General features: G+C 52.2%; 9 protein-coding genes across 9 annotated transcripts; 3 read left to right on the forward strand and 6 right to left on the reverse strand.

The window, feature by feature from the left end:
- Window positions 1–10,171: 10,171 nt before the first annotated feature.
- Window positions 10,172–16,303, forward strand: NCLIV_035000 (hypothetical protein; the record flags this gene model as incomplete). The annotated part of the gene is made up of 9 exons (XM_003883701.1): window positions 10,172–10,322; window positions 10,704–11,680; window positions 12,439–12,566; window positions 12,904–13,063; window positions 13,619–13,913; window positions 14,302–14,409; window positions 14,839–14,982; window positions 15,582–15,697; window positions 16,199–16,303. The coding sequence occupies 9 exons, from the start codon at window positions 10,172–10,174 to the stop codon at window positions 16,301–16,303; spliced, it is 2,184 nt and encodes a 727-aa protein (XP_003883750.1).
- Window positions 16,304–17,668: 1,365 nt separating this feature from the next.
- NCLIV_035010 (hypothetical protein) lies at window positions 17,669–24,716 on the reverse strand (the record flags this gene model as incomplete). The annotated part of the gene is made up of 8 exons (XM_003883702.1): window positions 17,669–17,756; window positions 18,085–18,191; window positions 18,654–18,711; window positions 19,132–19,217; window positions 19,955–20,490; window positions 21,095–21,197; window positions 21,711–21,859; window positions 22,391–24,716. The coding sequence occupies 8 exons, from the start codon at window positions 24,714–24,716 to the stop codon at window positions 17,669–17,671; spliced, it is 3,453 nt and encodes a 1,150-aa protein (XP_003883751.1).
- A 5,404-nt stretch (window positions 24,717–30,120) lies between these two features.
- Window positions 30,121–31,863, reverse strand: NCLIV_035020 (putative Dpy-30 motif containing protein; the record flags this gene model as incomplete). The annotated part of the gene is made up of 1 exon (XM_003883703.1): window positions 30,121–31,863. The coding sequence occupies one exon, from the start codon at window positions 31,861–31,863 to the stop codon at window positions 30,121–30,123; it is 1,743 nt and encodes a 580-aa protein (XP_003883752.1).
- A 196-nt stretch (window positions 31,864–32,059) lies between these two features.
- Window positions 32,060–34,982, reverse strand: NCLIV_035030 (conserved hypothetical protein; the record flags this gene model as incomplete). Its single annotated transcript, XM_003883704.1, has 5 exons — window positions 32,060–32,146; window positions 32,498–32,893; window positions 33,395–33,697; window positions 34,217–34,324; window positions 34,674–34,982. 5 exons carry the CDS (start codon window positions 34,980–34,982, stop codon window positions 32,060–32,062), a joined length of 1,203 nt encoding a protein of 400 aa, XP_003883753.1.
- A 2,179-nt stretch (window positions 34,983–37,161) lies between these two features.
- NCLIV_035040 (hypothetical protein) lies at window positions 37,162–39,066 on the forward strand (the record flags this gene model as incomplete). The annotated part of the gene is made up of 1 exon (XM_003883705.1): window positions 37,162–39,066. One exon carries the CDS (start codon window positions 37,162–37,164, stop codon window positions 39,064–39,066), a length of 1,905 nt encoding a protein of 634 aa, XP_003883754.1.
- Window positions 39,067–39,860: 794 nt separating this feature from the next.
- Window positions 39,861–43,230, reverse strand: NCLIV_035050 (putative heat shock protein hslv; the record flags this gene model as incomplete). The annotated part of the gene is made up of 7 exons (XM_003883706.1): window positions 39,861–40,003; window positions 40,432–40,509; window positions 40,810–40,924; window positions 41,253–41,440; window positions 41,958–42,084; window positions 42,485–42,523; window positions 42,772–43,230. 7 exons carry the CDS (start codon window positions 43,228–43,230, stop codon window positions 39,861–39,863), a joined length of 1,149 nt encoding a protein of 382 aa, XP_003883755.1.
- A 1,672-nt stretch (window positions 43,231–44,902) lies between these two features.
- Window positions 44,903–49,207, reverse strand: NCLIV_035060 (conserved hypothetical protein; the record flags this gene model as incomplete). Its single annotated transcript, XM_003883707.1, has 7 exons — window positions 44,903–45,409; window positions 45,637–45,720; window positions 46,084–46,560; window positions 46,775–46,877; window positions 47,613–47,683; window positions 47,898–48,358; window positions 48,685–49,207. The coding sequence occupies 7 exons, from the start codon at window positions 49,205–49,207 to the stop codon at window positions 44,903–44,905; spliced, it is 2,226 nt and encodes a 741-aa protein (XP_003883756.1).
- A 5,719-nt stretch (window positions 49,208–54,926) lies between these two features.
- On the forward strand, window positions 54,927–62,340 carry NCLIV_035070 (putative AGC kinase; the record flags this gene model as incomplete). Its single annotated transcript, XM_003883708.1, has 9 exons — window positions 54,927–55,070; window positions 55,342–55,419; window positions 55,866–56,018; window positions 56,500–56,604; window positions 57,116–57,249; window positions 58,614–58,637; window positions 59,476–59,634; window positions 60,773–61,100; window positions 61,804–62,340. The coding sequence occupies 9 exons, from the start codon at window positions 54,927–54,929 to the stop codon at window positions 62,338–62,340; spliced, it is 1,662 nt and encodes a 553-aa protein (XP_003883757.1).
- Window positions 62,341–64,223: 1,883 nt separating this feature from the next.
- Window positions 64,224–67,620, reverse strand: NCLIV_035080 (hypothetical protein; the record flags this gene model as incomplete). Its single annotated transcript, XM_003883709.1, has 6 exons — window positions 64,224–64,396; window positions 64,755–64,819; window positions 65,424–65,511; window positions 65,758–65,841; window positions 66,945–67,029; window positions 67,492–67,620. 6 exons carry the CDS (start codon window positions 67,618–67,620, stop codon window positions 64,224–64,226), a joined length of 624 nt encoding a protein of 207 aa, XP_003883758.1.
- Window positions 67,621–69,299: the final 1,679 nt, after the last annotated feature.

Below are 69,299 nucleotides of genomic sequence, written 5' to 3' on the forward strand. Positions count from 1 at the left end.
GTCCACTCCTGCCGCCGCTAGCTCTGTTTGGCCGCGCTCCAAGGGAAATCGGAGATGGGCCAAGGGGAAAAGAGTCCTAGGCGTTGTGTCAGACTGCGCGAGAGACTGGTCGCGCCGGTCAGGGCCCAAGCACCAGAGTGAGGGGTACAGGGGGCGTGTCGATTTGAAGGAGAAACTCGTGCAGTCTGAGCGTCGCAGAGGCGTTTCGGAAATCGGTCTTCCCGTTCCCTGGGTCCACGCAAGTGTTTGGCGCAACGCTGGTCTTCTCGTCGCCATGCTTCCGACGCGTGTGTGGGGCCGGCTCAGCGGCCACCGGAGTTGGAGAAGAGCAGCGCAACCGCCCGGTTTTGACTCTCTCTTTCTCCAGTTCGGACGCGTCTCCGCTTGAAGCCTCCGCACTGTTTCGACGCGGTTGCTGATCAATGATAATGTGCTGAAGAATGCAATTCGCCTCTTCTCGGAGGCGACCGATGCGAATTTGGCTGCTACGGCCATCCCTCGAGGCTCCGGTGCTACCCCGGTCTGCGGAGAGCAGGAAAAACGGAGATTCAAAAAAATCAAAACAGCAGACACGTGCAACGGATATTCATTTGCATAAGAAGCTTCACGCAGTTCTGAAACAGCGGACGCCGTAGCTCTCAAGCGAGTCGGTTAGCCTGTTGAATTCTAGTTGTGGTTCATGCTTTTAAGATACGAACTCGACGATTCGTCTCCCCGTGTTCGCATGCCTTCCGTGGCTCTAGTGTTCGTGCTGGGAAACCACAGCGCCTTCCCTCTGCACATCGCTCCCAGGCAGCATGTCCGTCGTCCGCTCCGGCATTCCAGCTGTCATGATGTACCGATAGGTTGTTGGGTTTTCGCCTGCCTTTCGCAACAGTCGGCAGGTGTGAATCTTCACCTGTAGTGCTTTCCTGTTGTCGGTTCGCATCCGGGTGTCTTCCTGGACTCTTTTCTCCCCCTGCCCCGTCGTCGAAACCTGTTAAGGATCCCGTCAGCTCCATTTGCGGCAGGAGAGCGCGTTCCTCTGTTTCCTCTCGGGGTAAAGTCCGTCGCGACCTGTCTCTTCTGTTTGTTTCTCCGTCCACCTCTCTTCCTGTTCTCTCTTCCCGCGTTTTGCCCCGGAGATCCAAAGGACGGACGACGACTTGCCATGTCTTATCGCGAAAAAACGTAACCCGGCACGCACACCTTCGCCACTCGACTGCACGTACAGCGCCTTGACTGCCTCGCTGGTCCCCTTTGTTCGCCACTTTCACTCTGGAGTCTTCATCGCTTTCGCCGTTTCTACCGCCCTTCATTCCTTCCTTTCTGCCCACGCAATCCCCGTTCTCTCCCAGCTGTTCTGTTGTGACATCCAGCGGTTCTCGTCTCCAATGGAGGATATCGGTTACGCCGTAGAAGTGACAGACAGCGGTTGCTTCGCGAGCGGAAGGGCGACGCAGGTTTGCGTCTTCCTCCCCGCTTGAGTCATGGACTTTGTCTGAAGAACTCAACTGGAGCTGAGAGACGGCCGCTCGAGGATCCGCCGCTGCAGAAGAGGAAGTGCAGGACTTCCTCGTAGAAGGCGCGACTCCGGGCGGAGAAGAATTAGTTCCAAAAGTCGGTGACGCGAATTCTTCGAGATTCACAGAGCGGATGAGCCGTGGATGACGGCGAAGGAAGTGCCCCTCATCGTCGCTGTCGGAAGACGATGAGCTAGGGAGCGAAGACTGCGAAGAGGAGGAACAGGAAATGAGTTCCGTGCTTGGACCTGGTCCGCTATCTCGACTCCTCGATCTGCGCATCAGGCTATTCGCTTGAACCCTCTCTGGCATACCCCGCGACGAAAAGGCTCTGAACTCTGGATCCTCAGGCGGTCCGCCGGCACTCGCTCTGGAAACTGAAAATCTGTTGATGGTTCTTTCCTTCTCTTTCGCTTGCGTCCCAGCGCCACACATGTACCGGGAAGGGAGTGGCCACATGCGAGCGACTGTCCACGTCTCCCTGTTGTGTCTGTTACTTTCGCGGTCTTGTGTGAGCGCGTTGTCTTGGGCATGTGTGCTTGCTGCATCCGCGGAAGAGGGCGACCGATCCGTTTGTCCAGATTCAACAGACACCGAGCCTGACAAGTCTGAGGAAGGGTCTTTCTGCCGCGCGCTCGACCAGATGTGTGCCGGGCCTCCTCCAGCTGGGGGAGGCTGTTTCCTTTTTCCCGGGGCGATCGACGTTCCAGCGACGACAGGCGTCTTCTCGCTTCGGTTCAGGAAATCAGCGACATCCAGCAGGCTCTCGCAGCTCTCCCGTGTTCGAGGCGTCATCCAGGAGTCACGTCGGCCTGGACGTCGCTGGCCATTTGTTCGGTCCAAACTGCTGCGGTTGACACCCGAGTAACTCCTGGTAAAATGGATAGAATGCTTGCTTCTTTCGCTGGGACTCTTTTTCGCGCAAAAAAGAATAGCACTAGTCGTTTTCCTCGGACAGCTACTGGGAACACGATTGGATGTGCCAGGAGGGGTACCGCCCTGGGTTGAGGTGTCTCCACGAGCGACGGGTGCGCTGTGGCGCTCGCCAGGAGAGTTCGAACGATTAGGATTGGAAGTTTCTTTGTTATGCAGCATATGTTCGGTACGGCTGTGAGGAGCACGCACAGTAGTACCACACTTGTCCTGCAAGTCAGTCGCGCAGTCGTTCCCTGAAGCGGTGTTGGTGCAACTGCTGTTCGCCTCCAGTGCGACCCCCGTTTCTGTGGTATTAGCCGGGGAGAGGTGACGAGGGAACTTGCCTTCGCTTCGACTCTCTCCTCCAACGGAAGGCACGCCTTTTCTCCGATTCAGTTCACATCGCGATGAGGCAGGCAGACAGCGGCCGGCGGCTCTGCCTGCAGCCGAGGCTAGCCGCTTCAACGAGTCCACACACTCCTCGCCCATCGCTTCACTCCTATGGAAAGAAGTCGGAAGTGCCAACGAACCGTTTTTTCTAGGTGAGCACGTGTTGACGGAAACACCGTCTCGGGATTGAAACCCAGGGATGCAAGAAGATGACGAGGACGAAGCAGGGCGCGCCGGAAGAAGATCCGAAGACTCGGAGAAGGCAGGAGACGAACAGACATGACCAAATGGCGAAAGGGGACCGCTGGAGAAAAATGGCGGCCGTGCCACGGTGAGCCAGACCTCTGGTCGCTCTGTGCCGGCCTCTGTGTCTTGGCGTGTTTCGGGAAACTCGGCGTTGCTTTGGAGAATTGACGCATTCTGATAAGAAGCTGGAGAGGCGCAACGGGACTGGGAAGAGGAACATTGGATAAGTTCGTCAGATGCGTCTCTTCTCATCGGACTTCCATTTTCGTTTTCTGATTTTCCCGGAAGGTTTTCAGGACAGTCATAGCACTCGGCCGACACCAAAACAGTTGCAGCGGGCAAGTCGAGGTTGTCCAGATTCCCTTCCTCGTTTGATCCCCCTCTTTGAGCGGCAGACGTGGACGAAGGAAGAGGAGCAACACGAGACAGCAAAGCGGTGGTTGCACCAAGTGCCGATGCAGCGTCGTCTCCACTTTCGTGGTAGGTAGGTGAGAAGGAATGTGACGGAGACAATGGGCTGTCGACGGGGTTCTTCTTTGAAGGTGATAAAACTGCAGACGAGTCAGGAAACGTCTGCCGTTTGGCTCTTCTTTGCGTGTCCCTCCATGCCAGAGTGTCTAAAGTCGAGAGAGTTGACGAACAGGAAGACCGTATTCCTGAGGCTACAACAAAGGAACAGGAATCCCCGTCAGCGGGTTTACTGAAGTTCGGTTCCTCGTCAAGTGGTGTCTCTCCGTTTCCGCTCACGAGATGGATATGTTCCTTCAAACGCGCCACTCTTTTATTCGTTTGCGAGTGATGAGAATACTCTGCATCTTTGGTTTCTCTGTCCAATTCCCCATTTTCTCTCTCTTCCAGTCTTTTCTGCTGAGTTGATGCACGGCGCGCCATGTGTTTCTGCTGCCTTTGTTTTAGGCGACTAAATACCTCTTGAAAATATTGCTTCACCCGCACTTCCGCTTTTTCGGTCCCTTCTACGATGGACACCGCCTCTTGCAGCTGCGTTTCTGCGGTTTGGAAGTCTTCAAGGAAACTGTGTATCTGTGCGAGGTCGTGGAGACCAGCTGCCAGTAGCATCACGTGCCGATGATGGTAATCTCTTTTTGTTCCCGTTTTGCCGGGATCCGGCGAGGACGGGGGGGATCGAGACGATGACGACTCTCTGTTACTGCGAGAGGAAGGAGACGGAGAAGAGGAGCTCGAAGGAGATGATGTCGAAGAAGAACCGGACACCTCGTCGGCTTGTGCATCAGTGCATATGTGTCTCATTCTTCTGGATAGGCGCGAGTTGCGCTCGCGAGACGCTCTTGACCGTCTCACGTTTCTGCCACTTGCGCTGTTCAAGTCATTGGACGGCCCGTGTGACACAGGAGTAGCCGTCCGGAGGATACGGTGCCGTAGAATTTGAATAGCGGCTTCATGGTGGGTAATCGCTTCTACGAATCGACGCATTGAAGTGTATTTCTTGGCAATGCGCCTGTGTAAAAACGCGAGAGCACTTTGCTTTTCTAGAGAGGGCGACGCGTCTGAGTCATGATCGTATTTCGCTCGAAACCGCTGTAAAACCTCCAGAAGCTCCTCAACTTCCTCATCCTCTTTTTCCGAGCTCCCACCGTTTTTCAAGCAACTTGAAAACAACATTTTCGCTGACGAGGACTCTTTCCCAGGAGAAGCAATCTCCATTGTCTTGTTTCAAAGTCTCTGTTGTGCGGGGCAAATTCGAGCCGCCCGTGGCTTTCAGCTATGGTGTGCTCTTTTGGGGTGTGGCCGGGAGGCAGAATCGGCCCAAACGGTTGTGTCCTGTGGTTGTCGTTCCTCCTGCGCATGTCATCAGATGTAATGCGTCCACATTCTACGTGTATAAGCCCCCAAACTGGGTTTTCCACGTTTCACTCATCCAAAACCTCGAGTTCACTTTCCGTCCTTGGAAGAAGGTGCTGTGTACGTTTCGTCAGCACAGCCAAACAATTGGATTCAAAACACGACCAGCCGTCTAAGAGTTAGCTGATAAAGTCGCCTTTTGTCTCAGCGGCATTATCATTCTAATTACCCAGCAATGGAAGATCTACGGGGACGGCTGAGGTATTCCACAGGCCTCCAAAGTGCACGGAAATCGACAGTTAAAAGCGTCTCGGTGTACACATTCCTTTGACGCATGCCACTGCTCATGTGGGGCCCATTCTGGCAAATTGGGAGTTGCGACAAGCCGAGCGAAAAAGAGCATGTTGGAAAGCGACCATCTACCTTTCCATTCGGAACTCGTTTGCCTTTGTTTCCTTCAAACCTCTGTCGCCCTCTTTCATCGTCGACGCTCGGCGTCTCTTCTTTCTGATGTACAGGTATGTGTAAGGTGTGTGATATGACTGGTAGAACTAAATCGAGAGAATTACTCATTTTCAGATTCGGTTGCGCCCACAAGTTGGATGGATGGAGTGCTGGGGCAGGCATGGCCAGGTCTATACAGTTTTTGGGGGGTGACTGACGCAGTTGTGTATGCCGACGTGGCGCCACTCCTGACATCGCGTATGCTGGCCTTGACCCTTTTTGGAATGTAGGTTTCTACAGCGCCGTATGGTCCTCATCCTCATTTTCTGGACCGTCGAGATTCGTGAATGCGCGGTGAACTCCGGAATACGTCGCACAAAACAGAATGACGTGTCTAGAGGCAGAACTTGATTGAAACCGCAAAGACCACACACCAGAGGCATGGAATGCTCCCCCCTTCGTAGGTCACCATTCGACCCCCTGCAATAGAGCACATCTAAAACTGTGTTTTGTGTGCCGCTTTCGCAGTTCTGTTACATTTAAACTTCTTAATGACAGATCGAAACAAGGATCGATTGTGGTCTTTCTTTACAGCCGTTTGCCTGTAGCAGCGATTTTGAGATAGGAGGCTTTTTTCACTGTTCCGCGGAAAAGTGCTTCGATACTCATCGAGGTCTGGAGTAGACAACACCATCTGTTATTCATTCGGATCTCAGTGTCCCTTTACCCTTTGCTGGCTACAGTAGGAACAGCAGGGGTTGAATATTATTACACGAACAGCGCCATGACAAGCGCGACAACGGAACAGGGTGTACGGCCTCCATGCACTTGTCAACAGCTCCGGACGTCTCTCGTTCAGGTCGTGATAATCCGGTTTCTGTCTCATTCGAGTCCTTAAAAATAAAACGTGCCTTGGATCTTCAACATGCTCTTACCCCTTCCGGAAGTCTATGGGAAGTCTGTAATTTCACGCTCGCAGCAACGCTCCTAGGGCGTGCGCTCGGCGACTACCGAGACCTTTTAAACCGAGAAAACTCGATGCAAAAACCAGGTTTCTCGGATATTGTTAGGACGTACCTTGACGTACTATGCAGAAACAAATTGTTACATGTTTAGGCATTACATTATTTGAAGAGCGACTTAACTTGGTTTAAGGATTCATGGAAGCCAAAACAAATAGTGTCGTTGAAAGACAAGCAAACTGGTCCATGATCACGCCTCGAACTTTCCTTCTGTAGCATTCCACTACGGTGTTGTGTCTGTTGGTGCGCTTATGTCATATCTGTTATTTGGCTTTGGAGAATGGAGAAACGAGTTCCCTCACGAGGTCCGAGTAACACCTATCGTTCCTCGTACAGGATAGTTGATGTGCCCATCCCGGTAAAAGTAGCGAAAAGAAAAATCATGGAGAGATGCTGGTGGTGACTAGAGTCTACATAATGTCTCCGAATAGGATAACTCTCCACTGGACCTCACAACGTGAAACACAGGTTCAACTTCTCACAGCACATCCTACCTCCCCAAAATTTTGAAGAGTCCTGTTACTGAAGCCCCTTCTAAAACAGTAATGCGTCTGACAGTATATCCACATGTTTTTTTTCCGAGAATGTGGAGTTTCGCAGTTTCAGTGGAGACGATTCAATGCGTCTGGCCTTAACAGGTGCAGTGATATTCTCGCGAAGAAGCATCATGTGTGGGAACGGTTGAGAAATTAACTGCGGTCACTTTCGCGGCGCGTCACTGCGGCGTTGACCACCAGATGGAGACATAACAAGCGGCAAACCGTTCAGATTGTCGGCGGCCTCGTGTGTCATGCAGCAGCAACATAGAGTTGCCACACCCGCTCCCCCACACCGTCTTACTAAAGTTTCCTGGTTCAGCGGCAGCCATATATATGAGTGTGTTTCGAATCTCTGGCGGAGTATAACAGTGACCCGTGGAGCGTTGAGACAGAACGAAGTAAATCAATCGTTTCTATGAATTATGTTAGTCCAGAACGGTTTCCCTGCTACGCGTAGACTGAGGCGCGAGAAAGCTGCCAGGTCATACCTCGTGGAGTCGCGGAACTTGTTCTGACAACGCCGTATCTTGCCAGAAACGTACAACGCTGTTGTGGAGCACCACTTCTTATCCGCATTCATGTTTCTTCCCTGGAACCATAGTTACTTATCGTGCACTACTCAGTCATGATGTCAGGGCACGAAACTCTAACAAATAACATATATGCCGTAACATAGAACACAGAAAGAAACAGAAAAAAAGTTAACAGCAGCTTCCGGTGTATCAGGCGACTATAGAATAACTGATGCAGCCCTCTCTTTTCCCGACGTTTACGTCAGACACAATGTGCAGTGCTCTCAGAGCTGCTGGAGTGGATGACTGCACTCACGGTATATTTGAAGTAATGGCCGACTGCCTGTTGTGCGGCACAGCTTCGGCGCCCTACATTATACCGCGTAAGAGTGACTCACGCTATTTGCTTCGTGCTTACCACCAGGGGCTAGGCCATCAGCGTCTGCTACCATGCTCTTTTGTTTGCCTTTCACTCATGAAACATTGCAAAAATCGTTTTCTACTCCCTGACTATGCGCCTCGCGATCCCTTGCCACAGCATACACATCTACATTTACTGCATGTCTGTCTTGGTCCACACTATGATCGTATTTTAGAGGTCATAATTTCTCCAAGCAGATTGCGCCGGTGGAACATCATGAGCGTATTTGCCACTCATAGAGGGAGAGGCAATTATATAGTTTTGTGGATTGAAATATAAGAGGGTGACCGCTTGAAACGTGGTTACCTCTGTCATCTGATCGACAAGCCATCGACGGCCTTTTCCTGCGTGACGCGCCCTTGAGAGAGGAAACCGCGGCACACGACATACCGTGTGGTTTGAGAACGACGACACAATTAACCCAAAAAGCAGCTCGTGCTGTCTTTTCATGCGTGCGAGCCAAAAAGTCCGGTCGCTGAGAAAGTCGTCCCTCTGGATTTCCCTCTGTACACTACCATGGGTGAAATTACACGTAAAATGTTGGTTTACGCGTTTTTTTCTCTTGTCCAATATCCTCCGCGGTGCTATGTATGCCACTGGTCTCCGTACTCTCGGTCGAGCGAATTTGTTTCGTTCTCGGCGTCTTGGTTGTAAACATTGCTAAGGTGCTCTAAGGTAAAACAGCTCTCCAGTATGGCACATTTCAGCGAAGAACACATCACGCTTCCGTCTGATCAACAGGTAACGTTCTTCTCGATATGATACCTGGCAGACTATGAGCAGTTTGTTTTCGGTCGTCGAAAAACACAAAAAAAGTTGTCTACCCTTTATATTCGTTACTGCCTCTCCGCCATTTGGTTTTTGTGTGTGTCCCACTCTTGTCCGTTGAAGTACAAGAGGGAGGTCATCTTAAGAGCCTTTTCCGCGTAGTGAGACTTCTTCATTTCTCACAGCAAAGGACGGAGTCCATGAAAAGTTTCTTCGTTTTTGAGAGAGAAAACTCTAAGTTGATGTTGGTTCAGGCAGAGTGTGCATCGCGCCTTTATGAGATCGCGGTGTTTCCTAGGTTTTCTTTGCCCTGTCTAATTGATTCCCTCCCCAACCTGATGGCAGTCGGACTGTAAGCGCAAAGCATCCGTGCAACGGAAAGTGTTTTCGACGTGTTTTGTGAAAGCTTTCCATAAAACGGCAACCTCGAAAAGGTCCACCGCTCCGTCCCTTCCCCCTCCTGTTGCTCGCCTTCCACCACTCACACGGGGTGTTTGATATGTATACAGAGGTACTTATAATGCTACGTACATCTCTAAAGAATTTATTAGTGGAAGGGATTTGAAATGCATTTTCCTCTGCTGTTTTGTTTCCCCCCGACGCCGCCGCCCGTATGCGTGCGCCGATGGTATGGGAGCCCAGTACAGTTGAAGGAATTCCAGACAGGTTTCTCAGAGGTGTACCACATTCAGGTCCTGTGTCGAGTAAGGGGATAAGGTACTTCGTGTTCTTCCGCCGAGCGGAGAAGCAGAAATTGGAGTGAGAGCAAGTTTGCCTTTTTCCCTTTCGTCAGAGTGTCAGTTTCTTTTGCCTGTCGCCAACTTTGTTCGTTCACTGTGAAGACCAAGAACCGGTTTGCCTGCATCTCTCTATAGAGATCCTCGTACCAGTTCCTTCTCTGTGCTCTCTGATGAGCGGATGTTTCTAAAGGGTCTCTTACCCAGTAATATGCTAAACGGCTACAAACCGGGAGAGACGGAACTCGAGCAACGGCGAAAGTCCGCCTCTACCGCACGAGATGGCCTCTCGAGTGATCGGCCTCAGAACAGGCTTCGGCTGTCCTCAGCTTCCTCAGGTGTTCACCTGGTCCTCTATTCCGTTGTTGTTCTCCGGCGATTCGATTCCCCTGTGCTCCTGCATCCCTCATCGGCAAGCAATACTGTGTCTTCACTGCAGGTTTCGTACCACCTCTCATGCCACTAAACTCGAGTATCCTTCCTGCACTAACGAGATCCGTCCGTCCCTTTCCCTTTTCATTCTGGCGAATGTTGAAGCATATCGTTTTCAGCTGACCAAGCACATCACTGAAATGAATGTTTTGCTTTTTTAGTATTTGCTAGGACGCCTTCGCCTCGCGAGAACGAGACACAACTGTATGTGCGTTATTGCGCTTGGTTCGTCTAGCCCCTGCTCTGCCGGCATTTTTTCTTCTCTTCCTGCTCGGCCTCCGGACCGTGAGGTGATTGCCTTCCTTTTCCCATTTCCAATGTTGCAACAATGAGGCCGCGTACCACAGTGCCGAAAAGGATTGACCGATGAACATCATCAAACGAAGCATCTGTGTTGGCACCGTTGAGGCTCCAACTGTCCAATGTCTTGGCCGTTTTCGAAACTGATTTCCCTTTTCCACCTCCCCTACCAAACTCGAACAGACGAAGACCAAGGCGTGAGCATGGGGACATGTGCGTCCAAGCTTGGTGCCGTCTCCGCTGCTTCGACCGCCCGCCAGGCTGCGTCCAGAGGTCAGTCGTCATTCGCTTTATTTGCGCTCACTTCTTCTCCACTGAGGTCCACCTCTCATTCAGTGTTTTTACGCCGTGAGGTAACTAATATAGACATATCGACGAATCACCAGATCGACCTACGCCTGTTTCCGTTCTACACCAACCAACTTACACATCTCTCGACTCGCCAGAAATGGATGCTCAGCCCCGGCGTTTGTATGCACGAATGAGGGCACTGCTACGCTTGTACATCTATTTGCATATGTATTGAACTGTTTGTCCAGGATCTACAGTTTTCGACACGTCTTGGTGGACAGACGCAGTAGACTCTCGTTGTCGGCAATATTCAACAGATGGGTACATCCCCGAACGCACGTGAAGGTTCTGGCTGTTTTTCAGGCGCAGGAGAAGGCGACCAAGTTCGTTTGCGCCCGCAAGCCACTATTCCCTCGCACAGCAAGAGCCTTCCCTCTAAAAGGTCCGACGTTTCCTTGTCCGCAGCGCATCGCTCGGTTTTGGGGAAGTTCTTACACCCGCCAGGTTATCAGCCCGCATCTCGAAGTCCGGCTCCTCCTCAGCAGTACCCCCATCACTACGATACGTCTCCCGTGTCTTCAGCGAACCGCCACGAGACAGACGATCTCCCGGGAAGTGGAGACACCCACGACGGCGAGTCGCTTCTCGCATCTGCAAAGCAAAGCGAACTGGGCGCAGCAAATCGTTCACCAACTGGACAAGGCAGCAATATTGCCGTGGTCGCAGGGTCGAGTACGAATCCCGGCTACGCAGACGCGCTGGAGAGTCCGTCCTTGGCCATTTTGACAGAAACCTGCAGCAACGAAAAGATGGCGGAGCCACAGTCCGACAACCCGGGTGCGGGCAGCGCCGCCGGGAACACGCAAGATCGGAATGACAAGCGCTCCGGTTCTCCCTTGGATGGTCGTAGCTTTGCGACGGAGAGATGCAGTGGCGAAGACAAAACAGGAGAACGCGCTGAAGGAACCTCGGCGGCTAGGGAGGAGAATGCGAAGCGAGATAGTGACCGTCCGCGCGCTGCTGAGACGTGGCCAGGATCTCCTCAGAGGAGACGCCGACTGTCTCTCTCCCGTTCTGCAGGGGCGAGAGAAGACGCAGACGAGAAGGCGAGAGGCCAAGCAATCATTGCTGTTGGCGCCGAGGTACCTGCCGGTGTGTTGCTTGCACAGCGCCTGGGAAACACAAAACCGCCGGGGGGAAAAGCACTCGACCGTGCGTCGTCGTCTCCTCGCGTGTCGGCGAAGAAAGAATGTGAGGAGTCCGAGGAAGGCGAGCAGACGAGGAACTCGCCGGAGCCACACGACTGCGACGCACCAGCGGAAGTTGACAGGGGCGATCCCGTAACCAAAGAAAGCGCGGGGGACACCGCGGGCGGTTTTCGACTCAGAGCTGCCCAAGACGGGGGAGATCCTGAAGGGACAACGGCGTGTGCACAGGAGTCTCCATCGCCGGCAGGAGGGAATAGAGACCGGCTTCAGTCTCCTTCGCTCCAAGATCCACAGAGGCGCCGGCTATCCGTCTCGCGATCGGCGACGGTTTCGTCGCCGGAAAGTCCCGGAGAGGCCGAAACCGAGCGAGGACGCACCGCGTTGACTGTCGAGGGGATAGCCAGGCGACGAGGATGTGAAGAACGCGAGAAAGAGGAAAGACAAAACGAAGCGGGACGGGGACGGGAGACGGGAGGAACAAAAGGAGGAAGCCGACTGCCGTCCACACAAACACAACGTAGCAAGCCGACAGCACGACGGCTTAGTGTAGCCGGCCTATACAGCGAACGGACACAAAGCAACTTCGAGGCACGTTTCTGAAAAAATTGAATCTCAACGGACCAGGGGCATCACCATGCCTACACGGATAGATCTTCACAAGTATACCTGCAAGTACATCTTTCTACATACATATTCATATTTCCGTACATAAATATGCATGTGTGCATGAAGAGCCATACGGAGTGATCCTCGTCGAGCGGTGACATGTATAGTGCGCTGGTCATATGTATGGAAAGACGTGCCCACAAGGCGTCTATTTGATAGTTTTGATGGTCCAACAGAGGCGTGCTTGTCATGCGTGGCACAGAGGTTTTGAACGTTTTCTGCAGGACAAAAAGGTTGAGAAGCACGGACAGGCAGCCCAGCAAGACTCACTGAATCAGTTTGGTATCGGCATGTGCTGCAAAAAAGGTTTCAAACCGGAGTCTCCGAATCAAGACGACTTCTTCATAATCAAGTGAGCGACTCACACGCATGTTCAGGTTTACAACGAGTCAGACTTGACGTATTTTTGAGTATAATCTTCACATGAACAACGCTTCCTAAAACGTTTGTTACTTGTATCCTGCTACCACCTTTCAAACGTCGGTCATTCAACACAGCGCGGAAATGAGACACCGGGAACGTTCCTCTAGAACATCGATGGCGCATTTGCTTTCTCGCCTGTCGCTCTAACGAACAAGCCCATTCTTCCACTTCTGTTGGAAACACTTGAGGTTATGCGGCGTTACTTGCAACTGTTCTTTGTGTCTGGCTGTAATGCTGGTGCGCTCTGTTTTGCACTTCCCCTCCAGAGTCGATAAATGGTCACTGTACGGCGTCTTCGACGGCCACGGCCCCCTTGGGCACGATGTGAGCAATTATGTTCAACGTGAACTGCCGGCGAGGCTCCTCTACGGCGAACCTCCCTTTCTATCGTACCCCCTTCGTGCACTTCACACGTCCTTCACAACGGTAGGAACGCGAGGACAACCGTGCACCGAGCCATATATTTCCATATCTGAGAAAACGTCTGCGCGTTTCGATCTCTCTAAATGCATTTGTGGACGCATGCATACAGAAGAACCGCACGGGGCTCGCTGCGCTGCTATCTATCTATCTATTCATCTATCTATCTATCTATCTATCTATCTATCTATCTATCTATCTATGCATCTATATCTATATCTATCTCTATATCTATGCAGATCTCTCTGTATATCTATATCTAACTCTATATCTAGCTCTATATCTATCTTTATATCTATCTACATCCATCTCTATATCTATCTATATCTATATACACAATATATATATATATATATATATATCTTTATATCCATATCTATCTATCTATTCATATATATACATATACATATATATATATATATATATATATATATATATAGCATGTGCCTGGCTGTTTGTACGTAGGAGGGAACCGACGCATGTTCGTGTGTATTTTTGTTTTCGTTTTGTGTATGTGTCACAGTTGCGTTTGGATCTCTTTCTCTGCATATGTGCCGTTAGGTACATCATGAGTTGGAGGATCAAACGGACGATGCTTTAAGCGGCGCGGCGGGGATTGATTGCAGCATGAGCGGCACGACAGCGACAGTTATTCTGCATATCCACGCGCTGAAGAAATTGTTTGTTGCTCACGTCGGAGACAGTCGCGCCGTGATTGGCCGAAGAGAACCAGGTACCTCCGGGGGCGTTGCCGGAGTAGATCGGTTCAGACCGCAAACACGAAATGAAAGCGCGAGGCCGGAACAGTCCACCCCGGATCCTCGACAGAGTGCACAGGATCGAGGCATCGGCAGCGGTGAGTCGGTTCGCTTCTGGTTTAGGGTTTGCAGTTTTGTTTTTCGTTCTGGAAAAGGAGCAAAGACACAGAACACGCCGGCAGATCTTGCCAGGAGGGTTTCCAGGGAACAGGCGGTCCAGGAGCGCAGGCGAACCGCGTGCATCTCAAAAGAGAGACGCGCGCGAAGGGAATCACGGTGCCGTAAGCCGCGTTCACCGGATTTATCTCAGATGTAGCTTTCGCGTGTCTGTGGCGGAGGCGCCGGCCGCTTCGGGAAACTGGAAGAATGCCTTTCTTCAGGTGGTTCACCCAGAGAAAAACGCGTTTCTCCATATCCTGCGACGCCCCAACCACACCGGATCTGTGAAGAAAAAATCAAAACACAATTGTGGTGGTGTGTTTTCAGCGGCTACAGAGTGCGAAGGACAGTCGCCGTCGAGACTTACCGCGGTCGACCTAACAAATGATCACAAACCTACCAACGAGGTCGAGAGACAACGCATTCAAAAGGCAGGTCGGTCGGTTCCTGCGATATCTCTGCATGTTTATGGCCCTGTAAAAAGCCGATACCCCGCGTGACGCCTTGGCAGTGTATACACAGATGAAGGGCCACACCCACATATATCCTATATATATATATATATATATATATATATATATGTATATGTGTGTATATATACAGATGTATATATATATATATATATATAGATATAGATATGAATATATGTATATGTATTCATATATATTTCAAGTTGATGTGTGTTCAACGCTGCTTTAGATGGTGGTGGACTGAATCCGAAAGGGATTGAAAACTGGCGGTGTTAACTGTGCACGCATTGGTGTCCTGCTTACGCCTTTCTGCTGATTCCATTCTGGAGCAAGTCGGCAACGCGTGCTTGCCTCGTGTGCAGTTATTGTTCCATGGGTGCGCTTTTCTGTACAGGCGGTCAAGTCCGTCGGTTAGATGGCGACGTTCCGCACCGTGTGTTTTTGAAGAACCGACTCTTTCCTGGTCTTGCCATGAGTCGAGCGATCGGAGATACAATCGCCACTCAAGCGGGGGTTATTGCAGACCCTGAAGTCCGAGGTCAGAGAGACAGCAGTCGCTCTTCTCGATTTGCCTTTCCTCTTCTCATTTCGTTGCGAGTCATTCTCTATTGGGGTGCCAGCAGTGTGAGGGGCTTTTGCTCTTTTCCGATATGAAGTTGCGACCAATCCCGCCGTTGCCGTGGATGCCTGATGGCGTTTATCATGCCTACGTCTTCTTTATTTTTGAATTCGTCTTGGCGAATGGCTGTTTGGAATATTGAATTTCATGGGATGCATCCTCGACTCGCCTCGTCTCAGCCAGTGACAGGTGTTTTAACAAAAGAATGCACTCGCGTCCCGTTTCACGCTTTTGCCGTGTCCGTCCTTTCCCCGCTTTTTTTGGTTTCGTTCGCATTCGACGCCGACGGGTTCGCGAGGCTTGGCGTTGCTGCAGGCGAGCGCCACATTGCCTACGATATCCGCGATTTTCCTAGGATACTGAATGGGACTCCAGTTACGAGATGCAGACAACCAAGTATTTTAAGATTGTGTACACCGCCACCCCACTGGACCTTGCGCGTGGCGAATGTTCCAGTGTCTGTAGACGCAGCGCCTTATGCACAACATACTACCGATGCTTGCGGCCGTTTTCTTCAGAGTATGAAATCCTCGAAGGCCGTGATGAATTCCTGCTCATTTGCTCCGATGGTGTCTGGGAGTTTATTTCCTCACAAGAAGCCGTCAATATGGTTGGCGCTTTTGGACGCGATCAGGTACTGTTGAAAGGTTGCGGTCGCCCCGCGTTTTTGTAGGGAATTGCAGGTACCGGGATGGCTAGCATAAGAGTTCTTCGCGATTCCTGTGCTTTCCTCTTTCCCGCATCCTTAAGCTGAAAAAGCCGTGAGCGCACCTATCTACCTGACCATGTCTGTCACGACTTTTATCTGCATCATTAGTTACCTGTTTTGCTGTTTATCCTGCACTCCACCACGTATATATATATATATATATATATATATATATATATATACGCGTAGATACACGGGCGAATGCGTACATGCAAAAGAAGGAATCGAAGCATGGAGATGGCAAGACAAGTACAAAACCGACCCAGGGGTTCGTACAAACTTTCCTAGAAAACGGACTGCCCTCAACGCGGCTAGGTAAAAACACAGAGACTGGAGCGCTGGCTTGTTCCTGGAGCATCGGTTTTGTCTCCAGCAGAGAACACAGATTCTCCCTTTCCTTCGTGTTTGTTCGGCCATTTTGTCCAGGTGCAGAAAGCATGCGATGCAATCGCCAGAGAAGCTTGGAGACGTTGGATTGAGGAAGAGCACAATGTCGTCGATGACATCACTGTCATTGTTATCTATTTCTAAATAGTGAATGCAAACACAGGGAATTCGGTTTTCTTCGGAATATCAACTTATTTCGAAACGCTGCAAGGCCCGCTACGCAAGCACAAAAACAGACGCCTTGAGTTGCTACACAATGTAGTATTTCCACAGGTCTGTTCGCATAGATACAGACTTACGAAAAATGTCAGCGGGAAACTGCCACACGCCGCCAGAGGTACATACACCCCCGTGGCCATACATACCTGCATTCATATACATATATACATGTAGAGACAGGTATGGCGACTCTCCTGCACACAAAAGGAGGTGAATACCCACACACAGACACATTAAAATTTATCATGTGGAGTTGATCGTCCTTTCCAAGATCACGGTCATCCTCTGGCATGTGCAAACAGTGTCGGGCTTGGCATGATCCCACCGATATATATAGATGTGCGTGATTGCGAATATGTCTAGAGATAGATGAAGAGTACAAACTTATATATATATATATATATATATATATATATATATATATATATCTTCATGTGTCCCTATTGACTATGTTGGGCGACGCAGCCTTCTGCCGGCTAAAATCGAATCCATCTGTGTTTTTCGGGAGAGCAGGTTCTCTCGCGTTGCGATAAGCGCTCGAGCTTCAGATTTCTTCCGATTCGCTTTCCATCACCAGAACAGAACAGGATGAGAATCGTGCTTTGTGAACAGAACAGCAACGGAGATTGCTCCGGTTCGCCTTTTAGCGTAGGAGTCCCAAACGCCTCCGCATCTGCAGGTCCTCGCAGAGCCGGTTGTCGCGTGCTATTCCCGTTCGCCACTCGACATGCACTCCTGCGTTCGAGTGTAGTTGCGCATCCGTTTTGTGTCGGCATCAGATAACGCCCGTTAGCAGAAACCCCATGCACGCGCAGTTACCACAGTCGGGAGGACCCGGAAATGGCTGGGGTGGCGACGATTGTCAGTGATGCAACATAACGTTCCAGATTCGCGACGCTCCACTGCCGTTGATACGAACACAGGGACGAAAGTCTCCCTTTAGATCCTGAGAGAGCTCCCCTTCACCCGCAACGACCCAAACACACGTGCCCAACCGATTTTCTGTAGCGCCATCGAGGGAGAAACCGCATCGAGATCCAGGGATGGACACCCTGGCCGGCCAAGATAGAGAACTGAATAACTGCGAGATCGATTCAGAGCAAAAGAGTAGGACGCATGGGCGTCGACAGAAAAAGAGAGCGAGCAACTGATGCGGTCGGTTCGCCTTTCTCTGGCTAGGCAAGCGACCAGCCCGCGACGCAAAGTGCTTCGCGTCTCGTCGGCTTATATTTCGGGAACGGGGATGCGCTTGGAAACGGTGGTGGGTCTCCTGGCTCTCTGGGGCGCTTCTCAGTTTCCCCCATTTGGTGCATCTGCATCCGGTCCGCTTCGGTCCTTGTCGCGGAGCAGACGCTTCTGTTTCCCCTTAGAGAAGACCCTACAGAAGAACCACAGCTGGTCAAGACAGGCGTTAAACCGGGCGGTGCGAAGCAAACAATTCTGTTGGGGCACGGCGAGTGAAAGGCGAGAAACACATGTCGAGTGAAAACCAAGTGACTCACGACAGGCTCCACGTACTCTCGAACTCGTGCGCCGCTGGCGAATCTGGTAAAAACTCCGGCGTGAACGAAGTGCCGCACAAACTTCATCTGAAACACGCGGCGCGCCGTGGCCTATTCCGCTATGGCCATGCGTGCCGAGCTAGGAGACTGAGACGCCGAAAACGACGCCGCCTCGAGGATGGAAACAGACGGCGGGCGCCTTACCGTTTCTCGAACGGGCTGAAACCTGCTTCGGCACTTCCGTACACAGCCCACGACGGCGTCGGGGCACAGTAGTCAAATCCGGTGAAGGCTGTGTTGCCGCTGGTGGCCTGGAACCAGTAAAAAAGAAAAGAAAAACACACAAATTGGGCAAACCGAAGAGATGTGGCAAGGCCACGGGATGACGGCCATGTTCGTGGCAGATCCGAGGTGCGCGGTACGAATTGTCCACTCACGATTTGCGAGTGTTTCGTCAACATGCAAGCACACATTTTCGAAATACGGCGATACCCGTATCGCTCGCCGTTTATTCACCGCGATGGATCTTCCTGCCTTCCCGTGGCTCTATGCCGTGCCAATGTTTAGTTTGTATCATGTCAACGCCGCGTCGGCTACAGAGGGCTGCAAACGGCACACATGCTAGAGAAAAGAAAAACGAGGAGGGAGAAGGCAAGGGAGTGAACAGAAAGCCAGAAATTGCACTCGTCGCGGAATGTGGCAGATTGGGGACGAGGCCGCGAAATGCGACGCCGGAGAATTCTAAGCGGAGCCTGGCGTCTTTTTAGACTTACAAGTTGGTGAAATCTATCGTAGTCGATCCACGTGTGCCACACGCCGTCCCGTCGATAGCTGTTCATCCAAAACCCAAGTCAGAAACAACACCACACAAGAGATCATAATCATAGTGTGGGGTACGGAACTCGCATCCAAGGAGATAGAAACACACACACACGGTTGGAAGAGACAGAGCATGCGGAAATAAGCATAGGCAGCTCACGGTATATACATCGCAATAGGTCGTCGCGAGGAGTTTGCAATCATACTCTCCCTCTCTCTCGCTAGATTCATCGGTTAAATATGCTTGTATGTGTTCAAAGATCTCAGTATCCAGCGACTATATTCGGCTATATTTCACGATGTATTCACGCCCGTTGCTGTATACGCACCAGGAAGTCAACATAGGCAAAAATAAGTATATATATATATATATATATATATATATTACTGTATGCGTGTAGGGAGTTCAAGTACTGACAACCTTACACTTACGAGGTTTTGGCGATGAGGACGCAGCACGAGTGCCGATGCTCGCATGCAATCGCATACTGCCCCGCAGGCAGGGCGTCGCAGAGAGCCTGACAGAAAGAGACAACCTGGAACACAGGGGCGCAGAGAGAGGCGGAAAAGGCATTTGCAGCGGGGGGAGCCAACGGCAGCGACGGGGCACAGCAGAGCCCACAAAGGGAAGGAAACCAGGAAAGGGCGGCTGCGATGACACGGAGGAGCAGAGAGGAGGAGGGACTAAGTGAAAAGAAACCGCGACGGCTGAGAGAAACAGAAAGCCGGCACAGAGACAGGAAACTCTAGAAATGTTGACGTGGCGAGAGAGGAGGTAGAGGTAGGATAAGAAAGGAGGAACAGGAGTCAGAACAACAGACAAGAACGGCGACAGAGCCACACCGAACATGTGCAGGAGCCGCAAAACGAGCAATGTAGAGGGACATGTGAACCATGCATCTGCGTAAACGTAAATCCGCATATATATATATATATATATATATATATATATATTTGATAAATGCACTGATGATTATTTCACAGTGAGAGAGGAGAACACAAGCAGAGGTCCGGGGTTAGGAAGCGACAGGCGCTGGACTTCCCGCGTTCTGTCACATCTGAAACAAAACGTCGCCGTGCATGCACTCGAGCAAAAAGCCGGGCGTATGCATGCACATGCCTGCAGCATTACAAGGCGCGTATTGAAATCCCAAAAGCAGTGCTTTCCCCGTAGTCCGACAAACAGGGACAGGAAAACCGTCCCAGCTCATCGGGAGGGTCTCTCGTCACGGCGAGCGGTTTTTCGAATCCTGACCTGGTCATGCCACGGGATATTCTTCATGGTTAATTTGGAATGCTTCGACGTCCCCGAATAGGTTACCGCTTTGACTTCAATGAGATCCGGCGATCCTCGAAGAACCAACTTCGCATACGCGGCTGCCGATCGATCTGTGAGAGACTGTCCTTCCCTGCTTTCTGCCCTTCCTTGCGTCGCCTTCTCTCCTCGCCTCCCAAGACCCCTCGTGCGTGTCTCCTCTCGCGCCCTGTCTCCGTCGAGCATCGACGGCGAGCGGCAGCCACAGGCATGTCCCGTTTCTGTGTCTCCAGAGGCAACGGCTCGACAGCACCTGTCTTTGGCCTCATTTTGCGGACTCTCCGGGGGCGACGCTGGCGTCGAGCGGGTTTCTGGATTCTCGCCAGTGTCGGGTTTGTCGGGTGTAGAACCCGAAGGATTGTCCATGTTGTAGCCAGCGACGAGGGTCAGGCGATACACTGTTCGCTGGCGCTTCTCTTTCAACAGCTCGAGGCAAGCGACGAAACGCTCCCAGTAGTCGGCAAACAGCGGTTGGTCTGCCACAGACGATATGTGACATACAGGAGGGGAATGGACATGGAACGAGCTGCACGGTGGCAAAGACGAGAACCGACAAGGCCGACACCGTTCCCGGGCACTTATTGAAGACGGACAAAGCTGGAAGCGAGAAGCGAATCAGACCCTACAAGAGAGACTCCCGCCAGCGAGCAGCACTGAAACAAATATATGAAGGTACGAAAAAGGAGAGACAGAGAGACACAGACGGGTGCGGTCCCACGCCCACTTATGAACACGCACCCCCGCGCATGTGTCTACAGAGAGGTGTAGGTAGACGTAGACCGAGAACTGCCGCGCAGATCGCTTGCTGGGACCGCAGACTGAAAGATATACAGAGGCGGATGAAAGCCACCGTGGGCCGTTCGACCTTCTCTCCTTTCACACAACGAAGGCTGCCGTAGTCCCCGCGCTTTTCGACGGAGACTTCACGTGAAGCATGCGTTCGAGGGCCCACCAAAAGGCAGGAACGAGGTGTGATAGGATACCTCCAGGACTCGCCTGCCTGTGTATATACACGGCAGGAGTCTCGACATATACAGAGGTGCGACATGGCCTTGTGCCTCGACAGCGAGCGCCTCTCACCGAGTGCTTTGAGGTCTTTGGGGTTTGCGGCGTCGACCGACACGTACAGCTGCGTGACTGGCGGCAAGTTGCGCAGAGCATCGGGAAATTGCGCATTTGTCACCTGAAGATAGCATGACCGGAGGCAAAGCAAGAGAGCGCGAATCGGAACAGGTGGAGCGAAACGGGGACAGAGACAGAGAGACAAAGAGAGACAAATGGACTCAGAGCGTAGGATCGGACGAAGGTGTAGGGATGGAGACTCAGACTGCTCGTGAAAGGGAGAGAGCGACTCCATATCACTCGGGGGACAGGACGTATCTGCAGTTCTACGCTTGATACACAGAGCTCTACGCAAGTATCTACGCATAAATATACAACCCGCATCCCCACTTTAATAACCCAGAGACTGCCCCGCAATCGGCGACGGTGACGCGCTGTGGACGGCGAATAGGCCGCGCCCCGAGGCCACGCTGAGCGCCTTTACAAGCAGCCGCGGCTTGCGTTTGAAGGTTGGTGCGTGTGCAAATGCCTTCAAAATGTGGATACATGGAACCAGATGTAGAAAACAAAATGTAGAAACCAACGGACGAGAATGGAAGCGTATGTTTGGCAGTGAACGAGACGTGAAACTCACAAGAAATGTGGAAATGTGTTGCTGATGGAGAAGCTTCACGAGCTCGTCAATTCGCGGGTACATGATCGGCTCTCCGACGAGCGACAAGGCACAGTGACGGACTTCGGCGCGGGCCGACGCGAGACGCGCCTCGTTCACTTCTGCCATGCCTGGACGGAGAAGCAGGCGCAGCGAGGAGGCGATGTGAAAGGCACGAAAACGCGCAGAAGAGCCGAGCCTAGATCCCACGCCACGACTCGCAACCGAGTCCCTTGCGGGGCCAGGCGAGGACCGACATCGGAGAAGAGAATGCGACAGATCCAAAAGGGAAAGGGAAACGCGATGAAGACGCGGCGAAGCTCCTGGCAGCCGCGAAAACCAGTGGACGCGGGGTAGGGACGAGAGAAGGCCGACTGTGCGCTTGGCAGATGAAGAGGAAAAGCGAGAAACCCTCGACACGGAACCCCATGCATGCAAGTTCAACACCTCGGCGATACGCCACCGCTGCCTCTCTTGACGCGCGTCAGTCTCGTTCGTTCGTCTCCTTTGCAGTCCCTTCTTCGCCCAGCACACCCGGCCGTCTTCCCGCTCGGACGTCCGGTTATCCTCACCACGACTGCTTTCCGCTTCCCCCCCCTTCCCCTCACTTTTTGGGCGTTGCCTCTCCTTGTCTCTGACTCACTGCTTCCTAGCCTTCTCACCTTTCAGTTCCTTGACGGCGGCAAAGTGGTTCTTGAGTCCCTGCTCGACGACGAAGTCTGGGCTGTCCATCTGCCATCGCCAGGAAGTCCCGACGGGGTTTTTGTGGTGTCGCCAGCAAAAGACGCACTTGTTTGCGCAGGCCAGAGAAGGCGTCAGCTCCATGCACTGCGACGAGGTGATGCCGTAGAACGTGTGCTTGTAGCATCCGCCGCGGCCGCGCAGCTGCGACTTTGTCCATCGGCAGAGCTTCACGGCGGAGTGAGACCCCACCAGCTTGTAGCCTTCTTTCTTCAGTTGCGTCGCCTGTTTCTCAGACAACATCGTTTTCCTTCGGCGTCGCGCCTCACCGGCAGCTTCGCCGTCGCCTCCCACGCAGCTGCGGAGGCTCTGCGTCTCCCGTTCTCGCTGGCGGCGCCTGTCGCCACTGCGGGCGTTGTCTTCGCCGGCTCCGACGACGTCTTCCAGGTCGTGGTTTCCCTCTGCGTTTCCGCAGGGCCCTCCGCCCGTGTCCGTCCCTGAGACCGAAGTCGCGAGCCGCTCCGTCCTTCCCTCTGCCTCGTCGTCCTCTGACGAGAAGATCGACGAAGTCTCATCGAGATCGCTCTCCTCTCCCGAACTCACTGCAGACGAAAACGCGTCAACAGAAGACGCCTCGCCCTCGGTCTCAGATTCACCTTTTGCGTCTCTTCCAGTCGCTCCGTGAGCGCTCTGCTCGTCGGCTGTCACACGTTCGCCTTGTGGATCTCCATTTATCTCAACTTTTGTTGACGTCTCCTTCCCGCGGCGCGCCGTTGTCCCGGCTTCTCGAGACCCGCCAGAGAGAGTCTTCCGCTCCCGGCTTTTCCGGTCTTTCGCCAGGCTCATCCAAATTTCTCGCTCGTTTGGAGAGGCGCGCAGGAAGTCGACGAGTCGCCGCACGGCCTCCGTTTCCCATTTCTTCACTTTCGTTTCGAGCGATCGGTCCGTGTGTGTGTCAGAGAGCAGAAGAAGGGAAGACGCGGTCGCAGCAGAGACCCGAGGAGGCGCAGAGGCCGACGACGCGAGGGATGAAGCCGAGAGCGGCGAAGGCACGTCTGAGGAACACGGGAGAAGAAGCAGAGGGAGCGCTTCCAGATGCCCCGTGAGGGTTTTGAAGAGGTGTTTGGCGGGACGACAGAACGTCGACGCAGGATACTCCGTGCTGCCACAGCCAATCCCGGCAACGAGGCATGTAGACAAAATGTTCTTTCCAATGCGGAAGTCCTTCCGCGCGTCTTCTGCGTCCGCACAAAACGCTGCAGCCGCAGACGGAGGCGTGCCTTGAGAAGCCGTCGAGAGACAAAAGAGAAGCAGAAGACGCGCCGACGACGAAGACGGGGAAGACAACGAGGAAGCAGAAAGCGAAGAGGCAGAAGCTTCGGACGCGTCCGACCGAGAAGAAGAGGCGACGGCCGGACAAGGACAAGGCGCGGAAGCGCCAGGCGATGGGCGTGTTTGCGGCGAAGACGCGTTTGAAGACGCGTCGTGAACGGAGGGTGATTCCTCGAGCAAGGCAACGAGGTCGTCGAAAGAAAAGAATTCCATCGACTGAACGAGAAGCTCAACGCCGCCTGCACATGCGCGGTCAAGGAACCAGAGCTTTCGGCTGCTCGGGTCAAATGAAGAAGGCGATGCGTTCCGTGCCTCGTTCATGAAGTTCCGTGCTTTTTCCAGCGCAGTCTCCGCAGCCCGACTGCCCTCGCTGAAGCCACCAGACGCCGACGTCGCGATCTTCCTTTCCTTTTTTTTCGATAACGAAAAGACACTCGCTGACGACGAAGAAGAAACGGCAGCATCGCGAAGGGGTTCCGCGTCAGACCTCTCCCTTTCCTCTTTTTCCGGATGCGAGTCGCCGTCGCCGGTACGGCAGATCGTGATGGGTTGCGAGTTCTTCTCTCTCTCCTGGGAACTTCCCTCTCGACCGTGGTTCCCCCGAGACACGGAGCCTGATCTCGGCGTGCATGCGCCATCTCCGCTGGAAAGCTGCTGACGCAAAGAGTGGAAAAGCGAGAAAGCGATGGCGGCAGATGTGCCTCCCGAAGACCCAAACAGAATCAGAATGCGGAAAGGTGCGCGGCCGGGTGGGTGTCGTCCCGTCTCGGGCCTCGCCGTTTGCTTCTTCCCCTGTTCACTTTCGCGCGTTCGCGGCGACAGGGGAGAACCCGCGTCGCCGGAGTTTGTGGAACTGCTCGGCGCGCGCGTGGATTCTGCATCGTGAACAGCAGGAAAAGGAGAGGGAGACCGTTTTTCTCCATACTTGGAGAGCAAAGAGGAGAGGCGCGGATCGAGGTAGCCAGATGTCCACATGTTTGCTTCATATCGGTGACACGGAGGTGAGATTCAAGAGAGGCACTTGTTTTGCGTCTTCCGCCACGGGGTACTCCAGAAGACAGACCGACAAAACATACGGGGAAGGTGACCCAGCTACAGAGAGAGCATTAAGATACACGGATGGACTGTGCTCTTCACACGTAGGTATACATATCCACGCAGAACGGAAGATAAATACAGAGATGGACAGATGAACAGGAGTGTGCTAGACATTGAGGGTGGTCAGCCATCGATACGGCGCTGCACATCTCACGATAACGAAAATGAGACTCCTCTGCGTAACCTCTCTTCCTAAAACTGAGGCTGCTGAGTCCGAAGAACACCGAAGAAGGCGCGATTCAGGTTCCCCGGTAAACGCGTCTTCGCTGAGAGAAGTTGACAGCGTGAAAGCCGTTTGAGTGCACGTGAAAAGCGGGGGTTTAACGCAACTGAACATGCCATAGCAAAGATCGCTTTCCTCGAGACTCCAGATCGCCAGCGACTCGGAGTGGATTTCTTTCTTCGTCGCAGAAGAGAGACACAGCGAGAGACGAGAGACGGGCGAAAACAAGTGTCGTGCGCCAGCGAGAAAAGCAATCGCGACGGAGAGGTGAATCGACTGCTCCGTAGAACGCGGCAACTTTTCGCAGATGCACACCGGGAGCGCCCCACGATGCGTTGCTGTTTGGCGACTTGGCATGTGAACTTTGCTGGTTCTCTCTTCATGTCTTTACTTGTTTCTTTCCTTTTCTCTGTGGAGAAGCGAAGAGCGCGGACTCCGCGGAAAAGCCGAGAAAGTCGGTGTCTCTCTGCAGTCCCGCCGAGCGCCAGGTTGGCCGGTGTCTGCCTGGTTGGCCGAGTCCCACGCGGCGAACCAGTCGAAGAATCGATTCTTTTCGTGCCGGGAGACTGGGAGAACGCTGTCGGGGAATGGCGTCAGCGGACGCTTTTCCGTGACGCTCTCCTGGAAGAGACGAGACAGGGTTCTTTCTTAGCCCCGAGACTCTCGGTTCGCGTCGGCGGGTGTCCGAGTCTCCAGCGTGAAAAAACCGCGAGACACAGAAGCGAGAGACAAACCCCCGGTTGTTTGCTATATCTAGATTTTTAAAAACAGGAAAGACGAACACGAAAGGGCTAAGAAACTGTTTCCCTGGAAGAAAATGGGGCTTTTCAGCTGAGGCAGAAAAGCTTTGCCTCTCTGGGGCCTTCTTCGATTTCGTCGTGTGCAAAGACCCGGACGAGACAGCTTGGTCGTCGAAGAGGGTCGGCGCTCCAAGAGAGATTTCACCTAATCGACGAGCCTCATCCACTTTTGGTGAAAGTGGATCAGGCATGCTACCCAGAGGAATAAAAAGTGCCGGACCTTCAGGAACTCTCGGATAGAGATTTGTAGAGAAAACTCGGGAAGAGAGAGCGACACCCAAACTGGCCGGCATCTCCGGAGCAAAGTATGCCACAGCGGAACCGTTCCCGACAGAGTGCAGGGCGTGCACGTGTTTGTACATCAGATATATCGTGGGAAGAGTGGATATGCGCATGTAAACGCCTGTATGCAACATACGTGAGAGAACCACGCATCAGTAGACCTCTTCCTACATTAGCATCTGCTTCCATTCTTCTGATCCAACTGTAAGAGAACCTCACGTCTTTTGCCTCTTCGCTCTAGAAGAATCCTTCCACAGAGCTCGTACATCCAAACACACAGACTGCACTGCCCCCACAGTTCCATTTTAAACATTTATACATCGCTATCTATCTATCTATCTATCTATCTATCTATATATATATATATATATATAATGAGACAGAGGACGGGAGGCAAGCACTAATCGATCACTCAAAAGTCTTGGTGTTTCGTGGTTTTTCTCGCGGTTCATCGGTCCTTCCTCTTCGCAAGTAGAGGGAATTCGAAGGCTACTCCAATTCCAACTCACGCATCTGTATGGGAGTTTGATCTGGTAACCGAAATGGAGCTTTTCCTCGCCTACAAATCTGTAAAAGCTCTGTCGAGTACATCCTCGTCTCGCCTGCCCGCGGCGCTTGCTTATCCCGGTAGGCAAGCGCGAACAGGCGCTTGCCCTCGAGCTCAGCCGAGGCGTCATTCTTCTTCACCTCTTCCACCTCCCCCGGCAGCGAGGAAAGCTTGGCAGCGTGGATTTTCCTCTCCAGATCTCTCAGGAACGATTCCGAAGAACACCGCAGACTTGCGAGCCTCAGACGAACCACATGGGTGTTTGCGGTCTCCGTCCAATGCTCTGTCTCCTTCTGCGCGTCGCGCGGGCGTCGCGGCCGTGACCAGAGAGCCTCGAAATCCGCGTGGTGAGGGAAGGAAAACAATGTCTTCTTCGCAAAGAGACGTTCTGCGTGCTGACGGAAGAAAAGGTGTGCGTTGCGATGGAGAGACTTATGGGACCTATCCTGAAAGCACGGAGTCCAGTTTCAGGCGTAGTCGCGTCGCGGCTCTTGCTGAAGAAGTGAGGGGCTATGGAGGCCCAGAGGTGGACAAAGAAACAGAAGAAAGGGTCGTTCTTACCAAAACCACAGACTGGTCACCGTCGAGGATCCTTGCGTCTCTTGTCTCGAGAAATCGACACGGCGAACCGTTCGAGACAACGCACCATCTGCCGACGGGATGTGTGGGCCGAACAGATTCCTCGCTGGAACTGGAGAAAGTCTTCCTCGTACCGCAACCTCTCAAAAACCCCCTAAAAGGCCAACCTGCAACCCCACGCCGAGGCCGGGTGTCAGGTATACATTTGAACGTTAGCAATCCACAAGCGGCCATAGATAAAGATTCCTATCCATACACATGCATGTACGAATGTAGTTGCTGGTTTCACTTAAAAGTAGGACGGAGCCAAACTCACAGGCATGCAATCATATAGCCTTCTTATGGAAACCAAGCTATCGTCCAGTTGGTTTCGTCACACGGTTCTCCATTTCGGGAGATCGCCTGTTTTCGTGACGCGCGTCGCCCGGGCCCTTTCCGTGTGTTTTCGGCTAGGATTGCCGTGCCAGAAAAGCCCTCTTTCTGGTTCAACTCGGGGGAAATGTGCGCCTGATGAAACGGGAGAACCGGAAGAAGGCGAAGAACAACGCGCCGCCGGTCGCCCACTTTCACGTGCCCCATCTAGCGGGGCGTACCCTGGTACGGCCTTCTCTGCGTGTCTCTCGCCTACGTCAAGTTCCCACAGACTCGCCCTTTCCGACAAACCCGATCCGTACTTCGTTTTGAATCCAGATATGTTCGACGACGCAGCTCTGTGGACCGCTCCCCGGCTTCAGAGTCTCTGCGAGGTTTTGGGACTCGATCGGGACACCCCTTCTATTTCAAGAAGAGGCGCGCGAGGAAAGAGCCGGGAGGAACTCGTGAGATGTCTCAGAGATTTCCACAGAAACCGGGTCTTTCCAGCGAGATGTAGAGGAGCGCGAGGCAGCGCGGCGACCGACGCGACGCCGCGTTGCCAGGAACAGTCTCAGGAAGGCAGTAACTTCTTCCTTGTGCCTGTCGACTCGGTAGACATCCCTCGGGAGTGCGTACATGTCATTGCAGGATCCTCCGGGACCGCGGGAGGGACAACACGTGCTCGGTCAATTTTGAAGTCCCCTTGCGCTTCGAGGCATCAACGCGCTGAGGACGGCGGGTGTCCACAGGGGCCCGAGAAAAAACGAAACGTGAAAAACAGAGCAGGAGAAAGCCGAGAGCGACAGAGAACCAGAAAAAGAAAACGGGGGACAGGAGGCGCAGCAGAGACTGACACAGAGAAACTGCCATCCAATAAGAGGATCCGATTCAGCGCATTCAACAACGTCCAGCTCATAGACCCGAGAACCGAAGAAAATGAAAGTAAGGAGAAATGAGAGAGTCGTTCCGACTCCGAGGAGTCTCTCAAAACGCCATCAGAGACAGGCACGTTCGATCAGCTGCATGCCGCAACCCAGGTGATGGAAGGATTCACACATATGTCCATATATATATATATATATATATATATATATATAGGTGGGCTATACAGGTTTCCTGAGCGAGAGAAACGGTGGTGCACGGATACTCAGGAGCGGCGATATCTGTTAGGGGCTTGTATATAAGTAGAGGGCGGTGGTGGGAGAGAGATCGATATGATTGTAGAAAGCTAGGTAACTAGAATCAGGTGTAGGTTTGCACATCATGCACGTTATTCATGACGATGTTTTGTATCCCAGACGTAACGTGTACGATGTGCTTGCAGGCATTGAATGGGTCCATAGACTTCCGTTCACATGTGCGAAGAGAGAGTGACGGATCCACGTTGTCGCGCTTCTGCTTGAGACTTGAGATCTGGGCTCGAAGCTTGGGCTGTGTTTCCTCTTCCTTGCCTTGAGCACAGACACCGTCGGTCCAACCCTTGTATGTTCGAGTGCATGTACGAGTGCGGTGAGCGTCTGTGTGTATGGATGCATACATACAACTCCAAAAGTAGCTACGAATAGTCGCAGGAGGTACGGCACATTCCCATCGAAAGCAGACCTCTAAACAGGCGCTCGTTTCCGCATGTATACCTATGCTACATGTATATTTTGAATTGTACGTGCGACGGGTGACACATGCGCTTATTTGGAAGCACTTGCTCCTCTTGAGTTAGTGTGCATTCAATAGAAAATTGAAGCTACGGGCATGTGCAAGTTGGTCCCTTCGAACACGTGTATGAAGTCGCCCCTTTGGGCCTGGCAAGTGCACGGGGCCAGAGGCGACATGTCCACGCACGCGAGCGTTTTGGTTTCTCAAACTCCCCTTTCATCATGGTAAAAACGGCCTGGAGGAAAACGAGGTGTTTGTTTTGAGACGCTGAAACAGTGTTCTCTCTAACGACGATGGAACCGAGAGGCCAATTGAGGCTCGAGGAACCACCAAGGCGATCGCCACAGCAGACGCAGCATGCGAAAGCGATATCCGCGCCTACAAGATGCACAATGAGTCACGAGTTCCTCGACATTTGATTCTCTAAAGAGCAGGGACCAGGGACGGCGTTTAACTCCTATGTAGTTCCGCCACCGTTTGTAATTTTTAACATGCAAAGCCCGTTCGCGATCTTTCCTACTGGCCGCCGCCCCGGAACGGCTCTCCTAGGGCGCTACCCACCCACACATAACTGTACATCCACAGTGATATATGCAGAACGCCGACACTAGGTATCAGATCACGCAAAGACAATGAAGTCTCGAACGCGATTCACAGAGTCGACAAAGGCAGCTGCATATATCTTTTAGAGCCTCGTCCAACCCAGAATACAATACCTCAGCTGTACTGGGGACACAGAAAAAAGCGTCTCCAGCTCGCGTCCCTTCCCCCTGATTTGGAGGGCTACCCTGAAGCATCCAGTCAGCTGGTTGCCAAGAGGGAGTCGTCGAAGCTTTAACGCAGCTACGTGGGTTTAACGCCGTCGGCGGTACTTTCACTTCTCGCAGCCGAGGCATGTGAACTTGACAGCACAGATGACCCGCCACTCCCCTTCCGTGGCAGCGACGGCGATGTCTCTCGAGGTCTCTCAGATCCCGACGCAAGCGATGTGAAGAGACGAAACAGTTCAGGATGGTCCCGACCAACTTGTTTTTCGGTTCTGTTAAATCGTGTCGCATGCCGAAGGAGGTAGAAAGCTATCCAAGACACAGGGTCTTCAGGGCGATCTCGTGTGACAGATTCGATTGCTGGAAGGAGCACGGGGATAACCGTCGCCTTCAGGTACTCACGCGGAGGCAGAGCCTTGATTTCCTCGGAACCCAGAGAAGCGAACCGATCTACAAAGGTTAAGAACCGCGGTCGTACAGTTTCTTTTCCACATCCATGGCGGGTCACTTGTGATAAGGCGGTCGAAACGGAGACGCTGTCCTCCCCGTTTGCGTTCCCTCGGTCCGAATGACAGCGCGCAAGTTTAGACCCGGTCAGTCCCTCGGGTTTCTTTTGGTTTGAGAAACGCGAGAGTTCGCTGCTCACATTTCCCGCCTCCCAGAGTGACGCTGGCTTCCACCGTGTTCGGAGGATATGGGCACTCCCATCACTGACAGGGGAAAGAAGGCGAAGACGCTGGAGGAGTATCACTTGCACGAGGTTACAGATGTAGTCGAGATTTGCAATCAAACTGCAAGGCTCCGGCATAACAACTGAGTAAACAGGGTCTACAACTAAGTAGGCGCTCAATTTCCCTTCTTTTTCGCCGAGCGTTTCCGCTGGACTTTGTTCCACGTTCGAGAAGCTACAGCCAGATAGATTCGTCGCCCGTGCCATCCCATTTGCCTCGGCGTGCGAACCGACCCTCTCCCCAACGAGGCTGTATCGGTTTGGGGTACGGATTGGATGTTCCGCTCCGTTTTCGCCGCGATAGCCGCAGGAAGCGTCGGAAGAAGGTATCGGAGTTCTATCCTTGGCTGCGGCATCGAACAACGCAGTTCCGCCTACAGCCTCGAGCACAGTGAGAGTGGGGATATACGACAAGGCGTCAGAGACAGAAAGAAGAGACGGCGCGCCCAGACAGATATGGTGGCGCGTGAGGTCAGCGGGATCCACCAGCACAGGAAGGGGAGTCAGCGGTGCTGACAGAGAGAAGAGACGGGACGGGGAAGAAAAATCACGAAACGGTTCGTCCAGAGAAACCGTGCTCTCCTCGTCTCGAGAGTATCCGCAGCTTGTCTCGTGGTTTCTTCTCCCTACGTCCCAGGACGTGGCACTGGAAGGTAGGAAATCGTTCGCCCTTGTCCGCTCGGTTGATGGTACAGGTTTTACGGACGCGTTGGGAGACGCTGCGGAAGAAAAAACCCTTCGGCGTGGATCCTGGTTCGGTGACTCTTCGGTTCCTTCTTCCCATGCTGCGGATGGCTGTGGTACCGAGCCGCTTGACACGCCTGGCACGGAGGCCTTGCCACGTTCTTCACCTGTTTCTTCCACGGTTTCTTGTGCAAAAGAGTAACTGACTGGAGCAGTAGCAGGTGCTGAGGGACCAGATGTAGCTGGGCATGCAGTCGTGTCGAGAGAGGCGGAGGGAAGGTGGGGATTTGCCTCATAGGAGTTTGCATTTAGACTCAGACTCGGGACGGTATCAGACGACGAACCAGGTCCAAACGAAGCGTCAGCACCGAAGCACAAAAATAGGACGTTGTAGCGGTTAAGCATCTCGTGATTGATGGCTGTGTAGATCTCTTGAATGCCCTCGTACTGAGTATCCGAGCCTGGAAAACTCAGGCTCCACACAGGAGATTTACATCTCGTGTGCCCGCCCTGTGGCGGGAGTGTAGGCTCTGTACTTTTCACATTATCGTTATTTCCACGCAAGCCGCCGGCGCCACCGTCTTCCTTCGATGGACCTTGATCAGAGTAGCGCGATGCACAACCCGCAGAAGAAAAGGGGGACGGCCAGGGGGGTATCGGGGATCCCGCGGCGGAGGCAAGGGAGAGACTTCCGATTTGAGAAGCGGAAATGCGGAGGTCTCTGGATTTTTTTCGCCCATCCAGAAAAACCTGTTTGAAAATAGGGAAAACATATAGAAGAAAGAGTAACGCAATCCCCCACAACGAAACGTGCCAATACCCTCGTAGGTACGTATGCATGTAACGGCATGTAAGAAGATATACACATATAGTGAGCCTACTCCATGGAAATACCGTAGGTGTATTTGTCAGGCGCAGCACGTTTATTCACGTGGGCATGAGGCGATAACACCGACGAACCACTGGTAAGTCCAGGAAGTAAAACAGTTCCCAGACAGTAAAGGAACAATTGTGCGCCGGCATGTCCAGAGAGCCATACCTGTTTCGTTCTGTTGTCGCCGTTAAAGGCAGGATGCTTTCCTTCGCATAAGTCATTGATTTCGCGTACCAGGCCACGAATGTGTTCACCGTTTGCGTGGTCTCTCGTATAGAAAACGAGCTTGAAATTCATTTTCTCCTTAATCAATCTAAATAGGGTGTGAAAGAAGTACGGCATTGTATACCAATATCCGCGTTTTAGCCTTTCCCAGTAGGCAGCTCTGTCTTCCCCACTGTCGGGTTTCTCCCTGTCCACTCTCTCCGACGAACCCGACGCTGAGGGGAGCACCTCCGAAGCAACGGAGGAATTTTCGTCTCGACTCGTAGCTACGGTTCTCGGAGCAGGAGAAGGAATGGAAGAGGAAGAGACATGCGCCGAGCAAGTGCCATCGGAGGCCTGTAGAAGGACATGCCCAGCAGAGGGTACGGCCTGTCTTTCGATATATCCGTGTGGAACCAACTCGACATTCAGAAAAAACAAAAATGGAACAGGGGGGGGGGGGCATCCGCCGCAAGCAGTTGTTTGTTAGGAGCCAAATGTAAATATTTTTTTCCTATCAGCCCTTGTACATGCTGACTGAGTTGTGAAACACTCGGTTTGTCGCCGGGCGTATGTGTCCGGCAACCTGGATGCCGTTCAATTTGCCCCCGCTTGGTTATTCTTCTCCGTATCGAGTTTGCTTTCTTCCTCTGCATCTTGTCCTTCATATATCTTCTCATCAACCTGTTCGCGCCTCCGCAACTCTCTATCTATAGCCCAACCAGACCCTCGCAATACCCATCTACATCGTCTACACATGAGAATCGAAAGCTGTTTTTCTCTAGGCCAGCGAGTACTTCAGATCCCTAAAACGCCCGCAGAGAAAGAAAATGTCGACATGTGCGGCGGCAAACTTACTTTGCCACTGGGAAAGTTATTAGGGGTTGATAAGATTTCGCCTCCGTTCAGAGTCTCGCATCCAAGTCCAAGGCGCACGGTAAGCGGCAGTGACATTCGTTTCATGAGCTGAGAGTGAACATCGCTCAAGACCTCGCCCGTTCTCGCAGCCCCGAATTTGCTCTCCTGCCGGCCATCGGTCTCGGCTCGGCCTTCGCTAGAAGGTTCCCTTCGCTTCTTTTTGCTTCTGTATGTCTGCTGTAACTTTTTCTTCGCTTCCACCTGACCGAATGCCTGGAGGGCCTTGCGGATGTTTTCACCAACCTGAGAGAAATACAGAAACCTTTGCAGCGACAGTTTTTCCTCCCATGCACGTTCCCTCGGCGCTGCATCCAGCAACGAAGAGATGCATTGAGAAGCTTTTCGAATTTCAGCTGTCAGTGAATGCGTGGAAAGATGGGTGAACCGTATAGAAGCGCAGCGTGTGACGGAGGCAGATAAATCTGTAATGCTGTCATCGTAGGCATGAGAAGTCCCTCTGTTTCGTCGGGGGCTGTTCGGGGCCAAGAGAAACCGATGCTCTGGGGGCAGGCGGTCGAATGTGGGGAACATCGACAAATCGGTAGAGAGTACGTAAAGAGACACAGGGCCGTCGATTGACGCAGCTCTGAATTTTCGTCCCTGGCGCTTGCCAGCGACATGATTCGAGCAACAGTCACTCGTGAACCCCCTTGCTCCACGACATGGTTTTTTCGTCTCTAGCTACCGCAAACCTTTCAGCAGGTACCAGAAGTCGCGAGGTGAAACAGCTAAGCAGTACCACTGAGAACGAGTAACGCGTACCCCGGGATCCCCCGGGTCCGATGCGGTATGCCGTGTCCGGAGAAAATGGCCGAAGGTGATGAGGCTATCATCGGCAAGGGGGGGTTCACAGGATGGAGTCTCGCTAACCTGAGAGAAAAACAAAACGGAGAGAAAGTCAGTGTCACTTTTGTTGACTCTTGGTTGGACCGCCACTCTTGAACTACAAGGAAGCAATCAGTGTTCAGCCTGACCTTCTCCGCCTCCAATAAGTATATCTCTCTATCATGTGTACTGGATACATCCCCAAAGCAAAACATCCACAGTCGTTGTTTGAAGGGGTACATGTGTCTTCGATCCTGACGCAACCGCTTATCTTTTCCCAGATACAGGCATGTTGATTTGAATGCTTCGCCAGGGTTCTATTTCTCTTTGGCTACCTAGATGATTCTTCACTGACAGTAGGGTGAGCGCTGCTTGAGACTGTGCTGCGACTCACTGGAATCCAGTTTCCTGTTTCTGGATCCAGTGTACCCCACATAAACTCGGCAAGAAGATGTGAAGCATAGTTTCTGGCAGAACAGTCTTCAGTAGGCGGAACTTCATGACCATCTCTCGCCGAAACTCCCTGTCGTTGCGGGGAGAAGCGTGTAGAAAGGACAACGGCATTGTCGGCATCAATGTGGAAGATCAAAAGAGGACTTTGGTCGGCCGAAGCAGCAGAGAAAGCACTGGTGTTCTTCTCAGGGTCACCTTCAGAATGCAACCGACTGGTCGCCTCCGAAGAACTGGGGGCAATGCTCTTCATCGTGACCTTGGCATTTGATGTGAGGTTCGTTGACACGAAGGCATACGGACCTGATTCCTCCGTATGAGCTCTTGCTGAAGCAATATCTGTTGGTACCCTCGCAACAAATTACCTAGGAATTAAGAGCGCACCTGTGATTGACAACGGAAACGTTTCGCTTCCGAAGCGGAGCAGATACCGCATCATACATCATAAAAACGCACGAGTCCGAGAGAGAGGTGCATGAGTATACAAACATATGGATATTTATACAACCCTAGTTGTACGGATGAGTACACAAATATATTTCAGCAATTTGCCATGGGACACGAGTCCCCAAAAGCTGTCAGGTGTCAATGTCTTTTTATTTCGGAGATCGGTGCTAGGCTTCAACGTGCTCTAAAAGGTCTCACCCATTGGACGTACCATTTGTATGGTGACCACACTTAAGTAATAATTGTTGCACGGTCAAAATGCACAGAAACACAACGACGATCTATTCATGGTCAAGAAAATGGTCCCTGTTCACACGGCGCCAAAGCAGGGCTCTGACCGTTATCCAACATGACTCTTCATGACTAATCTGCGTGTGTCCTTTCCCTGTCAAGCTTCAGAAGTCTCAGACAGATACCTATCTGATGAAAGCCTCCATGCCGACGACGGTTGGCACGAATTTTGATCGTCTTTTTCGGGGCTGATGCCCGTTGCGGGGTCACGAGAATAGCATGCAGTCGGAAGAATAGCGTGTCTAAAAGCAGAGAATTGCACACTGTTAAATCCCTGCGGAGCCACGGTAGGTGCAGAAGTGCTGATGACAAAACGTCCGCACAAAGCGAAGCGTGCTTCCAGAGAAAGGCGCGAAAATGTCGCGACTTCGAACATGATCCTTTTCATGTTGAACAAAACACTGGTCAGTCACCAACAACCGTTTCGAGTGGTTTGGCAACTCTCTGTTAGCCCATTTGCAATACGTCCACAAAATATCGCAGTGATAGACAGTTCCAGATAGCTCATTCAAGCGAATCCTTGTTATAAGAAATCGTGATGGTACAACGTGTAGACCGAGTGGCTAGGACTGAGGGTTTCCATTGGCTTTTGCCTGTCAATAGAGTCTACGGCGATTGAGCGTCAGCGATGGCAACGACTGCGCCGGCTCGTTGACGAAGCCTTGTTGCCGCGATGCCTCTGGATTTAGATGGAGAGACCGACAGCACACCAGTGATGCTGATTCGAAAAAACACATTTGCTTTTGTAGTTCCAAGAATGTATTCCACAGACGTCCCCTGGCATCAAACTCCAACATGCTGACAGAGGTCAGTAGAATCGTTTCTCACTGTGAACAAATCAAAGTGGATGAAGATAGACACCGTCAGCAGGCCGTCATGCACATGAGTTCTGTGCTCCGTATGATTTCACCCAAGTCACGGCATTCTCACAACTTGTAATTCGGGTAGTCACCTCTGGTCGTACGAACACTTCAGACACCATGACAGTAATCAATCTCCCGGCTACGGGTGAATGCTTGGGTTTTGTGCACCGTTTTGGACCTCACCCCAACAGGCCATCCCACCACCGGGGAGCGACATCGATTCGGCCTTCGTCGAAATCCACATGTGCACCGTGGGAGGGGCAACTGCTACATCGAGTGGCCTGTTACTTCCATTTGTGAATGGCGTGCCACAATTATTTGTCTTTGTCTGTCGTGATTGGGGCAACTGATACAATCCTGGAAATTCATTTGCAACTAACAGGCGGCACACCCGGAGTCAGATGAACTTGTGGCGACCGGTAACGACCTCCTGAATGGGAATGGGTTAATCTACGCTCGTTTGTTAGATTGGCAAATCACATATCGTCACGAAGGCTCGGACATTTGTAGCGCCGCCCTACATTGGTATTCAAATGGTTATGACCCTCAAAAGCCCTGTCTAGCTAGGTTACAATTTTTCCACTTTGTCGATGATTGGTAGCATACGGGCATCGACAGACAGTTGTGTCCGGGCAACCTAGCGTGCAGGGTTTGCACGGGCTAGGTCGGCGACTTGTTGGGCACGAACGTGTTTGTTGAGGACACGTCAGTTTCGTGACTTCTTGTTCTACTCTATACTTCTCCTGGTTTCTTGGCCTCAAGAGTGGCAAGAAAAACAGCTTGTTCACTGGCGTCTATCTTCTCCGCTTCAGTTCTTCATAAGACAGAATCATGAAGCTTGTGGCCGCTGTCGCAGTCCCAGGACTGACAGTTTTCGCCCTGGGTGTTCCGTACTTTCAAGGCGTTTCTGCCGGGCCCACGAGACGCGGGAAAACACTTCAACAGCGTGCGTCCGCTTACACAGCGCAAGCATCAGATCACTACGAAGGTGGAGAATACTACAATCAACGTGGAACTTCTCATTATTTTCAGTATGAGGGAGCTGAGGAGCAATATTCCCCTAAATACCATGGCGGCAAGAAAGGCGGGTACACAACAACTACAACATTGCCCCCTCTCCCAGTCCAAATGGTCACGGAATGCTTCAGAGTTCCGTACAGCATCAATAAGACATGCTACAAAGACGAGATTGTAAGCACTCCATACGACTGTCCTTCATCGGGTTCTGAGGAGATCTGTCGTGCAGTCCAGCAGGAAATGCCGGACACATGCTATCGCATAGTCCCTCGAGAAGTTCAGTATGAGTGTCCCAAGGCACAGAATCAGAGATTGTGTTCCCAGATGCCCGTTACTATTGCAAAAACCTGCCAGAAGGCAAAGCGAGAAAAAGTCCTGAGCAGCTGCCCGAAAACGCTAGTCGTGCCTGAATGTGAGGTTCAGTCGCGCGCCGTTCCCGACACGTGCTACGAGTCGAAGGCTGTCACTGAGGAGTATGAGTGTTGGGGGACGGAGACGGCTATGGAATGCGACGTGGAGATGCACGAGTATGAAGGACAGTGCACGCGAGAAGTGCAAGTCCCCGTGCCCTACGACTACACCGAGACTGTCGCTGAGAAGCAATGCTCGAAGAAAATGCATACGAAGCAAGGTGTATGTATGAAGACGATTCAGGAAGAGGAGCAGTATCCTTGCCCTGAGACAAAGTGGGAGAAAAGATGTACTCCAACGAGTAAATTGGTTCAGGAGCCTTGTGAGAAACCCATCGTTGCCCAGGAAACGTACGACTGCAGTGAAACCCGCAAGGAACATGTTTCAAAGACGTGCTCTCGCCGGGTTCCTAAGAAGACCGTCGTTGAACGTTGTGATGCCCCGCAACCCAAGAAGTATGAACACTACCCAACAGGCAAGAAGCTGCGTCGTCTGGGACCACAAAAGAAAGGCAGTTTATGTCGAGCAGTAGAAATGGTCACTGAGGAGATCGAAACCTACCCTTGCACGGAAGAGGTCGCCGTCGTCGTCCCAAAGGTCTGTTCGCGCGACGTAACTCGCACGGTTACTCAAATGTGTAACCGACAGGTGGCCGACGAGAGTTGCAGTATGGAATCTGTCGCTGTCCCAAAGATGTGCTCTCGACAGGTTTCGAAAAATGTCGAGGTTCCGTGCAATAGCCAGAAGGAAGAAGAAGTGTGCAACGATGTTCCGCGCCATGTGGCGAAAAAAGGTTACCGGTTCGAGACGAAAGTGGAGACCTATGCGTGCCCGAAGCAGGAGTTCGTTGAGCGATGCTATGAAGTCAAACGCCCTAAGAGAAATATCTGCCAGGCTACCATATTTGAAACGGAAGCGAAAGCGTGCAGCCGCCAAGAGTTTCAAGAGGTCTGTCACGACAAGGAACAATTGGTTGCTCAGCCGTGTTTGGAGGAGCAGGAGACGCAAATCGACATCCCCTGCCATGACCACACGACCGAAGAGAAATGCATCAATGTCCCGGTATACACCATGGGTCTCTGCTCGACGGTCATCGAAGAGGTTGAGGAGTACCCGTGTTCGAAGAAGGAACCCGCGATTCAATGCCAAAATATGCCCACAGAGCGTCTCGGGACGTGCTTCCGTGATTCAACTCACACTGTGCCGTACGATTGCTATGAGAAGGCTTACGAGGAGAAGTGTGTCCAGCTGCCTGTGACCCAGCCTCCGGCGTCGAAGCCTCAGAAGAAGAAGCCGGCGAAAAAGTGATGCGTCGTGCAATAGATATGCTTTTTCTCGTGTGAGTCCTATACGCGTGTAGAAAGTTTCACGTATCGCGTTCTGCTCTCTTCAGCGCGGGCGGAAAAGAGAAGGGAGAAGTCACAAAAAGAGCTACGTTCTCTGCTCGCCAGTCTGCCTCGTAGAATGCCTGTGAAAATGTGCGTTTTTTTTCACTGGATTGCTACCGCAAACCAACTCCTTTCTGATCAAATTCTTAGTCACCGGGTCTGCCCGTGGGGTCACACAAGGCGCATTTGTTCCGCTGTGCTCGGGTTCCCCATCCGGATTTTTTTGACGCATCGGGGCGCCCCATTCACGCTGCTAACCTAACCACCCTTTCGGCGTCTCCACCGTCAGACGTGAAGCGACGGAAAACGGCCAGATGTTCAGCGTCAGGTACTTTCACAGCCATGTTTCTTTCCATTTCTGGAGGGTGCTGTGTAGCTCACTCGGCAGCAAAACCCGAAAATCGATGGACTTGGTACAGCCGCCTGGTGGCGGTTAGTTGCGAGAACAATCCCGCCCTGCATGCATGTGCATGCTCAAGCATCTTTCACTGTGTATGACCAAGAATGTGCACGAAGAACTGTACACACGTTTTAAAACATGTTTTGCAAACAAATATATACGGACGTCCAGATACCGTATATAAAAAAGGGATGAGTATAGTTCGCATATACTCCAATGCACATACGAAGGCGCCCCGATGTGTATATACAAATGCATGTAGTTATCGATAGAGAGCGTTTTCAGAATTAGTGAGATCTTTGCTTGCATCTTTTTTAAGGCGGCGCTTGGTCGGTGCTTCCGTCTGAATCCCGGCGGGAGTCTGTCAAGGTACGACTGGACTGAGGCGTCTCCCCGGGTTTCGCTTCATTTTCCAAAACCTCAAAAATCACCCGGTCGTTCGTATGGCAGCACATGCCTGGACGGAAAGGTGCCGTGCGAATACACACAGAGGACAAACGTCCCTGAAGTTTTATAGCCGTGGTCGGTGGAGCCTCCGCTGGGTCGCGCGAACGCGCTATTTGTTTTGGGGGCAAAACCATGACTTCTCAACAAGAAAGCGACTGAAGTGAAAGCCCTATCCACAGATGTCTACACGTCTCACAAGTGCGCCCCTGTGTGTGTGCTTTGGTGAGAGTACGCGAGAAAATCTCTCACCCCCACCAAACGCATGCAGCGAAGGCTTAGATGCACGGGAGGGGGGCGGGAGGGGGGGGGGTGAGCTAAATCGGGAAGGGCTTCGGGGTTCCTCTCGCGACAGTTTGCCTGGAAATCGCAGGGCGCAAATTCGGGCGTCAATCTGAAGAAAGCTGCAGAGATGCATTCAACTACGGTTTTCCCACGTACTTGCTGCAATAGCCATGGAGCGCTTGCAGATCTCATGCGCACTCAGGCCGTCGATGTCATACAGAGCTCGGGCAGCGGCTGCATACAAAAGGCCCCGATCGTGAATGTCGTGCACATGTGTGTTGGGACAGCCAAGACACTCGGCATGCGTACTACTTTGCGTCACTTTGTCGCCACATGAAGACGCAAATATACGCATGCGTTTAGATATGTAGAGATCTAAAGATGAATGAGTAGAGGACGCTATGAGTACACCGAGCGTGCACGCCCCACGGATTATGATTCTGCTCGTACACATAGAACGCCTCGTTCCACACGCAGGACAAGCGAGTACAAGGAATACTCGGGGTGAATCGCTGGATCCTCGAATGGTCTTACCAACTGCGTAGGGCCCGCCAGAGCCGACGCCGAGAATCCCATCGTGAGACTCCAGAACATCTCCGACTCCACTAACTTCCAAAGACATTTTCTTATCTGCTACGATGAGAACCGCCTGAGCATACCCACGCCTCGCACGTCATTTCGACATTCGGATTCACACCGAGAATCGAGAAGCAGAAAAGCCATATTCCCTTAAACAACGACCTCTCCTAGACAAACGGTGACCTAAATAAACGAAACGGGACGCAGGCCGGTTGCCATCTATTTACGTATCTCTCTCTCTCTCTATATATATATATATATATATATATATATATATGTATACTTGAGTATGCTTACATCGCAGCACACATTCACACACACATCGGCATGAATCTCTCGTTTTGCCTCAAATTTGAGCAATGCACAGCGGCGTCAATTTAAAAAACACTCCCACGCACACGGGACTGCCGAGGATTGCTCGACAGGACGCACTTCGATGCTAAGCAGTCTTTCGTGTCTTTGTGCAATTCAGGAAAGAGGTCTTCATGTTTCTTGCTTCGTTTTTGCTGTCCGACCTCCAGATGGCGCAAGTAGCGATCTGTGCGCCACTGTTTCGCGAGTTCCACGCACGACCGCAGCAGCTGGCCTGAGACAAAAGCAGAGGGAAAGGCCTGAAAAGAGGGCGACCTACATCGTCACAAAAAGACATGCACGAGAGCGACAGAGTTCAACGGCCGCGCATCCGCAGACAGCCACACCACGAGGCAAAGCGGAAGGCCGAGCGGAGAGGCCTTGCGATCCGTGCATATCGACAAGCAACGTGCAGTCGTACCGGAAAGAATTCAGCAAGCGTCGACACATTCTGACGCATCGGGACGTATCTGTGTAGATGCATGAGCATGGATGCTCTTGTGAGGAAACATATATATATATATATATATATATATATATATATATATATGCATAGATAGATAGACAGGTGGACACATGGACAGATAGATAGATGGATATAGATAGACAGATAGACAGATAGATAGACAGATAGATAGATAGATAGATAGATATTGTTTGATTGATAGATAGAGAGAAGTATGTCTGTGGTGACACAACTGTGGGGGTGTATGTGGCGAAGGTGAACCGCACGGGAAGGCGTGATTCCTCACCAGGGTATTCTTCGAGCTTCGCTTCCAGTTTCTCCAAAAGGGTGAAGCAGTCGGCTGTGGCGCCAGCAAAACCGCAAATGACACCGTCCTGCAGGCGCCGAATTTTTCTGGCGTTTGGTTTTACAATCTGCACAAGAGAAGGGCGGGGCGCAAAAGCGATGTCCGCGACTGCGTGAGATCAGGAAACGCAAGCAACGCGCGCGATGCCGCAGCAAATCCTGTCGAGAAACGCACTCTTTGTATCTGCTGTCATGTGAGCGGCTTCGAATGGGGGCAACAGAGGCACAGTGGGAAAACCACTTGTCTGTCGGAAACGTGTTGAGGCGCGAGAAAAGGACGATAACTCGGCATCTGTTCGGGGTTTTAGGGTTGAGGGACCCGGAGGCTGAATGGAACCCGCCGGACGATTCGGAGGGTTTTCCGCTTCACAATTATGGGAAGCGTGTGGAAAACAAAGGAAACAAAATACGAACACATCGTTGTTCTCGAGAACCGCGAACGACGACACGCACGCCGACGTGGCTTACCATCTGTCCCTGCGAAACCATTCCGTCTCCGGCGACGCACTGAAGAATGAAAGAGTGAAAGAGTCGCACATACCCCGAAGGGGGAGGAGCATGCGTTTTCTGGTTAGTCTTGAGAGAACGAGGAGAGGGGCGGGGAAGAAATATTCTGCGGGGCTTACGGCGACGCTGCCAAGGGTGCAAGCGCCGAGTGTCTGCACGTCTCTGGCTGCTCACAGTCTCTGCTTTGTTCGTTTTCTCTCCGTTTTTGAGCGCTCTGGTTTCGGCCTTTTCTTTTCCGGTTATCTCACCACTTGGTCTCCCTTTCGAACACAGAGAATCGTCGTCGCGTGGCGAGGCGGCACGAACGGCGAAGCTGCGAAATTCGGCCTCTCGAATCTAGGTCCCTGTGCGGCGCCTCCCCCTGCACGCGCTCCGCCATAGGAGTAGAACGGTCTGACGCCGCCGAGAGAAGGGAGGGATTGAGGCGGGGAAAAGCGCGCGGAGTGTGAGGTAAGAGCAGAGGAGAGGAGCAGAGCGCCCGACGAGGCCGAGGCGAACGAGGCGGGAGCGCCAAGAATCGCGCGCCCCGCGCGCTCAGCTCTCCGGGACTGGAAGACGAACTGTTTCAGAGGGAAGATTGAGAGAGTCCTGTCTGAGCAGCCGCCGCGAGAGAGCGCGTGGCGAGCGTGCGGCCTTCCAGAAGCAAGGGGACAAAACGAGAGAAGGCCCTGAAGGGAGACGTGACGCGCGGCGGCGTGGCGTGGCATGGTTGGGGATTGCGAAAATCGACGAGGCTGCACCAAGTCGCGAGAGTTCGCACCAGAAAGACGTTCAAGAAAGCAGCGAGAAGACTGCTAGAAGGTCAGGGAAACAGAGGAGAGAACACCAGAGTCGCGGGGAGGGAGTGAAGAGGAGAAGAATGGCAAATGTTGGGGGAGCAGAAAGAGAGGGGAAATCGGGCTGAACTGCAGAAAGAAATCAGCTGCGAGAGACTGGGGGAAGACGGGGCCGGGAACGGAGCGGAGAAGGCTGACGGCAGAAGTCGCAGTGGCTTCAAGATAAAGCTGTGCAGGCCCCAAACATGTTGTGTGTGTTTGGAGCACATGTGGCAAAGCGAAGAAAGGCAGAAGCCTCGGTTCCCTGGAGAGCGCTGTTGTGTTGCAGCGCACCAAGCGGCGGGCACATGTACAGTTCTTACGCCCAGACAGGACAGTATATTTTTGCGCTCCCAAGCACGCGTGATCCCGACCACGAAGAAAGGTAGGAACTGCTCTCGAGAAAGGGACCACTATTAACTGCGTTTCGCCTCTCGCTTTTGCGGCTTGAACTCAAACTCTGCCGGGGCAGGTGCTGCAGCCAGCCGGACGGCCGAGAGAACAAGACACAGACGGTTTGGGATTTCGAGGAAACGGTCAAACTGGTGTCGATCAATTGGTCGGGTAACAGAAGAGCTCCACTCAAAAAGCAACGTTGTTTCGGAAATCTTGAGAGAGACCGCACTCGCTGCGCACATTTAACAAGGAGCGAGTTCGCTTGCATGCGGCAAAGGCACAGTTTTTCGAGTCGAGACACACTTTGTCTGACTAAAAGCGACTTCTTTTCTTCTGTCTCTTCCTTAGACGGATGAGACACACTTTAGGGTTTCCGCGCACGCGTCGAACTCCTCTTTGTCACTTCTTCTCGTCCTGTGACGCCGCTTCCGGGATTTCTCCACGAGTGACCGACAGGATAACCAGCAGCTGACCGATCCAAGGACTGACAACGTGCAAGGTAGCAAAACTCGGTGGTGTGTTGCGTAGACTGCCGTCTCCAAATAAACGATATAGCGTACGAGAAACCACGTGGACCGATATATTCCATGCATGGATATCTGGGAATAGGTGTAAACGTACATGTGTTTACCACAACTGGAAACAATTTAGTTTCTGCTTATGTTCTAGTCCTGCATGACAGAACTACCCTCTCTTCTGCAGTCTCGCGTCTTGTGTACGGCTTCCGTACAGTCGATTGCGTCCGGGCAATACACCACAGCAACCTCTTAAAACATGTGTTGTGTTTGCCTGCGTCGCTCAAATGGAATTCCGAGCAGCGCATTAGACACTCGCCGTTGAGGCTCCAGATCTACGAGAATTGCCCAAAGCGCTAGACTAGGAGAACTCAGCAGCTCTCATGCATGCGCGAAATGAACAAAGAAAGACGGTTCTGGAAAAAAGGCTAGCCACGAAGCGGAGCACCCGTGTTTTCTCCATGTGTTCGCTGTTGCTTCTCAACTGAGAGAGACAGTCAATCAACAAATTGGTAGGTTCGGTGACCACCACGCGAAAACAGTTAATAAAGGCCTCAAGCCCCCGGACCAACCGAAGCCACGGAAAAATCTCTCTCTCTCTCTCTATATATATATATATATGTAGTGTGCCACATACATCGAAATATAGAAACTTAGTCGAGTTGGGATTCTCGACTTTCTGTCTTTTTTCTGTCTCCGTTGGAGGCCGCTCTATTTTTGCGCCCCGCCGCTTTTTTCCCTTTGATCCAGCCTTCTGCGACGAGCTGTTGTCGCCGCATCCCGAGGGGGACAAACTCCTCGGGTCTCTGCTGACCGTACCATAGACTGCTGATTGGGAGCAGACCTTTCACTGTCTCTCTGCATGCATGCATTTCACTGCTACGCGGCATGGTCGGAACGCGAGTCTCGGTTTCAACGTGTGTCACGTGCAAGTCCGACTGAGACGCTTCTGCTGGGCGTTGCTCCTCAACATGGGCTGAAACGCCCGAGTTTCCATCGGTGACGAGTGCTTCTTGCATGCTTGCGGGACAGGTGCGTTGAATCCGCGCCAGGTCCGCTACAGAGAAAAGCTTCTGTTTGCAGTACACCGCGATACACGTGCGGCCGTACGCTCGATTCCGAAGGCCCACCAGTGCAGCTGACGAGGCGTCGCTCCTGATCTGAGATGTGTGGCAACAAGGCGCCGAGAGCACACCAAAACGCAGAGCAGCCAAACGAAAACGGGATCAGTTTGCGCCATCTCTGTGAGAGGTTTCGCGTGCACTTGTCGGCATCCAGCAAAACGTCACGCGTCACTGAGAGCAGCAAGTCAAGTTGATCGTAGCTTCTGAATCTTGTTGACGGCTCGGCAGTCCCCCAACATTGATTTCCTGTATAACTATCTTACCAGATACGGCAAGCAGCCGATCTCTTTAGGGTACTCCACGACAACCACGGCGTCGTTACCAACGATGGAACAATCCAGTAGCAGCTGCAAACACACGTTTTACACCAGAAGAAAAGCGCTTGGACAAGCAAGCATTTTTCGCAAGAAACGCGCCTCGAAGCACCGGCACCGGACCACCTTCTCGGCTTCTCCGCCACCACACAAAAACATTTTACCCTGGGCGTCGCCGTAGTGACCTCGCTGAAAGACCTCGACTGGTGCACAAACAGCGACGCGCTCCGCTTCATGACGCGACATCAAAAACCTTTCCTGTCTCTTTGGGAAAGGTGCGCCGATCCACTGGCCGAAGGACGGTCTCGCGTGGCATGCAAAGACTGACACGCGGTGGGAATTCTTCTGCGACGCACTTGCTCGGGCCGCTTGACAGCCACCGCCGCTGACCCTCACCTGGATCAGCTCCTTGTACACCACCTTGGTGTACGGTGGGCAGAGGAACACCAAGCCGTACGTGTGTTTCCGTCCCAGTTCTCTCTCGGAATTAGCAGCCTCGTTCACCACGCTTTCGAAGAGACGCTGGCTGGCCGAGGAACCTACATCCGGTAAGGTTCTCAGCTCGTGTTGAAGCGCCATCGGCGCTTCAGTGGAGCCTTCTTCACCCTGCCGGTCGACATCCGAGCTTGATTCCGGCGTGGACAGAGCTCTCAAGGCGTCTTGGAGGACAGGCCGACCTTCAGTCGACGCCAGCGCTAGCTTTTTGCCTTCTTCGCAGAGCTTCCGAATCGTCCGCAAATGCCGAGTTTGCTCCACGAGCCGACTTGGCAGGCGCAGATAGCGTTCAGGGACAAGCAAGAGCTCCTCAACGGATGCGCGTACGATGTACGAGCGATCGGCCACTCCGCAGTACTGCACATTTACTGCCGCCGCCTGAAGGGGGATTCAGACAAGCGGGAAAACGAGAAATGCCAGCAAAAACGGAGAGGTCGATATCCGCCGCAAGCGCAGCGCGAATGCAGTCGGAAACCGCACACGAACTCGAACCGCCGAACACTCGTCAGGCACGCCTAGATGGTTGGCCTGGACCTCGGCTCGGCCGTCTGTTGCAGGAACAGGAAGAGAACCGTTTTCCTATAGGGCTTACCTCGCAGCTATCCAAACTCGAATCCGCAAGCAGCGCAAACTCCGCTCCCCGGGAAAAGGCCTCGACACTCAACGCTCCACTCCCACTGAAGAGGTCCAGAACCCTAAGGACGGAAAGGCAGACCATACGAAACCCGTCCGCGCGTCGTTCTCGCAAAGCTCGGGAACGCATTTCATTATATCGTTCCCGGGAAACTCGCGTCTTTCGAAAACAAACCGTAAACAGCTGGCGAGCGATAAAAACTCACTGGCCTTGCTGGTGAAAGTCTTGGACACCGGTCGAGTTACAGAGTGAAGGCGAAGGCTCTGGCGGCGCTGGCGTTTTCCACGCCCCGTCGCAGCTTTGCCTCGTGCCGATTTCCCCTCTGACAAAACTCCTTAACATCACAGCTATCTAATCATATCGTACCTGAATGGTATTGTCTAGCATAGTATGCGGTTCTGGACACCGGACACCTGTCACATGTGTCAAAGGTTCGATTAGGCTATCGCTTCATCCCGACAGACAGGCTCTTGAGCCTCACGAGGTGACCGATCGCGACGACTCTGTCCCCCCAGTACTCAGATCACACCAGCCTGTGTCGAGCCGTGAATCACCCAGCAGGCGAATGGGGCAACTGGAGCGATGTTTACGAGCAGCCAACTTCGTGGACCTGAGCTTGACGGTCGCCAATACTCAGAGGCATTCCCGATCCACGCCCCACCAACAAAAAGCGACCCGGCGTGGTCCACGCATGCCGCTCGGTGACCGGATTTGTTCCCTCTCCGTCCTTATCGTCTCTGGGCGGGGACAGCACCTAGGGATGAGGTGAGGCCAAACCCCGGTGCTCCCGTCCTACCTTAGTCGCTGCTCGCCGACGCAGCCTAGGACACCCATGCGTTGGAGCATTGAAAACAATGCTTCCTTCACCTGAATACGAGCCGCACAAGTTCAGTTGTCAAAACAGACACGCGTCCTGGATTTCGGCCACTGTTTTATCAACTCACCCTCAACTATATATATGTATGTATCTATCTATATATATATATATGAATGTAGCGGACGGTGCGTGATATATTACACTGTTCTTCCAGCAAAAGCCGGTTACGCACTGCGGTCTCTGGCGACTGTGCGGTCCGCTAACCTTTGCCATCATAGGCCGGACGCCGCCTCCACGCGGCATCATGAGGCGCCGACCTCCGAATCGCCCGCCAACGACATGAAGGTGTCCCCAGCCGCCATCGGGGACTGGAATCTGCGCGGGCCCGAGGGGCAAGGGCCGGTACCCAGGCTCACTCGACCCGATGGCGCGAACGCGTGCCTCCTGCACAGCTGACACAAGTGCCGGGGAGATCCCCCCGGGTGCCGCGAGGTTGGCCAGCCTCGCCCGATCCGTCTCCGTTTTAAAGAGACCACTGATGGCGCCCGGTTCGCTGCGTACAGGTCCAGTGCGGGGCAACGACGCAGCAGCGCTCTGCCTCTCTGCCGTCTCTGGAGTGGGACCGGGAGTCCACGGGGGACTCGCGAGGAAGGGAGTGCTCTGTGCAGAAGTCTGCTTCCGATTCGTCATCAGCATTTGGTGGACATGCAACAGCGATGTGAGGCCTGTTCAGAAAAACAGAAGGGAAACTCTCTCCAGAGTATCAGCTGATTTATCTAGGTGTGACGCGGGCATCTGTCGAGACAAGCGGTAGCAGTGCCGAGGGGGAATCCTTCATTCGGGACGCCAGAGGTTTTAGTGCGTGAGTTGACGTTCGTCAGCCTTCTGTGTTCCTTGGGATAACGGAGCAGAGCCGAGCACCGGGCATCTCGTGGCGGGATCAGATTCCCGAGAGCGGCGTTGTCACACGATGGGCGACCGCCTCCTACCCTCGCGATGTGTACACCCAGAAAAGGCGCATTTCCAGTTGGTCTCACACAGAAGCGCATACCTCGCAGATCCGATGCATGCTTGTCAGGGACTCTAAGGACGGCTACAGAGGCCGGACTCTGGACTCGGGGGATGTTGACCGTGTCCATACCTGAGCTGAGCCGCGGGGGGTTTTCCTTCCCCTTCTTCAATTTTCCTGGAAGGCTTCGTCTTTCCGAAACAAATCCCTCGAGATCCTGGTCAGGCACCTCTCCTCTCGCCTTCCAAGCGCGTCGCCTCTTTCTTGGTTTCCCGCTCGGCTTCTTTGCGTCAGACTGCTGTTCCTTGTCTTTGTCGGCGTTTTCTAAATCTCGTGCTCGTGCACGCTCCGTGCCTCCTTCGCCGGCCCGAAGTTCTGAAGACGCTCGCCGATACCCATATCGCATGTCAGAGCGGCGACCTTGCAGCCCGTGAGAAGGGAACCACGAGGAAGGGTCGAAGAGCAGTTTCTGCGGCGAAGCCTGCCTGCGCTTCAAACGCGGAACAGTCCCGTGGAGAGCGGGGGAAAGACGGATGGGAGCGGACGGCAGAAAGGCGGTAGCCATCCGGTCGGTCGACACAGATGGGTGCAATGCGCGAACGGCGGCGGGGCGTTTTGCCACATGGCCAGGGAAGCAAACCGGCGGATTCTCCGGTGGTTTAGCGTCCACCGTCTTACCAAATCGACAAGGGGAAAAGCCTGAGTTGTGCCGCGCGAACGTGCGACAAGTTGGAATGTGTGCGGCGGATTGTCGGCGCGTGCCGTCTCTTGCGGCCGAACTCAGGATCTGTGGCCGACCATGGCCTCGAGTCGATCTGCCGGCGTCTCCTTTCTGGGAAAAACCAGGTCGGAAAGCCCGACGGCATGATTCCTCCACAGAGATCCGCGCAGTCTTGCCCGCGGTAAGGAACCAGTTTTCCACTGTTTTACACGGTGGATTCCCAGTGCTGTCTCCAAATTTCAGCGAGACTGGTGTGAAGCAACCAGCAGATTCTCTCAGGGAACAGCGCCGAGTCGGCAAACGCACTCTCTCTTGACACACGCTGGCGCAAGAAACGAGAGTCCTGGGCGACAAGAAGGCATGAGGAGAAAACGATGCTGAGACGAGGAGAAGAAAGAAGAGAACGAGACGTGGCAGGCGACACACCGGTGAAGAACTACAAAGGGAGATCGCAAGGCTCTCCATGGTGGAGATCCGAGAGCTGGCCTATCTCATCCCCGGAAGGTTTCGTACCCTGTGCCGAGTGAGGAAAAAGAACGGGAACTGGGCTATTGAGCAGCATCGGCCAGGCGAAGAGCCAAACGAGCAAGAGACAGGAAAACAGCAGGGAATGCTGCAAAAGGAGACGCCAACCAGGCAACGGTGAAGGGAGACACGGAGGCGGCCAGCAACGGCACGTGAACGAGCACAGGAAACGATGAGGAAGCAGGAGGAGAAAGTAGAAGGGAGAAAAGTTATACGCGGCGCATCGCATAAATATCAGAAAGGATGGACGGGCGCTGCAGAAACCACGCGCGGCCCGACTGGGTTTTCAATGGCCCCAAACTTTCCTGAAGTGTAGACTACAGTATTTTTGCGTTTTACCATTTTTTACAGCAGGTCTAAAACTAAGGCGATAGAAGCACAGCTGCTCGGCGGAGGATCGGGCATCGGTCATCGGGACGGGCAAGTGACACCGTGGAGGACGGGAAAGAAACAAGCGTCGGTTCATCCTCTCCTACCGAGAGAATAATGAGGACGACCGAATCAGGATTTCACACGGACACGACGAAAGGATCAAATGACGTGGAAAAGGCAAATGGAGAAACCTTCCCCGTACTCAACCGTATCCAGGCACACCGGCAGCATCTGTCTGGTGTGCTGCTACGTCGATGTGCTGTGCTGGTTGCATCTAGGTTCTGAAACCAAGCTTTCGATGGATTTTCCTCGTGGGAAAAAGCAGTGTCATTGAGACGAAACACCTTGCCGCGCATAAAACGTGTACGTCATTAGCAGAGCGACGTTGATGCAAATGTGCCTGGGCATCTTTTGTTTCTCTCTTCGCGCTGCCTCAATGTCTCCTTTTGCCGCAGGAGTTCGCGATGGAATTGCCTCTGCATCTACCTGCTACATACTGCTGTTACAGGTCCGGAACCGTCGGGGTTTGTAGTTTGTTTTGTCCCAGGATTCAATAAAAGAAATCGACCGTAGCATTGTCTGGTCCGAGAGGTGACACCGCGCGGACGGACATTCCCTGGGAGGAGGGGGAAATAAAAATGCCATGTTGCTAGCACGAGCGCAGGAGGCGGGAATGTCTTCTCGTTATCCGAGGCGACGCCTTCACGAAGTCGTACCACCGTCAAGGCTTCTCAACCATCCAAACAATGCCAGAAAGCCCGTGTTAATGCATTGAAAGAAGAGGATCATCTATGTTCCTCGCACGAGCACTACTTTTTCCTCCAGTCTCAGTTTGGTTTAAGCGAAGACTTGGTGATCGACGAGCCCGTACAGCAGATGCTGTCTTGTTCCGACGCCAAAAGACGTCAAGGAGGCATCGCAGTCTAACTGGCTTCTGTTACCAGCTCTCGCGTTCTGCAAACCTTTAGCAAGTATCGGGTAAGAGGACCGTGACCAGGACCTCGGCGGCTAGACGTTTCATTTTTTGTCGCTTCGTCAACTGGAATCAGGTATTTTGCCCGGACGCGTTCGTCTTTTTTTCCTGGAGTTTACCGTCCACCTGGACCGTATGAGTAGCCAGCTGCTCAAAAAACCACTTCAGGGAAGGCATGAAGCGATGCTACTCGCCGACTGCTCTGTTGGTTATCGTAGGTCCGCATTGCGCAAGAGAGGTCCTGTTCGCTCACGAGAGCTCTATTTCGAGAACGTGAACCAAGGCGGCAACCTTTACCAAGGTTCGGCGCATCCAGATGGGAGATGTTTTCGTGTACAAGCATGTGCCAGGTCTTGCGTAGTATCCGCAATTGCCTCTATTCGGACCTCTGGGGGACAGGGCTGAACTGTGCTCCCTAACAAAACTACTCGAGTGGCCTGGGGCTCGGTAGATTGCAGACATACAGAGCAGAAACTCCGTACAGCGCTAGTTTTTACGGGAACTAGAAATGGTGCTTGCTTGAATCACACCATATGCTGGACAGGGTGGGAACTAGCCCACATTCTGAGCAAGTGGACGGGGTAATTTCACACACCCAAGAGAAGTTTGCACGGTAGTGCAGTCTGATCGGGCTTCAACGCGTCCCACATCTGTGTACTAGGTATTTGCTCTTTATGTTCGCTCTTGTGCGTACAACAAAGGGCGAAACCTGATCATTTTGTTGTCTGACTTTCGATCTGTCGTCGCTGTCGTTCCACGTAACAGAGCACGCCCGAGGATCACGTGCAGGAATCATCCTGGATACATAACCCGATCTAGGCGGAGCAACATTTACACAGATCCGACAGGAAGCCGTCGGTGAAGGTCAGCCTGTGCAGGTCGTGCTGCATAACACATATGAAGCCATTATTTCGATTAGCAGCACGATCGGGAAAAAACGCAGAGATTTTGCGGAACCACAGCACAGTCTAAGTCACCAAGTATTGAGCTTGCAGATCGCAAAATACAGAGGAGTAATGTTCAGCGGTGTAGCAACTGTGTGTACCATCTTTTGTTTTTCCCCCAACCGAACAGCCAAAAACGTCTGCCCTCCCGAACTCACCCTCAGCCGCATATACGGGCCGGCGCCAGCGTGTGCGGTCTTGCAGGAGGTTTGGGGGAGATGTTTTTTGTGAAAAGCGAAGGTGACGAAGGGGTGTCGCAGAAGCCGCTGACAAGTCAGGTTTCCTTCTGAGGGAGAAGTCGCCCAGTTTTTGACGACCTTCCGCCCTTGCTGGCATTCCTAAGTACGGGCCCTGCCTCGTCCACATCACGAATTGAAACTAAGTGATGATTTCGTTCTGAGAAGACGTGAAGCCTGTTTGCCTGTTGTTCCTGTCATCTCTTTGCATAATGTCTAGTTTAGCCCCCTTTTGAATCGGTTTCACCGGTTTCAAAAGCCCACATGTCCAGTTGCTGACATACAGCTTGTGGCACGTTCGCTGGACGCTTCATCGAAGGTGGACGTTCGTGGCTCTTGAGCCCTGATGTTGAGGTGTTCAAGGGACATAAACGAAATTTCCTGGCAGCTCGTTAGCTGTTCTTGCGCGTGTCAACGCTTCAAGAAAAACACGACATTTCGATAGCGTCGTGTCACTCTTTTGTTTCCGTTGGTCAATGCCAAGCGACCCGAGTCTACGAACAATGGCGTGCATACATGCCTTTCCACTCACCCCGAATATAAAACCAAACGAGGACAACGTGAGAGTCCGTTCACTTTGAACATTCCTCGCCTTCAGCGTGTTCGCCTTCTAAAGCCAGCTGCTATTTCCAACACAATCACGTTGTGTCTCTGGCAAAGTAGTTCGACATCTCGATTTCATTGCATTCGACAAACGTCCAGACTATATACAAAGTACCCTCTCTTCTACCTCCTGAAAGCCGAGACGCCACCATAAGAGAAATCCGCTATACGCTCTCATACACACATGCATGTGTATCCATGCAGAAGCACACTTGTGAATGCGTGTATGTGAAAGGGAAACTCGACATATATATGTGTCATTGACGAGCGACGTGAACAGTTTGATTCTTGCGGCGTTTCTGGATGCCGGCGGCTTTACGATTTTGACGATCCCCTCCACCAGCAACTACTGTGCGCCGCTCCTCGCATGATCGAGCATTCAAATTTGAGTGTGCCTGAGCCGCTCCTCGGTGCTCCTCGTCGTCGGCAGTGTCGTCTTGCCAATGTGGCGTTGGTGCAACACTTCATTTTGGTGTCAGGTGAAGTGGAGCGGAAACCGCAAACGGAAGTTCACAGGTGAACGGAGCCAAGTCAGGTTCAACCAGACGCCGTGAGTCACAGCGCCCGTCTGCCCGACAGAAAGACTAGATTTACGCAGTATTTTTGAGGAAACGTCTCGAAAGCAGTGGAGTAATGTTTGACGCGTGGAGGCACAAGTCACGTCAAATGCTAAGGACTGCTTTATTCAAACGGAGAACCGTGGGCGACGCGAAACAGATTACGGTTTTTCCACGTGGAAGTGAGAGTTCACGTCACATGCTCCGGTTCCTCCACTCCGTGGTGTTTTGGTTTCAATTTTGCAACAAAATCAGGTTTTATGCCTCGGCGTGTTGGCTGTTTGTCCATGCTTATATGTTGCACAGTATTATGAATCTTTGCCGCGGTTACGTAAGGGGGAGTTTGCGTTTTTGATACATCTGTTTCACCGTTTTTCATTCCCAAATTTTAAAAGAGAAATGGATTGCAGCCCAACGGCTCCTCCACGGACGGGAGGTCCTCAGAATGAGCATCAGCATCAGCACAGTCACTTTTCCTCTTTTCTTCGCAAAAAGTTTTTTCGTTCTGCCAAGCACACAACTAATCCTTCTTCTCGTTCCTCGGCTCACCCTACTAGCGCATTGGCCGCACGTCCCCGGCCGTCTCCGAAAAACACTGGGCCTGGAGGGTCACCACAAATTAAGGGAGCTCGAGGGACTGAACCGAGAATGCCGAATCCCCAAAGCAACCAAACCAGCAACCGCAACGTGACGCAACCAACCAATATGCAGGTCCTAGAGCAGCAGACGCAAACGGATAAAAAGCAGGCCATAGGCGAGACATTCGGAGCCAGGCAAGGGGAACGTGAAGCAGAAAAGAGACGAAATTGTGAATTAGGCAACGGGCCGTGTAACGGAGGAATCGCGGGAGTTCAACAGCAAGATCGTGGGTTTCGCCTTCTTCGGGATGAAAAAGGATTTGCTTGTAGGCCAGCCGCGGCGGCTCTCTCGGACGAGCAGGAAGAAAAAGTTCGAGAATTCAAAAAGAGTGTTAGACACTTCAAACACCAACTCGAATGCAACTACGCTGTCCAAACCCAAACTCTGAACCAGGTTTGTAAACGTATATTTGCAAGCGGATACATTTGCGCATACGTGAAGACATGTACGCGCGTCCAACTGCATAAACAGTACTGACTTCAGCCCTATTTGTCATTGAATATAGAATCACTCATGTGGTGCCTTTCCAAAATCCATCGCTGTGTACCTGTGCATATACTTACGGCTGTTGTAGAAAGGGACTGGCATTCGCAAATGCGTATATGTACGTCTTGGTGTTGCATGCACATTTCTTAACCTGAGCGGCTGTGCGTTCGCTCTTGAATTTCGTCTTTCTCTATCTGCGTATGTATGTTTGCTGACGTCGTCCTGCAGATGCGACTCGCTACCGAGTCTCTCCCAGAAGAAGAACGCGGTCACACGCTTCAGGAATACATTCAAACGTATGCGGAGGCTCTCTGTGAACACCTGCGGGTGAAGAGGACTCCCACGGGCCTTGAGCAATACGAATTTATTCAGGTGTGGCTTTTGCTCTAAAAAAATTGCGTCCGAGGCCAGAAACTTCCGGGGACGACACGGCAGCCCGACTGCCGGGTGTCTCTTTAACGCGTATTCTACAGCTCGAGAGCCCGGATGAAGCATCCTTGGGAACGTACATTTGCCTTTATTGGCGAAGCACAATTGACTTTTTATTTCGGAATATAGTAGCCCTTGTTTCTCTAAAGGTTGCGGAACAGCAGGTTGCCCGGCTGAAAAGATCGGTTTCTCACTTCGACGGATTTCTGCGCAGACACTCGGCCACGGCGGCTTCGGCGCTGTCTATCTGGTGAAGCGGAAGACCGACGGACGGTATTTTGCGCTCAAACAGGTAGTGCAGGCCCTGAAAAATCCACAAATACAAAACGTTTCGCCGACAGGGGATGAAACCAGTGATGTTCAATGAGGTGGGAAAAAAGTATTCTGAGCCCACACGACACCGTATATATATATATATATATATATATATATACGTATGCCGACGTGCACACATGTGTTTATACGTCTCTGTATAGAGTTGTAAGAGTGTAATATGTATCATATCTCTGCGTAGGTCCATAACGGGTTCCTGTGTTCTTGTTATGTATAGACAGATGTGCACATTTGCAAGGATCATCTGTGCCTCCTCCCGTATAACCATGTCTACGTGTACCAGATATGCATTCAATGGTATATCAGGGAATGTGCATGTTGGCACAGCCCGTGCTTGGAGGCGAAGCAGCCTGTCCTTTCCGCGTAGCATTGAGGGTCTGTGGTTCGTGGCGTTCATCTTCGCAGGTTCCCAAACGGAAGGTGTTGAAGGCGTCGTCTCGTGAACGGCAGTTTGCGGAGCGCAACTTTCTCTCTGCCTGTAAATGCCCGTGCATTGTTCAACTGCATGCAACCTTCCAAGACGAGCTTTTCTTGTACCAAGTGGTTGAGTTCCTTCAAGTGAGGCAAATTAAAGTGCCGGCGTGAGAAGAAATTGAGCCTCCCGAGGAGGGCTTAGCAGTGATTCTCGAGAGATTCGTGCTTGGTGTGGGGAGCGAAGGCAATATGCCCATTCTTGTGCATACGCACGGCGACCCGCATGCATCCCCGGTGGCCGCAAAGAGAGAGACTCGCACAACATGCGCATACGAAGCGGTATCCAGAAACACGTGAATATACATATAACACCATGAATTCTCATGCACGCAAGCACCTATATATATATATATATATATATATATATACATACATACAGATATATTTGGATACTGACAAAAAAAACTAACAAGCTTGGATGCTGTTTTCCATTACTTCTTTTTTCTCGAATGCACCCGCTTATCAACGCGTTTTGGGGAAGTGTCGCCCTCACGCCTTCGCCCATTTCAACTCGCCTTCCTCTCCTGTCTTGAAAACTCACGAACCGTCGTCTTCTTTCATTCAGGGCGGGAGCATGATGCACTACATGCACGCCAAGCAGAAATTCCCCGAAGACGTCGTCAAACTATGCATCGCCGAGCTCGTCCTTGCAGTGAAGGAAGTCCATGACGTAAGCACCTCTCTCCGCAAACTACACTTTGCGCACAGCTTATTTGAACCTAGCTAGGTATATACATATTTATGCACGTATCTACCTGTACGTAAAATGGCGCATACCCTCATACATCTAGGCGTAGCTAAGTAAGGACCGGGGCCCTATATCCCATCGGCAGACGCTAGACTGAGAGCCCCGTTTCTGCAGAAGGGAAGAAAAGCTGAGAAAAAATAATCTCTTCTGAAATTTGACCAACCTATATATATATATATATATATAGACATTTATATATGTAGGAATAATTGTGTACTGACCGATCGTCCTCTCTGTGTCTGATACATTGTGTGGTTCTGGGACTGGCTACACTCTAGGCATCTGGGCTGGTGTCCACATCGGCCGCCTGGCTTTAAAATGGTTGTGAAGATGGAGAGACGTCGACCGACCAGATTTGCTGCTTACAGTCACCACTGGCGAGGCGGTACATACACCGTCGCTCAAAACGTTTCGCTGTGTGATTTATTTGTAGAAGAATTACATCCACAGAGATATTAAGCCGGACAACATCGTCTTCACTCGAGATGGTCATCTGAAGCTCCTCGACTTTGGACTCGCGAAGTTCGCTCCTCACGTCTTCCACTTCGCCTCGTTAGCAGGCAGCCCGTGAGGAGCCGAAACCGTAGACGTGAAGGAAAAAGATGCGCTTTGTTTCTCGGCGGTGTCATCGAATACATACAGTGGTGTACTTACACATTCGCATGCGTCGCGTTCTCCCTTCTGTCATAAATGTTGGATGGAGGAAAGCAAACGAAGAAACCATGTTCTTGTCAGCAAACGTACAAATATCTATACTTACATGTATATACGCACATGCATATGTCAATGCATAGGCACTGGCAGAAAGAGCAGCCTACGATATATCAATATATTTGTATATCAGTATTCGGTTGGTCGCGTAGGCCCACACGGCAATTCCTCCATATTTAGATGTGTAGGACGTTTTTTTCCTGTGTGGTAGGGAAGGTGCCCACGTGTACCACGGGGCTCGTTCCGAAGCTGTTCCTACGAACAGGGACAAGAGAGCTGCACGATTTTAGTTATTGATTTCTCGTATGACGAAGCTATGAAGAAGGTGTAAACCTGGACCATGAACCTCGCTTTTGAGGCCGATGGCCTTCGCCGTTGGGTGCGGGTCTTGCCACGCTTAAAAGGCCTCCCGTGTATGTGCTTCGGAACTTCAAGAACTCTTCTGCTTCCTGCCTCTCTCCTCTCTGGGTTCCTAGATACCGTCCACATTGCTGTTCGTCCACATCTGCCGACGGCACGGCGCATTCCGGCATGACAACGGCCAGCACCTCGGCGAGTCCACATCCTCTGGACCCGACTTGCAATCCTTTTTCGCCCGTGAAGGTTTTGGGGCGGCATCTGCCTCGTACCTCCTTATCTCCAAACGGTCAGGACACAGACGCCTACGCACACATCTTTGCTCGACACACGCCCATAACACACATGTAAAGACACAGAGTCGTCATTTTTGTTGCTGCGTCGAAGGCGAGGACTTGGCACACATGAGGTCACAGAGAGTATCTCGTCGAAATTCCCGTACGAGTGAGAAGTGAAAGTTAAAGAGCGACTGTCGACAGTAACTCAGTCAGGAGTTTACTCATGAACGCCTAAACAACCCTACGCAGATACGAGAAATGCTCATTTCCGAAAAACTCAATGTACATATGCACATTGCATATATATATATATATATATATATATATACATATACAAACAAACACCCAGATGCAAATATATATATATATATATATATATATATATATATAGTGTCGATGGAAGTGCATTCCTACAGCACGAAAGCGGCAGACAGAAAGAGAGACACAGAGCACAAGACAGGGGGGCGTGTAAAGGGTTGCATGAATGAACTGCATTAATATGTAGGAGGAAGCATATGCTATGCATGAAAGCGGGTTGGCGCGGCGTGGTGTTTGCGTCTTTGCTCATGTGTGAACACTGCACAGTGCCAATGGGAATACGCATATTCGGTAGGTTACGGACCAAAGCCGGTTCCAGAAATGATGCTTCCGCTTCTGATTGCTAACGCGTGCCTGTCTACATGCAGGTCTCGACGAAGGCTGTTGCAAATGTCTCCACATGCAACACGAGGAAGAGCTGTCTGGAGATGGAAATTTGAATCGGCCATCTGATACGTTGCTACGCTCCATCTGCGGCACTCCGATGTACACCGCTCCAGAGGTCCTCAGGTAAGCACCATCCCGGCCAAGACACACAACGTCGTGATTTCATACACCAATATCAATCCTTGTCGACAGGTCCAGCGTGCATCTAATTGCACATGCGACGCATTCCGACCAGCGTCTTCTCCACAAGAGCAATAAAATAGGTAGCTATGCACAAATAGATGAATATTTGCCTTTGCGTATCGATAGAATGCTCCCGATGAACCGAGCGGCACCTTTCGGTCTCGAGGCTCAAGCTGCCGGTACTCGTCCTTTCTGGAGTTACATAACCAAACACTACGCTGTCGATGCCTAGAGGTATTTTCAGAGATCTACGTTTCGCAACTGCACACGGGTAAACATCCAAACCCTAAACCCTGCATGTGTAACCTGCGGCCCCCACGTGGAAGCCAGGAATACATCTACTTGTTTATGCGCTTACGTTTATGCCTACATATATATATATATATATAGATAGATAGATAGATAGATAGATAGATAGATAGATAGATAGATAAATAGATAGATAGATATAGATATAGATATATGGCCAGTGATGTGTGGCATTGGACTTGTGTATAGTTGTTCCTCCCCTGTTCCGCTGGTGATCGCGCGTGTTTTGCCTGCATGCAAACCCCTTCAGAGGCGAGGGCTACGATCATTCCGTAGATTGGTGGTCTGTGGGCGTCGTGATGTTTGAGATGCTCTACGGAGGCATTCCTTTCTGCCCGCCGCCCAAATATCGAGGAGATGTCGCGACATTTGTCAAAGTCCAAGTCACCAATCACGCCCTTGTGTGCCCGTAAGCTGCCGCTCAGAACATTCTCTTCCAGTTGAGTTCAAAACGTGGGAGTGCTCATACAGATGAAATGGATACAGCCAGATACGTCCATGTCCGTTCGGTCTGCGAATGTAAGGGAGAACAGTCTCGCGTTCTCCAGGCGCGGTGATGCAGTCTGCTTATCCTTTCGCCAACCTTGCGGATGCGCTTTCGCCTGGTTTCCTTACGTTTTCGTCTGCGGGCATTTCCGTTCCTGTCCTCCGGGTCCGTCTTATCTCTTTGCTTCACTTGAGCGTTTTCTCGCGCGCGTGGCCTCTCTGTTCCAGAATTCCCTACCCGTCGCCGATCTCGAGTGTCCTTTCGCCGGAGTCCATCAGCATGATGCAGAGGCAAGCTGCCTGGCGGAACTACAAACAAAGTCGTTCCATCTCTGTCTTCTTTCGTTTCTTCGTTTGTGTGTGGACGAAGACCTCGGGTTCCGTTTGTACCTCTAAAACAGCAGAACACAGAAAAGTGCATCCGAAAGCCCCCTGCCATCAGCACACTCTCTGCACTGTTGTTGTCCTTAGCAGTCCCTCGTGGGTTTTTCCGCAAGAGAACATAAAAATTGGGGAACCGCTCGTCATCTGCGCGTCCCTGACACCCTTCCAATAGGGCGTTGGAAAAAAAGCTATAACTGTTGACTATCCTCGCATCCCACGCATTCGGTCTGCCTGTCGACAAAGTTTTTCTTGCCTATCTGGGGGACAACTGCTAGCAAAAACGGGCAAGAACAGAGTTCCTTCGGCACGGTAGCTCTGCGCTGTAGACGCAAAGGAAAACCGATGTTGTTCCCGTTCAGCTACGCGATCTATGACGCGTCAGGTTTATCCGAGCTTCTCGTTTTTGAGGTTGCTTGTGTAGGGCCGGTGCACGCGTCTGTTGGTAACCTCCCATTACTGTTTGCTCTTTGTTCACCATTGGCCCCGTTTCCGCCGCGTAGTCCATTCAATACCAGCTGAAGGCAAGTTACGCGGGGTGTAAAAGACACTTTGCTTCCTTCGCTTGTTTCTTGCCTCTCCACTGCGGCTTCGAATGCAGTGCGCAAAACAGGCATGTCTTACAGAGGCCGCGTACCGGCTCATACGAACAATCCAGATTTTTCTCTGGTGTTCCTCAGCCTGGTGTGCGAACCGGAAAACCGTTTCAAGAGCGCCGCGAAGATCATGCAGCATCCCTGGTTTGATGGCGTTGACTGGGGTATGATTCACCGCGTAAAATCGCCCCTCTGTGAAGACACTGAACTGTACGCACAGCGCCACTTCCCCCTCATCGACTCTCCTTTCGAGTCAGTAGACAGCGTGGACCAAAATGGAAGCACCGGCGGTGGAAGCGATGCAAGGGCTCAAAATGCAAAGTCGGCTGTCGACGGCGCTGGAAACAAAGGACGCGAAAAGGGACAGGCGGTCAGCCGGCCCAAACCCGCCGGCGCTTCAGCGTCCTCAGAGGTCAGAAAACTGAAGCAGAAGACTATATCCAAAGGCACGCACGCAGACATGTGCATGCTTTCAGGCCCTACCACACCGAACCACGCGCTCAGATATATATATATATATATATATATATATATACATGCGTATATGTACATGCACGGAAGTCCAGTTCCGTAGTTGTATCTAGCAAGTGACGGTCGGCCGCCCTTATGTTTGCCTACCGATGTTCGCTTGAATGCCTCTCGCTGGATGATTTGCTGTATCAACCTGTTTTTCTTTCTGGCCCTGTAGCATTCTTTGCTCACACTTTTGTAATCCACCCATTCGTACACGTGGACATGCATACGTTCATAATGTCGGAGAGGAACGTGCCAAGACTGCCACGACAAGCCGTGAAGCGGATGCAAACACATTAACAGTTATACAAATGGAAATTGACACACAAGAAAAACTACAAATTTATCCATATATATATATATATATATATATTTATGAGCCACAAGCGACTGGATTTCATAAGGCATGCTCTTGGTGTCTTGTCACCACATGTGCCCACGTCCCCTCGCCTTCCTCCGCTTCTTTCTTCTGACGCCTCTCCATTTTAGCGGACTACGTGTCCTTGGCCAGTCCCTTTCCCACATACAGAATTCAGGGACAGATGTCAGGGTCGTCTCCATTTCTCTTTAGTTCCCGTCTTTTGTTCCTTCGTGCCTCGCAGCCCGACCTGCTCTTTTCTCGCTACGAGTTCAACCGGCGTGCCATAGAGACGTTGCCGACTTTCAGCAGGGTTCTCCAGAGAAATGCAAAGAAGCATTTTAATTCCAACGCCCGTGACTGTTCGGTCTCCCCGTCGCCTTCGTCGCGCTCGTCCGGGGGAGTTGGACTCGCAAACGGCGCCGGCTACGCTGGGTCCGCAGGCGTCTCGTTTTCGCCTGATCCGAAGCGCTGTGAACTGGCGAGAGAAGAAGAACAGCTCGAGGCCGAAGAGCGAGGGCGTGCGGAGATTATCTTTGCCCAAGACGGACAGCATGCGCAGCCGAAAGAACACACAAAGGGAGACGGCGAGACTCCGCCTTCACCGGACAGCGCCGAGACGGCGGTTCCGCACGCTTTCACCAGGGAACGTGAGCGCGAAAAAAACAGAGAAGCCCACAGTTTGCACGGTGTATCTTCGGAGTCTGCAGAGAGGGACGAGGCGACACCTGGTGAAAACTCGCTGGTTCCCGACTCCCCCGACGAGCGCGAGGCAGAATAGCGGCAGAGCAGAACACGCGCAACGAGATCCGAAACGACAGCGACGGACGGCTAACTGGGGATCCAGAAAGCAAGGAGGACTCGTGTTTCGTTGCTGGATGAGCGCGAAAAAAAGACGGAGGCGGAGACGTGCATGGGCAAGAAAGGCGTCGCGCGTGGAGAAGCGGAACCTGAGCCAGGCAGATGCTGTGAAGGCGTCAGATACGCATGGCGGAAAGCCCAGAGGCGGATGGTTCACTTGAACGCGCTCGGAGAGTTAGAAGACGAACATTCTTCTCACGCATACCGGAGCGAATGTCAAGGCAAACACGCGGAAAACGTCGCCGTGAAAAACTACAGATGAAGGGAAAAGGGCGCCTACGGGCATTTTTTGTTCGTTTTGCCGTGTTCCTCATAGATGGTCAAGTTCCTCTCAGCAGCCCGCCTGTTGACCTCTCGCATGTTCCACAACCCATTGGATCGAAAGTTACAGAAAACACACAGCCCTCTAAACCATATATATATATATATATATATATATACGCGTGCGTACTAAAATGTACATGTAGGCCTGTATATCGTTGGATAGCCGGCTGTGTGTACGTCTAGAAATATGCCGTTGCGTGAAGTCACAGGTGCCGCCTGCATGGTGTTTGTGTGTCAGTTAACCGCGAAACGCGTGGGAAAAGTAGGATCCTTCTCACGTTACGTGAGGCGTGTAGGTGAGAAGAGGGAACCTTTTGACGGAACGCGTCAGGCGATATCCGTAGACCTGCCTCCCATAGACTGTCCACTGCCGTAGGGATAAACTGTATGCGGCCGAACACGTACCGTTCCACGAAAACCTATGTAGAACTGCCTTTCCTCTCATCATCCCGCGGAGTGAGCAAATGCCAAGCGTGGGAGACCCAGAGAGTCTCATGTGCGTGCGGTCGACAGGGAACCTTTTCTCGGTGTACAGCCGGCGGAAAGTCGAAGGCCTCCACCCGTCACGAAGTGGCCGGAAGCGTCAAACTCGAGAGCGCTTTCCCGCAACAACTCCGTCACAAACGGTGCATCGCACATACACGCACGAAGCATTCGAAAACCGAGCAGAAGTGGTGAAGAGAAACTCTCGCTTCTCAAGGCGCGTGGTACATCCGCAACTGGTTTGGTCTCGGACACCCGTCACACCGGTCGAAATGTCGTTTCGGTTAAAAAAGAGCGGCACGAAGTGAATGCTCACAGCTCGACACGAGTGTCGCCCACCTTGGCTACTTGGAGGATACTACGTATCTGATGTAACATTAAAACGATTCTTTGTATTACATTTTATATTGCCTTTTATAGGTAGGGATGTAAAGGTGCTCAGGGTCTAACCGTCGGGCCATCTCGATCCTCATATTCAAAGATAATTCTATTTTTAAAAGTTTTAGATAAACGACATGTGAAGAGTCGGACCAACTTTCACGCACGACGATAATTACCCGACAAGGATTTTCCTACCTTTGGACCGTCATCATACAGCCACCGCAACTAAAAAACCAAAGTTATAAGATGAATTTAGATTTAGAGCACACCGATAAAAGACAAGGTGTGCCCGGAATAGACTCATGGATATACTGAGTGTTCTCGAAACCGTGCTAACACAATAGAACTTGGATCCGGTAAACAAAGACATTCAAGATCTAAACCTGTAGTCCAGCTCCCGAGAGACGCCGAGCTCCGTTTTCGTTTTTCGTGTGATCTGTCTCGAGATTCACCGGACGCTCTCTCACAAGGGGAGAGTGAATGCGTCGCTTTCCCGTTTGCTGAGTGTTTCCTTGTCTAGGCAAGGAAGTCCAAGGTGTGGACTGTGGATGGGTTGGGAACTCTACCGCAGTTTCTTAGAGCAGAAAAAGGCCCTTTCAAGCTCAAGCGCGCTGTTCACGCGGACCCACAGCGATCTGCTGCTCCGAGAGGAAAGGCAAACGCTTCACTCGTAAACGGGACTGCCGCGTCGAACAGGAGAAGGACTGGAGTCGCGACTCTCGCGCCTGTGCCGGTCGTCTTTGGAACGGCTGCAATCTTTGCTTCGTTCATTCCCTCGTGGCGAGGGTCTGCAGCGAAAAACGGGGAAATTCGCACGGGGCAAACCTCTGGCCGCATGAGGGCCAGGAAGGAAAACAGAACGCCCAGAAGATGGCAGAGAAAACCGACGATCGAGTGCCGACAGTCAGCTGCGGGTCTCCTATCCGCGAATGAAAAACCACGAGAAGGGTCCATCGGTGACACTAGCACATGGACTTGAAAATGGGTTGTGTTGAGGCAGCCGCGCACCAGCGACGCAGCGGGAACCGCAAACATCGTCCTCATTCTTACGTACAAAACTCTATACATTCAGATATACACAACTAGAGAGAGGGAGGGAAGAACATCACCGACAGCGAATTAGAGTTGAACCGGTTCCTGTCTCACCGGTAACGCGCCAGCGCTTCTTCCAGCTCTTCAACTTCTTCCTTCGGAGGCGGAACATACACGCCCTGAGATGACAGGACCACAGAATTCTCAGCATTGTCAACAGTTGACGGTCCGCGTTTAAACCGGAAACAGACACAGACGCGCGTTTCGTGTCGGGCGTTTCTGCGGCACCCCACGTCGAGGTGACTGGCCGTTGATCTCCATCCTGTTTTTTTGGTCACTCGGCGAATCAAAACCCTCTACCTTTACGCTTTTATGAATTAATAGATATGCACATATGTATCACGCAAAGCACGTAACGGATTCAATGATAGGTTCTCACCATCCATCGCCCTCTCAGGTAAATCTCTTCCTATTCACTTACACCTGCCTTTCATTGCATATTTTGCCCGAACTGTTTAGCTATGACGCCCCGGTCTCGGCAACACAACACTGGCCCCATCCCTATACACCCGACGTCGTCAACTCTATCCACGATGTGTGAAATGCCTGTCTCCTTGCGCCTCCAAACTCCGTTTCTTCCAACAAAAGGAAGCAAATAAAAGCCGAGGCCTGCTTGCATGTTTCTCCTCGAGAGGTTCAGAGAGAAATCAACCTTTTGTCGTTTCTCGCTTCAACCGCTGGGTGCTTGCAGATGCACGCGGCTGTGAGAAGAAAGCAACGTACCCCTGCCCGCGAACGCCACTGGCCTTTTCGCGTGTCCCACACAGTCGGCGGTCGAACGCGCTCAGGAGAAGGACTTCGCTCGTGGAACCTAAAAACAACGGAAAAAGATATCCAGGAAAAAGGAGCAATGGATCTACAAATGTGTCACACCTGACATCTCGCCAGCACAGATATATATATATATATATATATATATATATATACGTGGACGAGGTTGGACGTGGTCGATACGCAGTTGTATACCAGTGCTTCTAATCACGTATTTTGGAGACCGCGAGACGAGGGGTACGCCTGGAGGCGACAGGCCGTGAAAAAACAGAAAAAGAGCACTCACCTGTCATGCCGCCATTGCTCACGGTCCACGTCATTGTCAGCCTGGCGCCGACTGCTGCTCGCACCCGAGGCTTCCCGGCGTCGTCTGGGCAGCGCGGCAGGCATGGGAAGAAAACGAAAAAGATGAGGGACGGCCAAAGACGCGCACGCAGATCGCGCCAAACAGAGAACAGCATTCGGAGAGGCGACAGGACGGGAAATCCAACATAGAGAGAGTGTCAGAGAGAAGTGCGACTGAATCGTAGAGAAGATGTGCAGGCAGGAGAGAAGCCCGAAGCGAGGTGGGTGGAGACGAAGCCGGCAATTGGTTCTTCGTTCCTGTCGAATGCACGTCTGAGGACGAGGCTGTGTGTGGGAGAGCGCACGCGCGCGTAACCCTAAGGGCCTTCCAAAGGAGAGAATAGTGAAAGTGACAAAAACCAGATAGGTGATGCCACATGCTGGAACGAAAGCGAGACGCAAAGAAGCTAATCGTCCCGGAAAGTGAGCGAGAGGTACCGTTTCAACTCCTGATAGCTCGCGCGATCATAGGCAGCAAAGAGGGGGTTCCTCGGTGCCCGAGGAGGGAGATTTGGAGACCTGAGACGAAACAGAACAGACGCGCCCGGACAGATCATATATCTGGCTGATGGTGCATTGGCGGCTAAATGCCTTCCTTTAAACATTTGTTTAAACCACTCAGAGGTCAAAAGTAATGCCACAAGGGGAGGCAGTTGGAAATACAACGACAGAATCAGACAGCGGCAACGACGGAGAAAGCGACAGACGAAAACGTGGCGCATGCATCCATTTGCTGGCGCCACTCACAAGAGACCAGCCTGGAGTCGGGAAAAGGAGAAACGGGCCAAAGGTCTGTCAGCGAGTTGAAAAGGAGAAACGGAAACTTTATCTTGCTTCAGAACCTCTGGCCGTTTTGCAGCCATCGCGAGAATCTGGCGCGAGGAAATGTGGCGCTGTGCCGAGACGAGGACCGCAAAGGAGACAAAAAACAGCGCAAAAAAGCACGTCCACCTCAAACCCGAAAGAGAGAGTCGACACCATGGCGAAGGCGAGAGAAGGAGCAACGCCAAGATCATCCCTGCGAATTTTGAAGGAGGGGCCTCGAACAGCACGTGCGCAGGGAACAGAACGAAAGCTCGAACGAGATGGCCCGTGCATGTTCCTCAGTGGCCCGAGGCTCCTCCTTACCGTTCGCAGTCTCTCCGTACTCTTTTCGCTCTCTCGCCTGCGTCAGAACCATCGCTCGACCGCTCGTCTTCGCTGTCGTGACGGCCTTCAGAAGACGAACTCCCCACCCGCTGCATGCGGTTGTGTGGTCTCTCCTCCGGAGTTGAAGTGCATGCTTTCTGTTTCCGAGAAGAGACATTTCCTTCGCGCCTGCCGGTGGAACGCCGTGCCTGGCCGATGGCGCGCCTTGGCTCTTTCGAACGCCTCTGTGATCGCTCCGCCTCGCTAGTGTCCCTCTCGACTGTATAGACACTGTCCGCTGAAGGCGTAGAGCTTTCTGAACTGCTAGCACGTTCACGAAAGCTTTTGCGCCTTTCACAGGAGGCCACGCTCCCCGCCCGTCTTTCCAGTTGACGGTGCCTTGCTTTCTGTCTCTCTCGTTCTCGCGATGGTGTCCGCGCCTTCGCATTCTCCGCTCGCCGTCTCTGGTCTGTTCCTGCATCTGGATGAGGACTCATCCCTCTGCTTAGAGCGTCTTCTCGTGTTTTTTCGGCCCTAGGGTGCTTACAGCTCGTCCGCGACCTCCTTGCTCTTTCTTCCTCGCAATCGTCTTGTCTCGCTCCTCGTTCAGGCTCTTCTTGTCTTTCATCTTTTGCCGATCGCGCCGAACTTCGCCCTCGCCAATGAGCTCCTTCATGGGGAGAGACACTCCGAGAAAGAGGTGCACAGCCTCTTCTCACGTGCGAGGAAGAGGAGAGAACAGAAGCGAACAGAGCGGAACAGGCTGAAGAAACAGACGAACGGGATGAAGAGGAAGAGGAAGACCGCGAAGAAGAGGTAGAGGAAGAACGCGAAGAAGAGGAAGAGGAGGAGGCGGGATCTGATCGTCGCGAGGAGTTTCCTTTTGGCAGATACGCGCGGACAAAGCGAAGGTAGGACGGTTGGCGTGTCTGAGAGGACGACGACACACGAGATGGAGAACTGACCCTCGTTCTCGATGCTTCCTCCCCCCCGCCGTGGAACAGACTGTTTCGGGGCTCCATTTTCAAAAAAACGGATCAACAGGAAACATTACAAGACAAAAGCGATCAAGCAACCCTTACGCCTCTTCTCCGAAGCGCATGCATTCGCTTCGTCCACCGTTTCCTCCTCTTCATGTCCATTTCCGGCCCTGTGCATGCCTCAGAGAAACAACCGTTCTCTATTTCTCTCTAGCATTGCTGCTTCCTAGAACTAAAGAAGGGAACATGTCGCCACGTACTAAACACCCATATAATATATATATATATATATATATTATAATATATATATATATATAAAGAGAGAGATAGCTAGATAGGTAAGCTCGATAGATAGAGAGAGGCATGTAGGTGGCTGTGCATGCGTTGGTTTTAGTGAAGAGGTCCATATGAGTATCTCCTCTTGAGGTAGAGAGTGTTTGTTGTTCAGAAGTTCGTAGCCGAAGGAGATGACGAAGACAGCACGATGAAACAAAACTAGGACGAGAAAGAAGGGCACGCGGAGACGGCGGAAGGCAGAAGAGAGAAAAGCCGAGCAGCTGGGCACTCCGACAGACTAGAGGGAAAGGACGAAGAAAGGGTGCTGAAAAGAGAAGAGAGAAAAGACAAGAGATGAGAGAAACTCAAAGGCAAAGAGGAATCTGTGTTTCCTCTGCGAATGGGCAAAAGACGGGCACGGTTGCTGAATTCGATCCTGTGCATGCGCGGAAAAAACGTGCGCATGCAATGTAATGTGCTCCACAGGAAAACGGAAATTGTCGTTTTGCTGCACACCGTCTCTGTTTTTTTGTGTTTGATTCGCTTCGAGCGACATTTTTTCTCTCATAAACTACAGCCTCGCAGGAGCGAACAGCCAAGGGGGAAACGTGACCGAGGACAGGTCCCGCCCGACCCTGGCAGCCGCCTCTCGCGTTGTCGCGCCGTCGTTAAACATCTAGGCTCTTCGAAAGGTGGCCTTTATTTGTTGAATCGACGTCGCCACATCAAATCGCCGAGACTCCTAAGCGGCAAAAGATTCAGAAGTTCCCTCAACATCCTCGATTTTCTCTGCCTCATCGGTGGTCTTCTTTTCGCGTGTCTCCGTGCCTCTCTCCTGTGTCCTCCGTCTTCCTTCCTGGATGGCGAGTGGGCTCTCTCTGCGGCGCGCGGGGTGTACGTACACCTCAGAGACCGCGAACGGGGAAGCCAGAGAGACGCCCAAGTGGGAAGGACAGGAGCGGCGGGGAATGGACTCACAATGTGACTCTTTCAGCGCCGAATCCATGATCCGTTCGCAGGTGGTGCCGTCTCCGGCGAAGAAAAGGAGTAGAGCACGAACAGAGAAGAATCCGGAAAGGGGACCGCATGAACCCACTTT

This window comes from Neospora caninum, chromosome VIII (genome assembly GCF_000208865.1).
Source record: "Neospora caninum Liverpool complete genome, chromosome VIII".
In the NCBI taxonomy this organism is placed as follows: domain Eukaryota; phylum Apicomplexa; class Conoidasida; order Eucoccidiorida; family Sarcocystidae; genus Neospora; species Neospora caninum.